This window comes from Lissotriton vulgaris, chromosome 1_1 (assembly GCF_964263255.1).
Source record: "Lissotriton vulgaris chromosome 1_1, aLisVul1.2, whole genome shotgun sequence".
Lineage (NCBI taxonomy): Eukaryota > Metazoa > Chordata > Amphibia > Caudata > Salamandridae > Lissotriton > Lissotriton vulgaris.
The window spans coordinates 1385000271-1385072359 of record NC_141685.1 but is presented as its reverse complement, the minus strand read 5'-3'; positions in this window follow the sequence as shown (position 1 = coordinate 1385072359).

Below are 72089 nucleotides of genomic sequence, written 5' to 3'. Positions count from 1 at the left end.
TCTTTTATTATTTATTTGTTTCTAGCACATGTGTTTTTGCTTTGTATCACAGTGCTGGCTCACGCACCGGCGTGGTTGCTATTTCAGGTGTGCTGTCTATTTATTTCTTCATTTAGCATGTTGTGTTTTTGTGTGTTTTTCCCCTTTTCCCATTTTGCAACATTCGGTATACTTCTGGGTTTGTTCTTTACATTCTGCTTGTTGCTTGCGCATCTGCTTTGGTTTTCTAACATTGTGCTGGACGAAGCGCCTACAGAGTTGCGACTTAGGGTGGGCTGTCTATTTATTCATTCAGCATTTTTGTCTATTTGGGATCTAATTGTTTTCCCAGTTTTAATATTCTGTATGCTTGTCTTGTATACACTGTTTTATGGCGGACGCTTTCCCCTTTGTTTTCCAGAGTCCGTCTCCTATTGTGGACACGGTTGCCCTGTGATCTTTAATTCAGCTCCGTTGGAATATGGCAGACGCGCGATTACCCTTTTTAAGGCATCCATAGATGGTCTAGTGTTTTTTCTGTCTGCCCATGTGTAAGTTGCTCTGGCCGATTATGCCCAGTAGGGCATTGTATTTAAAGGAGGGGTCTCTCAGGTCATTTTTAATCTGCACTCTTGATGGCGGTATTGATGGTCCATTTTTTCAGGAAGAAAAACTCGAGCAAGGTAAGCGGTGCGTGCGGTGGTCTACTCTGAGTGTACGTTATACTGTATTCCTTGCACTTAGCCTCTAAGATGGCCTCCGCTTACTCTATTTATGTTCAGGTCCCGATTGTAATTTACCTTGACAACACTTATTTTGCGGCCATTAACGCTCACATTCGGCATTCTCGGCAGTGGCCCTTTCAATTGTAATACCGATGGCTCACTACTTCAGGAGATGATATCTAGGTAAGCGGTGCCCAGGGTCTCCCTTTTCTCTGTTCCTTTTTCTCATATCCTTACGCAAGCCCTATTTTTCTTCTGTAACTTTTCTAATTGGTCTATTGTGTATCTATTTTGTATTTGCCTTTGTTTGTGTTCAGGCTTCGAGCTTATCTACTTCCGGCTTGATTTTACTGGGGGGCTTTTACGCCTACTTCAGTGACTTCCCTGCATTGGCCTTTTGAGAAGCTTCTTTTAAGAGTGTACCTGTGTATTTCTCTAATCAATATCCAGGTGAGCGTCTTGTGGTAATTCTTTCCCCCTTTCGCTTCTCACATAGATAGATTCCAACACTAGGTCTCACTTTTGCCACTTAGAGTGTATTAATTATTGGAGCGTTCTAATTTTCTGCCCCTTGCGGTTTGCGATCTTTCACGTGGCAGGAAATTCTTGTTTCCTCTGGCGTGATTCTATTATTTTTTTGCCCTTAGAAGTATACCTCCCTTTATTTTTTGGGGGTTATTTAGTTTAGCTACCTTTAGATCTTTTTTGTCCCCTAGCAACCCAGGGTAGATAGGATATGTTCCACCTTTGCAGTAAGTGTCCTGGCTACCGGGCCCCTCTTCTTCTGAGACGCGGCTCTGGAATCTAGATCTCTTTTAATCTTTGCACTTAGGCTGCCTTTTTGGGTCAGTCTGTTTAGTTCTTAGACATACTGCATGTCCTATGGCTGATCTCCACAGTACCTATTTGTTTTGCACTGATTAGTCCTCACAACATTTTTCCTGTTGTTTATATCTATTCAGGTACTGCAGTCGTTTAGAAGGTTTATCCTGTTCCAACCGGACTCCAGGTTAAGGAAGGAGTCTGTGACCCTAGATTTTTAAGGTGTGTGCTTTATGATATTGGTGATGGATATTCTTTCCAGATTTCTACACAGCTGTTTGGATATAAGGTTTAAGTCATGGTTGAATTGTCAGGTATATTTTTATACACTATGGGGCCCATTAGGATGTCAGGCGGGTTGCCACCGCCATGCGGGCGGTGGCGATCCGCCCGACATCCTTGTCCGCCCACCACCTGCCCACCACCCATTTCCCCCCACCCTATTACTATGGCGGGGGAGACCGCGGCGGAGGGAAAGACCGTCCGCTGCTTTTCCGCCCTGGTCGCCTTGCAACCGGGGCGGAAAAGGTTTAATATGGTGGCAGTGTCTATCAGACACCGCCAGCCATGTTAGTATGGGCTTTGGGGAATGCCTTTCCGTGGCGCCAATGCCGCCACGGTAAGGCAGGCGGTCTTCACTTTGGGGGCCCCCTGCGCGCCCCCATGGTGAAGGCGAGGTGGGGGTGCACATGGGGAGTACCTGTTGTACCCCCCTGCATTTGCATACACAATGCGGCAGCCACCGCGCGGTGCCTGCTGCTTTGTGTTTGCAAATGCATCACATGCATTTTTAGCATTGTGGCAGGCGGTGCTGAGAGCACATCCCGCCACAATGTTAAAAATGCAATATGCGACTGCCTCTGTGGCGAGCGCATCCTAATACCCCCCCACGGGACCCCCGCCCTTATGTCAGGCGGTCCCATAATCTGATAGGACGGCGGGCGGACTAAGTCTGCCCGTCATCCTAATGACCCCCTATGTCTTCTCTTTCTATTTTGTCTTTTATTTTCTCTTTTGAGTTTATGTATTATGTTGTGAACCTTGTGAATGTCTTGCTCAATGTCTGACCCTGATTGGTCCTGTTTTTAACTTTTTTATTCTATGTATACTCTTCTCCCACAGACAGTCTCCTCAGCCCTGCTGTGCACACTGTATTATGCTCCTATTTCTTGATGACCACTCCTGGGTCACGAATACTGATCAAAGCATGAAATGTGCACCCTGACGAAGAAATTTCTATAATGTTTTTGGTACTTTCCGAAACGCGCGTCAGCGCTTTTCTTTTGTGTGTGTTTTGTATGGTATAGTTGTTAATTGTATATTTTTGTTCTTTGTAATGTCTGATGATCTCCGCTTTTTTGTAATTGAATGTGCTTTAGATTCATTGTATGTGTTTGATGTATTTGTTTCTTGGTTGCTGGATATATAGTATGTACTTTTTGGATATTGTTAATTGTGGGCTGGTTTTTCGTGTTTCATGAATATTTGTGCAAAGTTTATATGATTATAATTCAAAGTGATATATTTTTTGTATTTCCGTGAATTAATTTATTTATGTTTTCTGTCTGACTCCTTTTATAGAAAATGATAAAATATTTAATAATGACAAATAAATAAAAAATCAGTTGAGCTGTTCTGTGGGTGAATTTTTCAATATTTTGGAGCTATTTCCCTATTCTTATTTGAAGTTGAGGACATCTTTTGATGTTCTTCAGTCTGTCTTTTTCCCTGGTTGGATGTTCCCTTAGAATTGGTTTTCTCTGGGTCCCTCTTTTGTTTACCTAGTAGATGACACATTTACTCTTACAATGTATGTGTTGCTTAATTTTCCACACAAAGCCATTAGCCGTCTTTATTTGTTTCTTTATCATGGTTATTTTTCATGCTTTACACTTGTTACAACTCCAAAATCCTTCTGTGTGTAACCAAGTTTTATGTTTCATTCTGAAGTGACTGTGTGTCAATTTGCCTCTTAGATTCAGTGCTCTTCTGTATGTGATTTGGGGATTACTTCCCATTATATCAGCAGCTGTGGGATCTCGTTGTAAAATTCCCCAATTTTTTTGTGGGATTTTCTGAAGCCTTTTTGATTTAGCAGAGAAGGTTGTAATGCATCTGATGATATTGGTTGATTCTTTCTTTTCCGTATTATAGAGGATCTCTGATCGTTTTCTTTCTTTTACCTTGTCAAGACTCTTTTTGAATATTTTTGTGGGATATCCTAACTTTTTTAATCTACTCTCTGCCTGTTGATTCTGTTCTATAAAATTCCGATCCATGGAACAGTTTCTGCGGATTCTTAAAAATTCCCAGTAGGGGATACTCCACTTCAAATTTTCTTGATGAAAGCTCTTGGCGTGCAAGGTGGCATTTGTGGCTGTTTCTTTTCGATGTAGAGTCATTTGCACCGTATTGCTATTCAGGAATATTCCTGTGTCTAGAAAATTCACTCTGTTATAGCTGATTTCATAGGTCAGTCTGAGATTTTCAGAATTGCTGTTTAATATATCAAAATATATAGCAAATTCTTGTTCTGTTCCATCCCATTTTATCAAAAGATCATCGATGAAACGCATCTACATTATTACTTTTTCTGTGTATTCGTCTTGTCTTGGAGCCCATGCAAATTTTAGTTCCCACCACCCCATTACTAAATTTGCATAATTGGGCAAAATGGAAAATCCCATGGGCTGTTCCATTTTCTTGTTTGTAGATTGTTTTATTGAATAGAAAGATGTTGTTATTTAAACACATGGAGATAATTTTTAAGAGAATTTTATTGTGCAAAAAAAACTGAATGTTTCCTTTCCCCAAAAAATATTTACAAGCTTTCAAGCCTACTTGATGTTCAATGCTTGCACAAAGGGATATCACATCCATTGTAATCAATTTATACGATGCCATGGGATTCCATCCCGTTTTTTTTAGAAGATCCAATGATGTGTCTCTCAGGTATTCGTTTAAAGCCTTCACTAAGGGGGCTAGAAGGTAATCAATATATTTTGAGACTGACTCCAAGATAGGTCCTTTGGCTGATACTATTGGCCTTCCCAGTGGGTGTTTTTGTCCTTATGTATCTTGAGTAAAAAATACATTGTCACCATAACTGGATGTTCTGTTGTTAGGTATTTTGCTTCTCCGTCATCTATTGGGTCATATTCCACCCAAGTTTTTAATTTTTCCGTTAATGTATGCTAGATTTGTTTAAGGAGGTTCACTTTCAGGCAACTGTAGCATTTGTCATCCATAAGTTGCCTTAGGGCTTCTTTATATGATAATTATTTTGCCTCCTTTATCTGCTGACTTCATTTCGATTGAATCATCCTCTTGTAGATTTTTTAAGGCTTCCTTTCACTTCATTGTCAAATTATTTTTGTTCTTTGTTTGCTCTAGTTTTGCATATAGCTTGAACTAGAGCATCATGAAAGAAAGAAATGTTGTTCTCAGGTGGTAAGGTTGGATAATATAAAGATTTTGATTTTTTGCCATTTTCTCTGGCCCCAATGATAGAAATTTATTGTCAATCTCCCTTATATCCTCATCCATTAGTTCATTCATTTTCCATTCCAATCAGACAATGGTCTGTATTCTACCAACCGAATACTCAATGGTTTCATTTTTTATCTTATTTTGTCTTTATCTTTTGCTTCAGTGTATATTTTAGCTAATTTGATTTTTCTGATGTATTTATATAAATTGATTCTTGTTTGTGGTAAATCGATGTGTAAATTGGTAAAAAAGCTTATTCCTTTCTTGATTAATGCCTCTTCTTGGTCTGGTATTTTCTTGTCAGATAAAGTGATCACGTTCAATTTTGTTGTTATTTCTGGTTCCTCCCCTATTTGCTGCTGACCCTTGTTTCCATTCTTGTTCTTTCTCTATACCCTCTGGCCTCTTCTTATACATTTTGATTTCCTCTCTTTTGTCCCTGTCCCCTTCCTCTTGCATTCCCTGAGAATTGAGTTTTGTCCGTTTGTTGCTGCTGGAATGCCATGCTCATATCCGCTAAAAATGGTGTTGTTTGTTTGTTTTCATGGTTTGTTAATGTCAAGCTTCCTTCATTTACACTCAGATCTGTATCTGTAAGGGATTTATGACTTGAACATGGTTTTGATGATGAGTCCAGTTGAATCTTTTTATGCTGTGACTCATACTTTCTTGAGAAGGTAAAAGTCCTTCCTGCCTCATAATACTGTTTATCTCTTTAGAATGTTTCTTGTTTCCACTGTTTGACCCTTTCTTCATGTTTGTCAATTGTATCTGCGATGTCTTCCTTTACATTTTTTAGCTCTGTTGTGGAATCATTTTTTTCTAAATCCATTTCCAGTTCTTTCAGTTATTTTTAGATCTCACTTAATTCTTTTTCTATGTGTTTTATTAGGATTACCAATAAGCCCATTGAGGCTCCTAGAATGTGCTCACCCCTCTCTTGTAGCAATTCACCACTTGTATCTTGGTGGCTTGGCATTAGTGAGATTCTTAGCCCCCTAGGTTTCTTTGTACTTCAATATTTTTTTTTGCGTTATCAATTCCCACCACTTGTTCATTTCTTTCCTTGATAGTCATCCCATTGCCTTAGGATATTTCTACGGTTCATTAATTTGCTTGGTTGTGTTGATTCTCCTGCACGATTTTGGGTTTGTCCATGAGCACTGTCAAATAGTTTAGAAATGTCTGAATTTCTTTTTGCCTTCCTTTTCTCCATAATACTCAATAATGCTTTCTATTTCTTAGTAACTTGCAGAGTTCTATCAGTTTATTTCTAACATCTGTGTTTCAATTTTTCTTTTCTCCTTTACTTCTTCAAAACCCAGAACACTAACTCTATCGTTTCATTGTTTATCGTGCTTTTCAGTGCGTGGTTATATTTGTTTTTCACTTCCAAAGCTCGTTGTTAATGTTCTATGACATTAATTGATATTTATGACTTTAATCCACTTGCAAATGCAACAGATGATTGTTGTTTCATGCATGCGATTTTGTGGTGCACGTTTTAATTTTTTCTTTGGTGTCACACTTTCAACTTATTGGTGTTCTTTGACAGTGATTCAGTGTTTCCTTAGACCACTTGGCACTGTTAACAATATTGCTTTGTTGACGCATGCATCTTTGACCAGCGCACAGTTTAATCTACACTTTGCTCTTGCACTCCATGCACTTCACGCATATGTTTTTTTGATGAGCGTGATTCAATTTCCACTATGTCAGTTCATTAAATGTTCTACCATTTAATTAATTTCATTATGTATCTACTTGGATTTAGCATGTTTTCTTCTTTCGTTCGGAAAGCACACACAGGTGACGCTTTCACTGATTACGAACTCCTGAACCACTGCGTTGCATACGTTTCACTAACTTTATTTAGTTCTAGATTTTAAAAAGATGTAAAAATACGTTACTTAAGTTTGACAAACTTTGTACATTTGCCCTAGGCTTCACCATAGGGAGATCTCTGCCCTGAAGGTTAAGATCTCCATGTGGCAGAGTAAATAGAATGGAAAACTAACACCTGAATTTTGGTACTTGTGTTGTTGAATAATAGGTTAAAGTATGCATAAACAATTTATTCATATAACTAAAACCAGGGCACCAGGCATTTCCCCGGTGGACCAGAGGGGTTGGGGCCAGTTTGGCGGATGTGGGTGCTGGTTTTGTCACTGGGGGCTGGTTTTGCAGCAGTGCTGCATTATCAGCCTCCTGTAACAAAAACAAAAGCGGCAGCGGTGCCCGCCACCAGAGGTTCTCAGGGCCACAGCCCCCCCACCCCCCAGGGCTGGTAGAGTGGAATTGCTGGGCAGATTGCTCTTCTCAGTCTGGCTGAGCAGCCCATGGTCTATGCCTCTGTCGGTGCTTATTTACAAGCAGTGCTTTTTTTTAATCTAGACTAAAATAAAATAATTCTATAACACTACCAACTTAATTTTTAATTATACATTTAATTATTAAAAGTATGGTAAATTAAGGTAACACTAATTCTAAAAGAATTAATAAAGCAAATATCTCACCTAAAATAAAATATTTATATATTTATTACAAATGAAAACTTACTAAATGTTATGATTGTAATTAATTTAAATGTAAGTCATTTATTTTTCAATTTGAATTTGAAAAGTATTATTAAAATACCTTAACATAAAATAATTATTTGAATATGTTTAGAAAGTTGAAGTAAGTTAATTTAATATAACATTATTTCCTATGAGATTATATTTTTAATCCCTACATCCATTATTTTCTGAATATGCTCCATTTTGGCTGTGGTAATGTACATTTACAAATTTGGCTCTAAACCCTGTTTCAGGAGGTTGAGATATGTAAGTCTATACTTCTGAGTAGTTTTATATTAGTAAATGGTGAATAGACAAAAGGAGTAAAGTTACTCAAAACTGTAAGAGTAAACTTGCATCTATACCTTACTCACAGATGTAAGTTAATTTTCTGACTGGTCCCAGGAGTGTTTAGTTGCCCACCAAAGAGCAAAAGGAGAGGACACCTTGTAGAGGAATAGCGACATTATTGACTTCTGACTATAAACACCCCCCAGGATATAGCGGCATGGATTAGCAAATTTAGCGGCACAAATATTGAAATTTAGCGGCACAAATATGGGAATTTAGCGGCATTTTATTTGGCGGTTTTTGCTACGACAAACACAGATATCTTCGTTTTTTAGTTATTTAACAACATGAAGCTATGTATATTTGGTTTATTTACAATGTAGACACTTTGGGGCCGATTAGGATGGCGGATGGATTGCCTCCGGCCCGGCGGAGGCAATCCGTCCGCCATCCTCACAGAAAAGACCCCCGCCACATTAGGATGGCTGGGGGGTCCGCGGCGGATGGCAAGACCGTCCGCCGCTTTTCAGCTGGTCGTCTTTGGGACCGGCGGAAAAAGTGCATACATATGGTGGCGGTGTCTGCGAGACCCCGCAAGCCATATTATGATGCCTGCGGTCCTATGCCTTTCCACGGTGGCATTGCCGCCGTGAAAAGGCATACGGTCTTTGCTTTGGGGGCCATTGCGGGCCCCCAGGGTGAAGGGGGTGGGTGGTGCACATGGGGGGTACCTATGGTACCCCCCTGCATTTACATGCACAAAGCGGCAGGCACCGCGCGGTGCCTGCCGCTTTGTGCATGTAAATGTAAAACATGCTATTTTAACCTTGCGGCGGGTGCTGCTTCAAGCTGCCGCAAGGTTAAAGATCCAGGATGTGACTGCCAGGGTGGCGGTCACATCCTAATTGCACCGGAGGGACCACCGCTGCTCCTGCGGATGTTCCCTCCACCTCGGGGGTGGCGGACGGACGCATGTCCGCCATCCTAATGAGGCCCTTTGTTTGGCTTCAAGGCTACATGTAGGACATAAACATGTTAATGAATAAATGGCCACGGAACATGTATGCTTGTTGTGTTAATCTTGCAGTTCTTCTGAGCAGTCCAAATCTAGCCCATATTGTGCTGCCGATTACAATGCAAAAACAATAATGCCCGGATGGATTGCTCTGAGAGGGACCGCCGTCTGGCTGACAAAATAATTTTGTAGATGCTGTTGCTCCTTTCAGCATCTGCAGAGCTGGTCACACAGTCCTTGTACACAGCTGCAAGCTGTGAAAGGACTGGAATGCGGTCAGCCATCCCACGCCAAATGATGTCAGTGTCAATCACCCCAGAAACTGATGCCTGTACTGCTTCTGGGCCTACATGTTCAAAGTAGTGGCAAAGCTCCTGATCGGGAACTTCGCTGAAACAGGGGATGTCAGAATATGCACTCTTATCCTTAGGCAGGATGCAGAGTCGTGCAGGATTGAAAAGGCGCACTTGCTTCAAGAACCCAATGCCTGGTTGGACCCCCCCCCCCCCATGTATTTGGCCGCCTTTTCCAGAGAATTTTCAAAAGCTTCATTAAGCTGGGCTGTAATCTTTTTTTTCTGTGTCAGACTTAATTTAGCCCCTGCAGTGGTCTGTAAAAATGGTTCTAGTGACTCCAGAGTGAGGACTGAATTGTTTGTTAGGTCAATGTGAAGTTCCTCCAAATAATCATACACCTTCATTGTCACTGGTGTCTGACTCTGAAATAAGTCTATCAGATGTAAAATGTTTTGGCATTTTTTGGCTACAATGTCCAATTGCACTTTAATGCAGTTTCTTTGGTCGCTGTTCAAAATCCTTTGCAGATTTTCAAGGGAATCTGGGGGAGACTTGCTGAGTTGCATCTCAGACTCAACAAACCCTGCATAGGCCTCAAAATGCTTGCAATGGTACTGGACAGTAGCAAACCAAGAATTTCACCGGGTACTGCAGGGGTCAGGTGCCATCCGTGGTTTCATCCCATGGTTCTCAGCAAGATGGTGCAGGTACCTTCTCTTTCTGCTACCGGCCATGTAAAAGATGCGCAAGAAGTACAAAAGGAAAGCATTTAGCTCCACGAAAGGCTTCCTAAATGACTCTCCAATAAGGTTCATTATGTGTGCCAAGCAGGTGATATGTATGGAGTTTGTGTACAGATTTCTCAAAACAGTGTTGTATGCCTTGAGCATGTATGCCGCATTGTCAGTGTTAATGGAAATAACTTCCTGTAAGGCTATGCTGTACTCTGTGAGCACCTTCACAACTGCTTGCGCTACAGTCCCATTGTTGCACTGTGAGAGGAACATTGTGTCTGCTAGGTGGGTGTGGATCTTACGTCCACCCTGCGCAGAGACCACTGCAAATAACACATTCAATACACAACGCCCTTCGACATCAGGTGTTTCATCAAATATAACACTGATCTTCTGATCTTGCAAGTGTTCTTTCAGCTCGTTCTTTGCTACTATATATCTCTCTGGGAGATAACGTTCTTGAAGCTGATGACTCCCAGGTATAGCTCCACCATTTCGTACTCGCTCATGGAGAAACTTGCGCAACACAGGGTGTTTTGCTCAGCGGAATGTTCAGCGCTGTGCAGACATTAACACACTCACTTATAATTTCCTGGTTTGAGGCACCGGCAGCTGTACTCTTTGTGAACAGCGAGTTCACAGTCATCTGACGGGCACGTTTTGGCGAAGAGTGATGGTCTGGATCATCTGAACAGCGCTTCAAGTGTTTTAGGACCGCACATGCATATCAGCTGTGTGTTTCCGGATGTGTTCCACCGCCACATTGCACACACTGCAAAACAGCACGCCACCATCAGCATGCATCACGGTGCTGTACTCTTTGGCCCGATCTGCTGCAGTTATATGGGTTGGTAGATGTGATTAGTGCTTCACACTCTTCACAGGCTGCAGAAACTTCTCCATCCTGCTTTTGTTGTAGTGGCTTGTTGCTCTCCTGGAATCCAAAAGATCTCAGGCTTGTAGCCCACTCACGTAGCTCACCTACAAATATATTTGGTGTTACTAGATGTATTCCAAAGGGGAAAAGGACATTGCAATTGTTGGATGAAAAGTTAAGAAAACGTAGGTTAAACATGATCAACCACCCCCAAGAAATACAAAAAACAAAATTACAAGTACATAAACCAAAACGTACCCGTTCTGTGCAGCAGAAAGCATATATTAGTTGCCAGACGGCCCAATGGCTCTTGAACCAGCAGATTCTTCCCTCTGGGACTCTACAAAAAGAAGAAAAAAGAGTTGCAGCAGGCTTGACGCGGCACCTGTCCCACGTCACTGCCACCTCCCTCCACTATGCCTCTTTGAAAACCAAACAGCACCCCCATGTGCCCCCTGGGCCCGCATAACCAGCTGGCCTCAAAAGAATGCCCCCCAGGGAAAGCCGCACACCGGGCATGCGGTGGGGACAAAACTTACCCGTGTCCTGGACCGGCTCTTGAACCAGCAGATTCTTCCCTCTGGGACTCCACAAAAAGAAGAAAAAAGAGTTACAGCAGGCTTGATGCAGCACCTGTCCCACCTCACTGCCACCTCCCTCCACTACGCCTCTTTGAAAACCAAGCAGCACCCCCTTGTGCCCCCTGGGCCCGCATAACCAGCTGGCCTCAAACGAATGCCCCCCTGGGAAAGCCGCACACCGGCCATGCGGAGGGGACAAAACTTACCTGTGTCCTGGACCGGCTCTTGAACCAGCACATTCTTCCCTCTGGGACTCTACAAAAAGAAGAAAAAAGAGTTACAGCAGGCTTGACGCGGCACCTGTCCCACCTCACTGCCACCTCCCTCCACTACGCCTCTTTGAAAACCAAACAGCACCCCCATGTGCCCCCTGGGCCCGCATAACCAGCTGGCCTCAAAAGAATGCACCCCTGGGAAAGCCGCACACCGGGCATGCGGCGGCGACAAAACTTACCTTTGCTCTGCACCGGCTCTTGAACCAGACGATTCTTCCCTCCGGGACACTACAAAAAGAAGAAAAAAGAGTTACAGCAGGCTTGACGCAGCGGTATTCCCATGGCACCTGTCCCACCTCACTGCCACATCCCCCACTACGCCTCTCTGAAAACCACACAGCACCCCCATGGCATGTGCCCCCTGGCCTGGGCCCGCATAACCAGCAGCCAAACATTCTTTTTTAATGCCCCCAGGGCCCGCTGCATGCCCATGTGCGGCGGGCCCACCATGCCACCGGGCCCGTCGCACAGGGGCACACTGCGGGCCCAGCAGCAAAACTCTTTTTTTAAAAAAATGACCCCAGGGCCCGCCGCGTGCCCATGTGCGGCGGACCCACCATGCCACCGGGCCCACCGCACAGGGGTACGCGGCGGGACCAGCAGCAAAACTCTTCTTTTTAAACATGCCCCCAGGGCCCGCCGCATGCCCATGTGCGGCGGGCCCACCATGCCACCACGCCTGCCGCACAGGGGTACGCTGCGGGCCCAGCAGCCAAACTTTTTTTAAAAAATGCCCCCAGGGCCCACTGGCCGCCCATGTGCGGTGGGCCCACCATGCCACCGGGCCCGCCGCACAGGGGCACGTGTTAGGTCCAGCAGCCAAACTTCTTTTTAAATGCCCCCAGGGCCTGCCACGTGCCCATGTGTGGCGGGCCCACCATGCCACCCGCCCGCTGCACAGGGGCACGCGGCGGGCCCAGCAGCCAAACAGTTTTTTTGGTTATGCCCCCAGGGCCTGCCACGTGCCCATCGGCGGCGGGCCCACCATGCCATCGGGCTCGCTGCACAGGGGCACGCGGCCGCCCAGCAGCAAAACTATTTTTTTTTTAAATGCCGCCAGGACCCGTCGCGTGCCCATGTGCGGCGGGCCCACTGGGAATGCCGCACAGGGGCACACGTCGGGCCCAGCAGCAAAACTCTTTTTTTTTTTTAAATACCCCTAGGGCCCGCCGCGTGCCCATGTGCGGCGGGCCCACCATGCCACTGGGCCTGCCCAACAGGGGCATGCGGCGGGCCCAGCAGCCAAACTGTTTTTTTTTGTTATGGAGCCAGGGCCGGCCGCGTGCCCATGTGCGGCGGACCCCCATGCCACTGGGCCCATCGCACAAGCGCACACGGCGGGCCCAGCAGCATAATGAAGAGTCTAGAGACCTACCTCCTTCTTCAGCACAGCGTCAGCACCACAGCAGGCAGCAGGTGAGCAAGCAGCAGCAAAACAGGTGAGGGGTGGAGAGGGGTTTAAATAAGCACTCCACCTCTCTCCTGCCTGCTGTGAGGAAGGACAACCCGAGGACCCCATCTATTGGCTCCATGGCGAGAGCCACTGGGCCAATAGAAGGGGACGGATTTCCTCGGATTTTGCGGGCACTTTTGTAAAAATCGCGGCATTTTCACAAAAGTGCAGATTTTGCGGTTTGCCGCGAAATCCTGGAGGGTCTGTATAAGTTGTCTAATAAAGTAATTCAGCATTCAAGTAATATAGTACAGTGTCTAAAACTTGATTTATATCTACAACACCAGCCTTGGTTACTTTTCAATGCATATTTGCCACCAGGGACACAATATAGTGAACTTCTGAAGTATGTAATAGAGTTTTTGCACATGTTATTAAAAAGGAATACACCATCTAAGGGCTAGTTCAATAGTCTGGCAGTCTGAGGACCACTAGACTTATGGTGGTGCAGCGGTCCAGCTACTTGGGCATTCAAACTGCCATGGGACCTCAACAGCTGCCAGGGAACCTCCGTTCCACTGCCATGAAAACCATGGTGCAGAGGAAACAAAGGGGGCCATACAGGCTCCCCTGGTGCATCACGCCATTTGGATGCATACGGATGAGCACAACATGTACCCCCATTTTTAGAGGCACGGTCATGGGAACACCAGAAAAAGCCCACCAGACAGGAGGAAACTCCTAATATGGCGGGTCGCGCGACCACGACTTTGGTGATGCAATGCGGGAGCATGGCGATGGCATACCGCCCACTCCTGCTGCGCCAACAGTTATGATCGGCCCTAAGTCTTTATAATGAGAGATCTAATTGCCAAAATCTCTTAGTAGGCATTGGAAAGCTATAAAGGGAGGGAGGAATCATGGAACATCTCAGAGGCACAGTTCTTGCAGCAATTCAAAGCTTATAAACAATAGAAAAGCACGTTGAAACAGCCTTGTCTTGGGAAGTCATAGCCAGTTTGCTGTAAATGATGATCCTGAGGTTCTTGGCATGGGTTATGGGTTTGTGTGTGGGTCCTCGCTCAATTAGCCACCATGTTATAGTCCCACGGTGAGGTCTTCTTCCCAAAGATCTTGACTTTTGTATTGTTGTTGAGTTTGAGACATTTGGTCCTCATACAGTCGGTGACTTCGATTGTTTGTTGACATCGCACTGTCCTGAGAAAAGACTTCCCCAGCCACCCAGGTGGAGGCCTCGCCATCGTCCACAAAATCTCCCTTCGATTGACAGCCACCGACTCTGACGATGCCTCGCCCCCCATGGAACACATCCACTTCCATATCCAGCCCAACACCAGAATGACTCTCTGCATAACACTCACCTACAGACCACCTGGCCACCGCACCACCTTCACCAGCCTCATTGGGGACCGCATCACACCTCTCGCACTCACCTCCACAGACTACATACTACTCTGAGAACTGAACTTCCACCTAGACTACCACAGTGACCCCAACACCACCACCCTCCTAGAGAACCTCAACAACATAGGACTGCAGCAACTTATCTCTGCTCCCACTTATACAGCAGGACACACACTCAACCCCATCTTTGCTGGAGGAAACATTTTCTTCGGCCACACCATAGAACTGCTCTGGACTGACCACAACTGCATCCATTTCTCCTTTACAAAACCCACCACACACAAGCATGCACGCCACCTCCTACCCAGAATCTGGGAAAAAGTCTCTGAAGAACACCTCACTTCCGCCCTCCCTACACTCCACCCCCAACTATGACAGACGCCAACACAGCTGCAAGCAACCTCCACCAATGGATCACCAACTGTGTCAACACTCTTACCCCCCTTCAGAGCACCATGAGATGAGACAACAAAAAAGCTAACTGGTTCACCACAGCTCTCCAAGTGCTTCTGCCGACGACTGGAATAGACGTGAAGAAACAGCAAAACTGAAGCACGCTCCACCTGCAAAACAGCCACCACAGCACACCACCAACTCACAAAATTCACTCACTTACTCATCACCAGCAGACTGGACTACAGCAATGCCCTCTGTGCCGGAATCAACAAAAAACTCCTCTGCAAACTCCAGACCACCCAGACTAATCCTTGATATCCCATGGCTCAGCCACACATCAGCAAACACCTCAGCGACCTCCACTGGCTCCACATCGAAAGAAGAATAACTTTCAAGCTGCTCATGCATGCCTACAAGGCCTTCCACAACACCGGACCCCAATACCGCAACAAACGCAATTCCTTCCATGCCGCCAAAAGAAATCTCCGCTCAGCCGACCTTTCCATAGCCACCATCCCATGCTTCTACAGGACCAGAGCGGCTGGAAGGTCTTTCTCCTACCTCACAGCCAAGACCTTGAACAAACTCCCTCTTCACCTCTGGCAGAGCCCGACATTGCACCAATTCAGGAAGGACCTCAAGACCCGGCTCTTTGAATGACCCCAACGGAGCTGCTCACACCCACCCCCAGCACCCTAAGACCCTCATGGGTGAGTAGTGCACTTTACAAACCCCTGATTGATTGATTGATTGATGCAGGAGGTCAACTTGTTCTAGGTGATGGGAATTTTGTCCAAGATGAGAAGGCCAATTCATGCCTTTTGATGATGATCGCTAGAGGGATCATGTTGCTTTGAAGAGGGTCGGCTGAGTGAAGATCCTGCCAGTACTCCACAGTTGAGTTTACATGTGTCCAAAGAGTAGGGGGCCATGTGAAATCTGTCAAGAGAGCGAAGATCTCTTTAATTCTATTGGTGCTGGAATTGAAATAGGCCATATGTAGGTGGACAAATACCGGTCGGTAACGGCCGATTCCGGCCGTTACCGACCGGTATTTGTAGTTTCAGATGTAGGGGGCCAGTAAATTATCGATTCTGTATATTTACCGAATCGGTAATTTTACCGAATCAGTAAATTACCGAATCGGTAAATGTGCAGAATCGGTAATTTGGGATGTAGGTGGCACTGGAAACAGTGCCACAGGCCCTTAGAAATTCGTTATTTACCATGAAATACAATGGCATGGTAAATAACGAATTTCTAAGGGCATGTATGTGTGTCACATGGCACACAAGTCAGAATCAGGGGTGCAACAGGGTGTCAAAGTGACACCCTGTCCCCCTTGACAAATCGGTAAATTTACCGAATCGGTATTTACCGATTCGGTAAATGCTATTGATTCCTATGGGCCTTAAGGCCCATAGGAATCAATGGCAATTACCGAATCAGTAAATACTGATTCGGTATTTATCGAATATTACCGATTCGGTAATTGTTAATGAATTATTACCTACATGGCATTTACCGAATTGTAAATACCGAATCGGTAAAATTCGGTATTTACGATTCGGTAAATGCCATTTACCTACATATGGCCCATAGTCTGCAAGTGCAAGAATTTTCTCGTCCAGATTTTTTGGTGGCAGGGTCTCTGGGCAGATTTAAAAGTGTATTTGTCTATGAAGTCTTGGCTTATTCTCCTTCTATTCTCCAGTGGTTTGTACTGGCACTTCATCAGGCTGAGTTTCTCCATGTGCCTATTGGGCTGGAGTCTGGCTCTTGTGGCTTTGCTGTGCCTTTGAGGAGCAAGGGTGTTGCCACAGGTGGTAATACAGTTGCTGAAAAGTCCAGCCAGGCTACTGTGATGTTTGGGCCAGTGGGCTGTAAGATCAGCAGTCCAGACATCATCTGGAATGTTGTTCCAGTTTCAGCTGGCAGGTCTGGCGGATGTTGATTTGTGATGTCATGGTATGGGTTTGCTCAACTTCACAAGGGTGTAGTCTACCCGGTTCAGAGTGGGCTTGTTGACTAAGATGCTGTCAAAGGAGGTGAAAATTGGGTGATGAAAGTGTTCAGCAGGGTGTAGGTCCAGTTACACATTGGTTAAGGCCAAGGTTTTAAAGGTCCTCTAGTAATGCAGTGGAGTTTTTTTCAGAACAGTCTTCTAGGGGGAAGTTCAGCTTTACAGGAATGATTAAGACACTGGAGTTGAGGATGAGAGGGGTGAGAAAGTACTCTATGAACCTGGTGCAGGATCCAGGTAGTTGGTAGTGAGAGTTCTGCTTAGAGTTGATGTGAAGTTTAGACGTCAGGTGTTCCATGTTGCTGGAGGGAGTGTCCGTGGGGTGGTGCCACTGGTGGCATGTTTGGAGATGATGGTGACTCCATCTCCAGTCTAGTGTTGTCAGTCCTGCTTGATGAACTTGTATCTTGGAGGGATGGTTGTGGAAATGTCGTGGGCGATGCAGATTTCAGCCAGGTCATGCAGCAGGTCCCATATTTCCGTAGCATTTTTGGTGAGTGAGCTGGTATTGAGGCAAATGCATAAAAGTGCAGAGAGCAGTGTTGGCAGATGATGATTGGTTTGTTAGATTCTGAGAGAGTGCATGAGAACCTACAGGATGCCCATAACTCAACTTCTGAGTTGTGTGGTGTGGTGCAGCAGCAGGGAAGTGAGAGGCAGCTGGGGTTGAAAGCATGGAGGGTCACAGTGGAGTAGCTGCCAAAGGTGGGGGGGGGACCTGGTCTACTGTGGCTCAGAATAGATGGGTTGTTTGCCTTTGGTGTGGCTGCCATTAAGTAGGCAGGAGAATACGGAAATAAGGGTGCAGTGAGGTGGAGGGAGGAAAATGAGCAGCTAATGACCCAAGATAGGGGAGATTAAAACAAGCAAAAGTGTCAGATAGAACTGGGCAGAAAAGATAAGAAGTTTCAAAGACAACAGTTGGAGCAGGGCAAAAGAGGCAAAGAAAAATGGGCAAAGACTAGGAAAAAAGGTGAAGAAAACAGGCAAAGAGCAGAAGAGGCAAGGAAGAACAGACAGGGAAGAGCCAAAGAGGCACAGGAAGGTACAGAAAAGGTCCAAATAGATAATAAAATGGATGGTAAAGAGGACAAGAGACGGAGAAAACTAGCAGATCATGAGCTAAAGGTGGCAAGAGAGAACATGACATGCGTCAGATAAAGCAAGGAAAATAGTGACACCAGGCAGAAAGGAATATTGTTCGAAATGGGGGTCTCTAGTTGGTAGAGGTAGGTACCTTTGTCCAAGTAGGGACCCTCCTTCCTAGTCAGAGTAAGGGGAATACACTTCTAAAATAACTCCTGCTCACCCCTGTGGCAGCTTGGCATGAGCGGACAGGCTTATCTCTGAGGCAGCGTGTAAAGCATTTGTGAACACATACAGTAATATAGTGAAAACACTACAAATAGACACCACACCAGTTTAGAAAAATAGGTAGTCTTTATCTAAACCAAACAAGACCACAATGACAAAAATCCACAATACAGTAATAAAGATAAGACTTTTAAATGATAAAAATAGTTCTGTTCAAAGCAAATTGCAGATGCAACACTTTTCACAAAAAGTACCTTGGATGCGCCGCACACACAAAGACGGTTGCAGGGAAGGTGATGCGTTGGTTCCTTATGCCCAGGGAAGGTGATGCGTCGGTTCTTTACTTCAGGGGAGGTGATGCCTCTGTGCCATACTGCCACGCAGGAGCAGTGATGCGTTGGTTCCTTACTGTGCGGGGAGATATTGCGTCCGTTTCTTACTGGGGGGGGGGGGTGACGCATCAGTTTATTACTGTGACCCCAGTGTTCATGCAGGCTTGACGCCCAGATGCGATGCGTGAGGATCAGGGATGCATTGGTTCTCGATGCCCCAGTACAGGTGACAACACTGCATTGCTCTCTCCAGCCACGGTCCCACTATGCATTGCTTCTTGCAGCCACACAGCAAGGCCTGCATTGGTGCAATGATCTAGGCATGCAGCGATTTCTCAAGCCAAGGTAGACGCTGCGACAGTTACTTCGGTGATGTGTCGGAAACAGGTGTGGATGGGTCACGCTTCTCGAAGTTGCATTACTTTTCCAACTCCCAGCGGCAACCAGCCACCAGAGGTCCAAAACAGCAGCAGGCATGTCTTAGTAGATCAGAACTCCCAGCAAGGAACTTCAGGGAAGCTGGTGGTGAGGTCTTTGTGTCTCTGAGATTTCAGAACAGGAGGCAAGCTCTTCTTTAAAGCCCTTGGAAATCTTATTCAAGCAGGGAACACAGCACACAGCAAAGTCCTTTCTCCTTTCCTTGGCAGGAACAGCCACTGCAGGCTAACCCCAGACAACACACAGCAAAGGGGCAGTACTTTTCCTCAGTTTCTCCAGCTCTTCTCCTTGGCAAACATTCCTCTTGATTCCCAGAATGATCTAAAGTTCTGGGATCTGGGCCCCAATATTTATACAGCAAAATCCTTTTTTCTCTGGTGGCAGAGAAGCCTTGTGCTCAGTCAGAACCAGTTCTGTCCTCTCTGATTCAGCTTCCTGGCAGGGGGTAGAGACAGTATTGTGAAAGGCAGACAAGGCCCATTCAGGGGAAAGGAAATCTCTTTCCCCTACTCTAACTACAGGCCAGGTCGATTCAGTCCAGCCCTGCTTCATCCAGACTCTCTGGAGCCACTGCACATCCCCAGCCCCTGTCACTTTAAAGCCAGATAGTCAATACACATCCTAGCAGAGACACACTGGATGGCTAAGCAAGAAAATACCTACTGTCTAAAAGTGGTATTTTCAAACGCAAAATGTAAAAATCACCCTCACTAAAAGATGCATTTTAAAATTCCGAGTTCAGGCATACTAAACTTTATTTTCCGATCTTGTTCCCATAGCTAGTAATATTCACAAGATGTTATGAGGAAACTCCAGTTCTATCCTATGGGGACAGATCACCTTACATTAGCGTAAAACAAAATTGGCAGTATTTCACTATCAGGACATCCTACACACATCAGGGCATGTCCACCATTTCACATACACTGCACCCTGCCCACAGGGGTACCTTGGGCCTACCTTAGGGGTGACATGTATCAGAAAAAAGAAGGCTAGGGCCTGGCAAGTAGGTGCACTTGCTAAGCCGACATGCCAGTACTAGACTGCACATAGGCACCACAATGGCAGGCCTGAGACCATGTTGCAAGGCTCCTTGTGTAGGTGGCACAACCAGTGCTGCAAGCCTATTAGCAGCATTTTGTTTACAGGCCCTGGGCACACCCAGTGCATTGTACAAGGGAAGTAAACCAAAAAAATAAATCATGGAAATACCAATCCATAACAACAATGTACAAAGGGAGCACTTGCACTTTGGCAATGAATAGCAGTGGCAAAGTGCCCAAAGCATCTAGACCAGCAAACCGAAGTCCAACACACAGCAAAAACACCGGAGGCAAAGGCATAAAATACATGGAAACCCATGCCAATGATGCCAGGTCTAACACTTATTCATATTAATATATAGCTTTGCAGTATGAGAAATGTCTAGTTATTTGTTAGAATTACATCTTTATGGATTGTTGAAACTGTAAGTTACTTTTGTAAATCTATTATTTGTAAAACTAATAAATATTTCAGTTTTTCTCTTTTTATGCAGATCAAAGGCACAATATATTAGGGTAATGTACCTTACTAATTAGTTCTTGAAGTGTTGTTCAATAACTTTACATTTTGAGGATGCCCACCCAAGGCCAGATTGTTACAGTTACTAATACACCTAGGCACACATCAGTACAGCAACTCACACAACCAGCTACACACAGAGATACTAACAGACACAGGCTCACACTGATGCAGTCACTGACACACCCAGGGACTTTTCAATGCACACACTAACACACCCAGGCATACTGTAATGCAGACACTGACACAGTCAACCATGAATGTATCCCCTAACATACCCAGGTATACACTAATGCATACACTGACACACCCAGGGACATAGCAATACAGACACTAACACACCCAGGCATACAGCAGTATAGACACTCAAACAGCCAGATATACATAATGCATCCGATAACACACCCAGGCATACACTGACACATATACTGACATACCCAGGGACATACCTGTGCAGAACCTCACAAACTCAAGCATAAAGCAATGCAGACACTGGCACACACAACCAAACAGTAATGCATCCAATACATTCTCAGGCACACACTGATGCATATGCTAACACACCGAGGCACATACTGATGCATACACTACCACACCCAGGGACTCACTAATGCATACACAAACAACATACACTAACATATCCAGGCATACACTCATGTACATGCTGAAACATCCACTGTCCCACCGTTACAGTCACCATCACATTAAAAAAACACAGAGTTCGCTTTTTGTTTAAGTAGATGATGTTTTCAACAACAACAGTTTTTTTTCTAGAAGGTTTTTTTTTGTTTTACCAGTGTTTTACATTGTATTCTTGTATTTTTTTTTACAGAAAATAAAGTGAAAGGGGTAAGGATAGGGAAATGCATAGAAGCAACTTGCTTCACTCTTCAACAAAGGTTTTGTACTCTTTGAATGCAATTCTATTTTTAAATTAACAGCAGTGCCTCTTCACTGTATCCAAGTATGTACTCACAGAAGACATTTTTTCCGCAACCAGCATGTGGCATTTCATGCAGTGAGTAACAATGTCAGTTAATTTCTCACAGGCAGCTGGTATTGTAAGGAGTACACCTGAAGATTGTTCTCCTAAGGCTGCTGCAGAGATGCTATGTCCTGTTGCACATGCTTTCTCTCACATCATCTGGTTGTACACACTCTCATGAAATGAAATGAAATGAAAATGGTATTTATAAAGCGCTACAGTTGCCCTGAGGCGTCTAGGCGCTGAACCAAAACAGAGGATGCCCTCAGAGGGTTACTACTTACTGAACAAAAAGGTTTTGAGCTGTTTCCGGAAGCTAGTTAGATTGGAATTATCTCGCATCTGCAGAGGGAGGGTATTCCACAGTTTAGACACATTGTACGAGAACGAACGTCCTCCAGCTCTAGCTCTAAAAATTCTGGGAATTTTGGCTAGTGAGGCGGTTGAGGAGCAAAGTGCCTTATTGGGCAGATATGGAGAGATTAGGGAACAGTTGATTTCTGGGCCCATTTTCCAGAAAGTCTGGTGGGCGATGCATAGAGCTTTAAATTTCACTCTGTCCCTAACAGGCAACCAGTGTAAAGTTTTTAGGCCGGTTTTTATTGAGGTCCTCCGTGGGACTCCCAATAGCGCGCGGGCAGCACAATTTTGGGTGCGTTGAAGTTCTTGTAGAGTATAATCTGGTGCTCCAAGATAGAGGGCATTATTAAAATCCAGACGCGATTGGATGAGGCCCTGTATGATTATTTGTCTGGCCTCGAATGGAAGGAGGGGCAGAATTTTCTTAATCACCCTAAGGAGGCCAAAACAGATGGCCGACACCTTGGTGGCCTGTGTGTTAAGGCTCAGCGATTTATCGAGCTGTACTCCCAGACTTTTGATATTATCTCTCGGGGTGGGGCCATACCCATGCTTGTGGGCCATATCAGCTCCAGAGTGGAGGGGGCCGCCAGGAGCATGAAATGTTTATAAGTGCTTCCACATAGAACTTGTACCATGCAAATATTTATGTGCAGTTCCTCTGGATAACTGCTTACAAATTGTACACTTAACATATTTTACTGATACCTTCTTTCCCCCAGAAGGTATTGTGAAGTTCTTCCACACATCACTTTCTTTTCTACTACGTGGTATATCTTCTTCTTCATCCTCAAGAGGTTGTGATCGTCATTTTCGATGGATGATGTAGCTTCAGCCATTGTCTAAAAGCACAGAACTGCTGCTTCTCAATCCTCTTTCCAGAGACTTCACTGGTGAAGTAACTGTCTTTGGAATTGGTTTTCCATGTGGAATGGTGGGTTCTAATGCATCCAATCAGAAGGCAGGATTTGTATGTGTTATCATATGAATTTGCGGTTCGTGTGCATGAATTTGCAAATCTGCGAAATTGGTCAAATGTATACATTTTTGGGAAAACAGATATAAGATGTTTTATATTTATCTGTAAATATGTTCACACTGACGTTATTAATGACAATGGAGGGGTGTACATATGTGCAGTCATTTGGAAAATACTTGTTGAATCCACGGATGTGGAATCACGGATTCATTCCAATCACATGATCGGGAGTAAAAACATAGAGTAGCAAACGGTCTATGTTTTCAGACCATTACCTTAAAAAAATGTATTTTACTGTACATTATGTTTATATGTGATTTTTGCATTCTTAAATGGATAAAACGTTTATTTATAAAATACGAACATCTACAGTATTTTTAAAAACTTTATAAAAAATAAAAATCATTTGTAATATACTTGGGGGCTGATTCCGATGTGGTTCGGAAATCATTCCGACCGATTTGGTTTGGCAATGGTTTCCGACTGACTCAGATCGGGAGAGTTCGGCGGACCGAGTGCGATGCATCCGATGCATCCAGATACAATTTGTCGGACTCCCATTGACTTCAATGGGAGCCTATGCTCCGACCGAATACATAGGCTCCCATTGAAGAAAGGGGTGGATGGGGAAAATCGGGCACCCTGTCACAGGCACCCCATGGTGCCAGCCACACTGTGCATGACTGGTAAGGGGGGGACCCATGGGTACCCCCACAAGCCCAAATGGGAAGGCTCCGGGTTCCAATTCTGATTATGACTGCTGATTTGAGTCAGACGGCACAACTCGGAAATGCTGTCCGAATCCAGCATTGTAATCAGTCGTTCGGAAACGCAGCACGTAGAAACAAATGAGTCTGCTCCGCATGGCTCAGTCACTCCAAATGCCATTGGGTTTGGATTATGATATTCCTAATGCCTATCTCGCATTGTAATCGGTCGGTTGGAACCCTCCTTCCAAATGCTGTTGGGTTCGGATTACGATATTCCTAACGCCTAACTCGCTTCGTGATCGGTCAGTTGGTAACCTTTCAGATTCGGTCGGACAGGCACGTTCCCGATCTGATTTGGACGGAGCAAATCCTGTTAGGAAGCCTTCAAAACCATATCGGAATCGGCCACTTAGAATTCAAAATAAACCGAAATAATTAACTAAAAAAGTAAAGATTAGAAGGAGATGTTTTACAAATGCAATTTGAGAAACCTTACAAATTCAATGAAAAAGCTAAAGGTTACCTGGACTTTAGAGTTAGGAAATAACGTTAAAAATCCATTTAAATTCACTGAGAAAAACAAAGGTTACAGTGACGTTATAGTTAGGAAATACAATTAAAAAAACCTTAGAAATTCACTGAAAAAAACAAAGGTTACAGGGGCGTTATAGTTAGGATTACATTTCGCTCATACAAAACCATAGAAATTCAGCAGTTATAGTTACCTGAGCTATCTATAACTTATGCCTCTGCACTGCTTATGATTATGCCTGGGTGGAGTTTGTGGAGTTCTACGAGCAGTGGAGTACGTTACCTTGTGCCGTTTGTACTGATTTTTAGAGCTGGGTGTTTGTCCCACACTGTAAAATCAGTGCGAACGGCATCCTGCAAAGAGGGAGCAACCTATTTCTGCTACTCAAGTAGAAGTTCTACTCGAGCAGCAGCTTCCTCAATGTGTATGGAAGATTTCTCAAGATGAGCGGTAGCGACCATCCGCGACTGCCTGCGTTGAGAAAACTAGCTGAGAAGCAGTCCAGCGTTGGATTTGCCTCGCTCCTGAAAAACTCTGCAAACTCACCGAACGGAGTGTATTTCACCACCCAGTCCTACCTATAACCTCACATATTACATCACTCATGACATGGTCAGTGACATCACTGATGACATCTCAAATCACATCCCTGACAAAATCATCCACAGAACCACTAAAACACTGTCACAAGCTCTCAAACACCCCACAACCACTCACATACACATTCACAGACCAATACAATTAATCTAAAAACCGCTCTCTCATCCATAGAGCCACTCACACACTCCCTCATTCATAGAGCCACTCACACAACCACTCACTCACCCATACAGCTACTCAAACAACTGCTTATTCACCCACACAGCCACTGAAATAGCCACACACTCACCCATACATCTATAAACACACCCACTTATACACACATACAGCCACTCACACTTCCACTCACACACCCATACAGCCACTCAGACACTCACTCACACACAGACACAGACAGTCACACAACCACTCATATCACATATGTTAGAAATTATATCACTCAGTAGTACAAAAAATAGTTAATTAAATTATGCAGTAGCTTAGTATAGATCTTATTCACCTACACAGCCACTCAGACACCCACTCGCTCACCCATACAGCCTCTTAACACAGTCACTCACTCAACAATACAAGTACTCTCACACTCTCACACCCAAACAACCACTTACATATCGATTCACCCATCTTTATGAGCACTCTCACAGCTGGTCACTCCCCCATACAGCTATTCACACAGACATTCACTCTCCAATACAGCCACTAATACACTATCTCACTTAACCAAATAGCCACTCACTCACCCATACAGCCACTTACGTACCCAGTCACTCACTTATACAGCCATTCAGACACTCACTTACCTGTACAGTCTCTCACATACCCCCTCACCCACCCTACAGGCACTGACACACCCACTCACTCACCAATACAGCCACTCACTCACCCACAGAGCTACTCACAAAACCACTTATACAACCATACAGCCAATCACACACCCATATAGCTACTCACATGCCCACTCACACACAGATACAGACAGTTACACAACCACTCAGATCACATATGTTAGAAATAGCATCACTCCGGAGTACAAAAGGAATAGTAATTTAAATTATGCAGTGGCTTAGTATAGATCTTTAAGTTTCAGAAACTTTTACAAAATACTTACACTCACTGGATAATGTCATCAGCGATGTAATATATAAGGTCATAAGCAGTGCATTATGAGGGCATAAGTTATAGTTACCCAGGTAACTAACTATAACTGCTGAATTTCTATGGTTTGTATGAGTGAAATATGAGCCTAACTATAACGTTCCTGTAACCTTTAATTTTTTCAGTGAATATATCTATATATATAACAATGACTTGTCTTGTATAAAATATTTTGTAGTGGGGGCCATATTGCCAATTAAAAGAGGAGGTGATCGAGAAAAGCTATTAAGACAACTTGAAACCAAAATGATACTTGAATTTGATAGCCGTTGGCCCAATGGACTTAATAATTTAGATGAATTACATCACTTTCTGTAAAAACTGTATATATTGCTTTTTTTCATTTTTATCCTCTGTACTTAATATCTCTCACTCCCTATCAGTTAGGTTCCCTATTGTAGGTGGAGTAAGTTAGAGGATTCTGATTAGTTTTATGGTCAGTTCTATGTTATCATTCTGTCCGAAATCTAACAGCAAAACATCTATACCATTGTTTTTTTGTATTTTTGTATTTTTGGTATTTTTGTAAATCTCTATTCTAAAATTCAGTATAATGACTAAACTATTTCTTGATGTAGATATTTGTAGTATTGCATTATATATATTTTTTTTACATGTATATATACACATATTGTTACATATTTTTGTAAATATATACAGATGTAGGATGTTTGTCAAATACTTGGTGTGTAAATACATTTATTTATATGTATATTTACAAATGCTTTTAGGTTATGGATTTTTAACTTTTTGATACATGTTGATACTTCTTAATACTTTTCTATGCACTTTTTGATACTAACTGTTTTGAAGGGAAACATGAAAATTAAACATATTATATGTTTTATAGAGGTTGCACCTCAAGGATTTGACAGCTTCCGAACATAAATGTAAATATGACATTGTCTCTTGATCTCATTAGTACTGTAATTTCCTGCCGCATACTTTGCACATATATTTGCACAAAATTTATTGCACTTTTTCTGAACTTCTTTGCTGCTAACTTGTACTTTTGCACATACAGACCTTTACTGTTAACTAACCATAAGATATGAACATAGGATACTTATAGTTCCTAAATTCAAAGGGACATCCGCCAAACTGTATTTACACGGTTATTACACGGTTATTATGAGATGTCATTATTTTCTAAGTATTATTTCAATATAACGGTTTACCAATATTATTTCAGATGTGGTTATTATGGGATATACTATAACCCTATCAATATTGATCTGTTAGTCGCTTAAACTACAAGTCATAGTATTTCTTCACTTTCAATTTTTAAACACATGGTTTGTGATGTCACTAGAAGTGGGTGTGTACACGATTAAGCATATATATAAAAAAAACATGCTTTTTGGGGCAACGTTACAGCATGAACAAGGGTGTGTAGCCTAAAACGCGTAGCTGTTCTCTGTTTTTGTTCATGTAATTAAACTACCTTGACTGATTCCTGTGGTCCGTCTCCCTCGTTTGGTGGCGCTGCGGCTGTGGCGCTGAGAGATTCTGAGGAGGAGCTTGTACTTGATATATATCCAAACCAGCAGTACTGCCTTAATCCAGTGTCTACGACCAGAAACTTGAATCCAAAAATTTTTTAATTAGCAAAATCCATAGGCAAGAAAATCCACTCTACTCGACGCGTTTCGGGAAAACTTTCCCTTGGTCACGAGTCCTGTTACGTGGATTGTGATAGGTTTACATGAACATGTGATGTAAACAAAACAATGAAAACTGAAAATAGACTTCCCACATGAATGTTTGTAAATGTATGCATATTTATTTATTTTTTATCTATTTTTGCACAACGTATGTATGTATTGCTGCTTCTTTTCTAATTTTAATTAATCGAAATAAAGAGTTTTGACTGACTGACTGACTTCCGATATTGTGCCACAATATACAAGTGAAGAAAGTGCTCTATGATACATTTAAAAACGTTCTTAATTGTGCGTATAGAATGTAACAATCTATAAATCAATCCAGCTCAATTGCATTATATACATTTCATTTCTAATTCAGCCCGCATAGTTTTTCGTTGCAGAAGCGCTATTTTTCTGTATAACAAAACATTGTAACTTTATTGGCTGAACAATCTCGTCCCCCAACATTCAATTCTGACCCTGTGGGCCAAAATAAACAGCTGGATACGATAGCTATGTCTTATATTATATTGCTTATACATCAGAAATCAATTATTTTGTATTTTTGTATTCATGGCATACAATTAATACCATCCTGTTAGCTAAATCACGTGCTTGTGCGCAAATAACATTCTTTTATCAATTGCAGACACTAGTTAGTATAATACTCCATTCTTAAATACTCGCAGTGGGCAAACTTGATACTCTCCTCACTTTTCGGAGTGAAAAATATCTGACAGGACAAAATCACATAATTAATTACTTAAATTCCACAAACAAAAATCAATGCCACAGTGGGCTTCTGTGTGTATATCTACAAGACATATTCTTTTGCTTCATATTTCTAGATTGATGTTACTTTCATACTTTAACATTTCTTCAACACTGCAGCATTCTGAAAATAAATAATAATACAAAAAAGTGAAAACCAAATACACGGACAGTGATAAACATTCAGAGTTTAAAAAAATAATGCAGGCATGCATTAATTCATGAAAACTGAATCTGTATATAGAAAAGGTCGCGGGGCTGTAAAAAGAGTAGATTAAATCATTATTTAAATTTTCAGATTTTTTTCTTTCAATTCAAAAGCACACTTAGCAAGGATTTTCCAAAATTCTGATTTTCGCTTTATCGACTGTGCTGCCTATGAATGTCTTTTTGCATGGGTAGAACAATGCATACACAGAGAATTCTGTGTTACAAGATGTATGTTCTTTGATTTTGAATGGTTGTGTAACTGGTGACAATTTGACTACCTTCATGTTGTGACTATTTTTCCAGGCTTTACAATTTCTACAAATGTAGAATCCTTGCACTCCATGCCTCCTTATTTTATTGGGTTCTACTGCTTTACAAAGATAATCTTTAAGGGATCTTGCCCTTTTAAATGTTACTTGGGTAGAAATTTCTACATATTTGGCAATATCAGGATCAGTTTGCAGTATTGGCCAAAATTTACCAAAGCTTTTCTTTATCTTAAACGCTTGGTTGCTGTAAGTTGTAATCAACCGAGTTTTTTCATTTTTTGGATCATTTCCTTCATCACCTTTTATTAGCAAAAATGACTCTCTTGTCCTGTTGGCTACTACTTTTTTTGTGTTATTGATGGTTTTTGAGGAGTAACCCCTGGCTAAAAATCTTTCTATCATTATTTTTTCTTCAACTTCAAAACTTTGTATGATGCTCCAATTACTCTTCGCTCTTAACAGTTCACCCACAGGAATACTCTGAATGAGTGAACTTGGGTTGCAGCTACGTGCATGCAGGAGACTGTTTCCTGCTGTTGTTTTTCTAAATAATGCACTTTCGGGTTTGTTATTTTCTACTCTTAATTTCAAGTCAAGAAACTCAAGACTATCTGTGGACCAGTGGCTAGTGAATTGTAAATTAAAGTCATTGATGTTAAGAGATTCTACTAATTCCATTGCATTTGCTTCTGTCTCCTTCCATACTACAAAAATATCATCTATGTAACGTATCCATTTAATTAAATTTTCTTTATACATAGATGATCTGTAAACGACTTCCTCTTCCCAGTACCCCATGAAGAGACCTGCAAAGCAAGGAACAAAGCAGGTCCCTATGGAAGTACCGAGAATCTGTCGGAAGATTTTACTGTTGAAGAGGAAGAAGTTTTGCGTGAGGCATATTTGCATCATCTCAATTAACATTTGAGTATGGTACAGAAGCGAAATAGATCTTTCCGATAAGAAATGTTTGCAGACATTGAGACCTAATTGGCGAGGAATGCAGGTGTAAAGGCTAGTAACATCTAGCGAAAGGAGAGAAAAGTTTTCATCCCATTCAATCATTTCAATATGTCTTAAAAAAATCACTCAAATCTCTCACATACGAGGGAAGTTTTTGGACTAGATTTTGTTAAAAATAAATCCACGTATCTGGATGTATTTTCAAGGCAACTGCCATTGGACAACACTATAGGCCTCCCTGGTGGATTATCTCGGCTCTTATGAATCTTTGGTAAAAGATAAAGAGCCGGAAGTTTGGGGAACTTACATTCTAAAAACTTTAACTCGTCTTTCTCAATAAAGCCTTTGTCTTTCCATTGTGTCAATTGGGCATTAAAAGATCTTACAGAGTTTTCGTATTCCATGTGATTACTCCTACAATATTTTGTGGTGTCTGAGAGCTGTCTCAGACCCTCCTCAATGTATTTCGCCCTTGATAACACAACTACATTCCCACTTTTGTCAGATTTTTTAGGTTTAAAGTATTTTATTAAGGCACAAAAACACGGGGAGGGGAGCAGGAGGTCAAGCAAACATACAGTACAAGAAGCGGAACGTTGCAGCGAGTCAGAAGAAAAGTAGGGAGGCAGGAAGCCCCAGAGGGTAACAAGGCAAAGAGATAAGGCAATAAGGCATTGTGAACGACCCCCCTGTAGACCCCCACCCCCTAGGCAAGGCCGAGCCAGAATAGCACCCCGCGGCACAGTAAAGGAGAAGCATACCGTTCCACCAACCCCCCGACCCCAGAAAAGAAGAAGAAAGGAAAGCAAAGGAGAAAAAGAAAGAAAACAATACCCCAACATCCCCGTCCGAAAGTCAGCATTAGAAGCATATAACCCCTCTTCCCACCCCCAACCCCCGGCCCCAGATCCGCACTTTCACTCCGCCGCAGGCGCCGGCGGCGTCAGCCTAAGGAGGCGCAAGTACCGTGGACACGTGAGCTCGTGAAATTCCGTGGACAGCAGTGCCAAAAAGGGGTGCCAGAGCTCCTCAAACTGGTCAACATTCCCAGCCACCGTTAGCGACATCTTCTCCATGCCCAGTACCTGCCAGAGCCTATGCAGCCAACCAGTGATAGAGGGGGCAGTGGGGGTGCGCCAGAGTACAAGTATGTTCTGAACGGCGGAGCCTAGCGCAATCGCAATCTGCCTGCCCCTGCGGGATTTCAGCGGGTACATCAAATCATTGGGAAGGCCTAGCAAGACATACGCGGGGAAGCGCGGAAGCTCGATCTCAAAATGCCTATCCACCTCATCTAAGACTTCCTTCCAATAGGCCGACAGCACCGGGCACTCCCAGAGAATGTGCGTGAGGGTGCCCTCCTGTCCGCAGCTGCGCCAGCAACCTTTATCGCCGATTTTGCGCATCTCATAGAGCCGCTCCGGGGTGTAGTACCAATAGGTGGACACTTTAGTGAAGGTTTCCGTCAGCCCAGTGTGGTACGCAGAGTGCCTCGCCCGATACGCAATCTTGTCCCACTCCTTGTGGCTCAGGGTCCTGCCCAATTCCCTGTGCCAGCGCTCCCTCCCTGGGTTATGGTAATGAAACGGCGGGGGTTGGAGAAACTTATACAAATCAGTGATAAGCTTGGCGTCCGAGGTCCGGGTTACCAACCATCGCTCATAGGGCGTAATCGAACGGGCAGCGATGTCACGCACTGGGGGTTGAAGAGCCCAGTGGCGGACTTGCATGTAACGCAATCTGTCCCCTTCCGTCAGGCCAAACTCCTGTCGGAGCTGCTGGAAGGGGAGCATGCCCTCCGGCCCGTAGATCTGGAAAAGCGCCCTGCAACCCGCGCTCACCCAGTGGGAAAAGGCTCCCGGCTCCAGACCCGGAGTGAAGTCTGGATTGCCAGCAATGGGAGTGAACGGCGATGGAAAAGTGGTGAGCTCACAAAGCTCACACACCGCGACCCCCACACTCTTAGCGGGACCCGGGTGATAAAAGAGGCGTAGAGATTAGGCGGGCGGTGAGTGCGCCGCAGGAACGGGACCTCCTGGAGGGTACGGCCTGCAACTGCCTGGTCTTGAAAGAGCCAGTGTTTGTCCGATTCCCACCGGCTCTACTCCACTAAATACCGGAGCTGCGCCGCCTGAAAGTACTTCCGGAGGTCCGGGACTCCGAGACCCCCCGCCTCCGGGGCGAGCATGGAGAGGACCCGCTTCATCCGAGGCTTACGGCCCTGCCACACAAAGCGGGAGATGTCTGCCTGCGTCTGCCGTATCCAACCCACGGGGGGCTGGAGAGGTAGAGCGTGAAAAAGATACAGGATCTGAGGCAGTATCGTTATCTTCACCGCCGCGATACGGCCCAGCCACGAGAGTAGGCCCTTGTTCCATCGGCCGAGTTCCTCTTTGATCTTTTTGCCCAGAGAGGAATAGTTAGCTGCGACCATGGCAGGCAGGGAGGGAGCAAGCAAAATTCCCAGGTAAGGCACCGTGGAGGAGGACCATTGCAAAGGAAAGAGACTCTGAAGGTCCCGCCTGGTGTCGGCAGAGAGCGACACATCCAGTGCAGCCGACTTAGTCATATTCATTTTAAAGCCCGCCACGCGGGCAAAAGCGTTCAGTTCCTGGACGCAGGCAAGGAGCGACCGCCTGGGGTCATCTAGGGTCAGCAAGACATCGTCCGCGTATAAGCTGACAGTATGTGTGTATTGCCCCATCTTCACCCCAATAGCGTCCGGGTTATCGCGAATCCTCTGTGCAAACGGCTCCATATAAAGGGCAAATAGGAGCGGCGAGAGGGGGCAACCCTGTCTCGTGCCGCGCTCAATGGCAAAGCTGCTGGAGCTGTGTCCATTGACACGCACTGACGCTGACGGTCTCTTATAGCAGTTAAAGACCATAGTGCGGAACTTCTCGCCGATCCCCAGTTTCCCAAGAACCAGCTCGAGATATGGCCAATGAACCCTATCAAAGGCCTTCTCCGCGTCGACCGATAGCAGCATCCGTTCCCCCGGGACGCGTGAGGCCTTTTCCAGCACGTGCGTCACCCTCTTTGTGTTGTCGACCGTCTGCCTACTGGGTACAAAACCGGCCTGGTCCGCCTCCACCAAACCTGGTAGGTGTAGACCTAGTCTGGCCGCCAAGATTCCGGTGTAAAGCTTGAGGTCCACATTTAGGAGCGAGATGGGCCGGTACGAGCCGCACAGGGTCCGGTCCTTCCCCGGTTTGGGGATAACCGACACAGTCGCTGAGAGAAGGTCCGGTGGGATGGCTCCCGGTTCGGAGAAGGAATTGAACAAGCGAGCCAGGAGAGGCGCGACAGTGGGACAGAAGGTCTTGTAAAACAAGGCCGTATAGCCATCCGGGCCCGGGGCTTTACCATGCTTTAGCCGTGCAATCGCGGAGATGACCTCCTCCACGTGAATGTCCCTCTCTAGGTGTTCCGCCTGGGAGGGGTCCAGGGCCGGGAGGGTCACGGATTCCAAATAGGCCTCAGCCTCTCCCGGTGGGGAAGGCTCTGCAGCGTACAGCGCCTCGTAAAAGGAACGAAAGGAATCTGCCACCTCCGCGTCACCGGAGACCGGGATCCCATCCACTCCCACCAGCTCCTTCACCACATTGCGTTGCTGCGCAGCCCTGAGCCTATGGGCCAGGAGCTTGCCGCACCTGTCTCTGCCGGTGTAAAAGGCATGCTTCAGGCGCAGCGCTGCATACTCCGCCCGATCCAGATCCAACGCAGAGAGGAGTTTCCGTGCCGCCTTCAGTTGCTTCCAAACACGAGGAGCCCCTGTCCGGCGGTGAACCTGCTCAAGCTCCCTAACCTGCGCCGTCAGTTCTTCCCTCTTGCGTTGTGAGGTTCCGTGACAATTGTAAACGGTGTTTTTTGACTCGCACGAATATGGTCGAGTCTGGTATCTATGAACCGCAAATGACGAGTTTAGTAAGTGTGCGCAGTTTCGCTGTGCTAACTTAAACCGTTCGTTTGTTATGTGGGTTTTTCATCTATACCCACGGGTTCCATCTTAGATACGGCATCCATTTTGTCTCTTGCCCTCAAGTAGCCAGCGAACGGACGCTGTCCGCTTCGCGACCCTGGGACTCCCAAGATATTTGCGGAAGACACATGTTCTTTGTAAGTGTCTTTATGACGAGGGGGATGCTACTGTAAGGCAGGTGGCGCCGCTCGAGGCTCATCTTGCCTCACAGGCTTATTGTCTCAGCCGTGCATCTCATTAGGCACGTCCCTTTGATGCCTGTATCTCGTGCTTTTCCGACACCTCCCCTTTTTACACCCTTTCCGATCTCCCCACTGTCTCCGTCTTCCTTTGCACCTGTCTCCATTCCTATTTCCGATCTACTTTACTGCTGATTGGAATTTGCTAATGGTGGGAAGATGGGTTTTTACAGTTGGGAACCGCCAAATGTTTCCGCACTTATGATCCGGACCTCATATGTTTGAAAGCGACCAAAGCGACCCCTCTGGGGGATGATGGTGGGAACCGGGTTGTAAACTTTTGTGTACCATGTTGTCTTATGGGTAAAAACTGTATAAAAGGAGCGATCCACAAAACCAATTTGAAGCAGTCTCCCCGAACTACACTCGATGTACTTCCTGCGACTTCTGTGTTCCCTGCAGCTAATAAACCTTGAATCTTTGACGTCAGAGGAAGTGTCCCGTGTCTCTGTGATTTGTACGCCGGAGCAGGTTACCCACGAAGGTTTCAGGTGTTGTGCCCTGGCACCGCTGGGTCCAAAAGAACCCAGTCCTTCAGTTGGCGCCCAACGTGGGGCTGCATCAGTGGTACCGGTCCAAGCCCGACGATCGTGAGGAACTTCGTGTGAAATCTCCGAGGGAAGGTGCACCCCGCTTCATCGATCCTGTTGTCGAAATAAGTGGCCCGAAGACTTTTCCCGCGAAGATTCCCGCCTCCTGACGGCTGCGACGGACTGCTGCCCTGACTGTAGACCTGTTTTGGCGCCTGGCGTAGACCTTGGTAGAGCGAGACGATAGACGGGCCTTCCTGGTGACGCCATCGATCTTTGAGTTAAGTATTTGTGGGTCGCTCCCATAGTCCTTGGTTGTTGACACTTTAGCGAGTGTCTTTGTTGTGCACGCTGTGTGAGTGTTTTTGTCGGTGACACTTTGCTAGCGTACTTTGTTGTTGTATTTGTTTGACGACTGCAGCCGCCAAAAACCGAGGGTTTTGTTCTTTGCTGGGACTTGGTAAATCCCGTAACCCTTGAAGTTTGTGAAACTCGGCTAGTGTGCAAGATGCCTGGTCGCAGTACTTTATTTAGTTGTTTCAGACCTTGTGGTGCGGATTCCCTGCTGGAGGACTCGTGTCCGATACCTCCAGTTGGAACTCCTACTTATGACTTATATAGTAAACATGGGCTAGGCCCGATTGCTTTTAATGATTATTGGATTAAATATACAAAGAAAGACGGCGATCTTCGTTGGCCACCTCACGGTAGCTTCGAGGCGTCGATCTTAGATAACCTAGAAATGAAATTGTTCGAACGTAAATCAAGGCCGGCCATGTTTGATGCCTTTCGGTTGTGGCGCAAAGAAGCCCGACAGAAAGAGATCAGACAGAATAAACGTAGTGAGCGAGATAATGTTGCTACCATAGTGAAGAAAGCTGAGCAGTTTCAGCGTGATAAGGAGGATAAGGATAAGGAAGTGTTTGAGAGATTACAGCGTATGACCATAGATAAATGTTATCCTGCTTTACCTATGGAGTCGGATAAGAAGGAAGAGGCAGTTGAGGATCCTTTAATGTCCTATCTTATGAAGTCGCCACCTCCGTACGTACAGGGTACCGCAGCTCCTGTGGTCCCTGCCGTACCTGTTCTTCCACCTATTGTTCCTCCACCAGTTCCTCAACCTGCACCCGTTCTTCCGACTGTCCCTGCTCCTTTGTCTGTTTTTATTCCTACTGCTCCTCCGCTTCCACATACTCCTGCTCCCGCTACTGCTCCTGTTTTGTTAACCCCTGTTGCCGCTACTGTTTCTACTCCTTCTCTTGTTAGTCCTGTGTCTTATCTCTCTCCCTCTACTCGTAGTCGTAATTCTCCTATTGCACCAAGTTTTTTCCAGTCGCTTGGGCCTGTTTTTGGGTCTGCTGGTTCTGATGGTCCTCAGAGACGTAGCCAGCTTCCTGGTAACAGGGAACGCGCTGCACTATATAATATGGCGATGGGTTGGATGGACAATCCGCAGAGAAATCCACCCCGAGTTGTTCTTGAAACGTTTAGTCAATTCAACATACCGACTCAGAGATATGTGTTTGACGAAATGTGTAAACTCCTACATGATCAGATAGTGGCCGTTGCGCCTGACGAGGTGCTGACCGCCCTGTCTAATCTTCGGCTTCAGTTCGCAACTGGACTGATAGTCGATACTAATGTCCGACGTGCTATTGAGCAGTTGCTATCTTTTCGTCTCGCTCCTATTCCTCACGCACTGTTTGTTGAGGATCTTGAACGCCAACAAGCCGAGTCTGGCCAATATCCTATGCGTGAAGTTCCGCCGGTTTGGGTACCCGCTGATAATACTAATGTTAACGCTCCAGTGGCGGCGCATTTCCAGAGAATATGGATACATCTCCCATGGAAACGATCGGAAGTGCTTCAGGTGAAACAATCTTTGCCCGATCCTCGCAAAAATCCTGCTGGGTATTATAAGGAATTATCGCAGCTCGTAGATGCTACGGTGATGAATCTTGCCGATATCGATATGTTGTTTGGCAACGTCGTACCACAACCGGTATGGGCTAAGATTCGTCACCAAGATCACGCAAATGAATTAGGTGGTGATTGGAATGCCATTACAGCGGCAGACGCTGGACAAGCGGCTGCTACTAAACCCGATCAGTTGATTGCTGATCTTCCCCAGCGAATCATTACATTAATGAAAACGCTTATGCCAGCTACGAGGGTAAATTGGGACAAGTTGTCAGCTTGTAAACAAAAGAAAGATGAGAGTGTTTCCGACTTCTTTACGAGGTTTGAAGAAGCATTCATTGATCATAGCGGACAGGATGTGGGTACTGAGGGTGGACAGAGGTTGTTCGTGGATAAATTTGTATCGAACTTGTTGCCCGATTTGAGCTATAAATTAAAGAATTCGGAAAGTGCATGGGCTGTTTCTACTTCAGCTCAGATATTGGCTACGGCACAATATTACGAAAATAGGGAGAAAGAAGAAAATGACCGTGCTGACAAAAAGACAAAAGAGCTGAAAACTAAAGTGTTGTTGCAACAAGCGTATCCAGCGCGTTCCAATCAGAATGCGCCTCAACAGAATAGATCGCAGTCTCAATCGAATAGATCGCAGTCGCGTAACGATTCCTCTTTCCAAAGATCTTCGTTAGGGTATAATCAATGTGCTTACTGTAGACAAGAGGGACACATCAAATTCAATTGTCCTGCTCTGAATGAACGTAATAGTGGTAATTCGTCCAAAGGAGGCCGTGGTGGTGCACAGCAGGCATCACGTGGTAGAGGTCGTGGTGCTCAAAATGATCGCTCAGACAATTCATCTAGTTCTAATAATTGTTTCGATCAACGTGGATCATCGCAAGGACGATCTGCGCAGTACAATGTAGATGATTATTACGTCGATCAGGGAACTGACGACAGTAATTACTAGGATAGCCGAAGACAAATGGAGGGAGTGGTATCAGTTCCGGTTGATCAGAGAGGGCCTTACGTCGCAGTTGCTACATCGGGCGTCGTTGAGCCTTTTCTGTTGGACACTGGTGCAGCGAAAAGTTCTATTATGCATTCGAAACTCCCTGGCGCACCTTTGTCTGGCTTAACAAATGTTTCCGTTGGATTCTCTGGCGCCCCCGTTAGCAATCCAGTTTCACGCCCTTTGCCCCTTCAAATTGGGCCACGTGAGCTCGAAGCTCCGTTGATTTTGACCACTGGTTGTGGCGAAAATCTTTTGGGTCTGGATTTGCTTAAACGTTTGTATGCAACATTGTATTGTTCTCCTGCGGGTGTACAGCTTACGTTAGGGGAGAGGGTTGTCTCTCCCATGTACTTGTCTCTCGACAAGCTCCCACCGGAATTGAGTTCTCTTCCTGCGTCTTTGTGGGCGACGGGTCCAAATGATGTGGGCCTACTTGATATCTCCCCTTATGTTGTTAAGTTGAAAGCTAATGTGCGGCTGCCACGTATTCCCCAATATCGTATCTCCCTTGATGGTGAACGAGCACTGTTAGCGATCATTTATGATTTGATCGAGAAAGATGTTATTGAGGAGACTCGGGGAAACGTGTGCAACAGCCCTGTACTACCCATTCTTAAACGTACTGATCCTACGAAACCGCCTGTTTATCGTTTTGTTATCGATTTACGGGAGGTAAATAAAATTGTGGTTCCTCAATTTCCTGTTGTGCCTGACATCACGGCGCTACTGACTCTGATTCCAGCTACTGCATCATGGTTTTCGGTGATTGATTTGAAAAATGCGTTTTTCAGCATCCCGATTGCCGAAGAGAGCAGGGACCTTTTCGGTTTCTCTCTTGGTGGGCGTAGCTTCCGGTTCAAACGCGCTCCTCAGGGCTACTGTGAAAGTCCATCGATTTACAGTCAAGCCTTGAAGGGTCAACTGGATGCGTTTCGGTTGCCGGTTGGTGCGGCCTTAATCCAATACGTCGATGACTTATTGGTGGCTGCTGATACTCAGGACATTTGCAAAATTGCTACAGTGTCGTTGCTGCAACATCTCTGTGAGTTAAATCACAAGGTGTCACCTTCTAAACTCCAATATTGTTGTCAAGAAGTAACCTATCTAGGTCACTTATTGTCAAAGGAGGGGAGGAGATTGACCCCAGAGAGAATTGCAGCGATTGCGCGAATGGCTGTGCCAAAAACCCAAAGAGATGTGCGTGCCTTTCTAGGTATCACGTCATACTGCAGGCAATGGATTCCTAATTTTTCATTGCTAGCGAAACCATTGGTGGCTCTTACGTGCAAGGATGTTTCAACTCCTTTACCATGGACGGAAGAATGTCAGAAATGTTTTTCTGAATTACGTGATTCATTGTGTTCGGCTCCTGTGTTAGGTACCCCTGACTACAGTAAGCCGTTTACGTTATATGTTCACGAGAGGGAAGGTTGTGCTTTGAGTGTCTTAACGCAACCTTTTGGTGGTAAGCAACGTCCATGTGCATATTTTTCCTCGACCTTAGACCCAGTAGCTAGAGCATTGCCGAGTTGTTTGAGAGCAACTGCGGCAGCTGCGGTCTCTATCCGACAATCAGCAGGATTGGTCATGGATAATATGCTTACGGTGATGGTTCCGCATGCAGTTGATACTCTGTTGAATCGTACGAAAACTCAGCACTTGACGAGTGCGAGGTTGTCTGGGTACGAATTGACGCTTCTGGCAAGCCACATTCAGATAAAACGTTGTAATGTCCTAAATCCGGCAACTTTGTTACCAATTAGTGCAGAGTCAGATGAAGTAACAGAACATGACTGTTACTTGCGGACAGAAGAGGAAACAAAGGGTCGAGTGGACCTTAAAAACACCTCATTGGAAAATCCGGACGGCACTTTGTATGTGGATGGGTCATGTTTTAAGTTGCCGAATGGCGATGTGACTACTGCTTATGCTGTTGTAACATTGAATACTGTTGTTGAGACTGCAGGATTGAGTCAGAATTCTGCCCAAGCTGCAGAGCTGATTGCTCTCACTAGAGCATGTGTGTTAGCAAAAGGGAAACGTGTGAATGTGTACACCGATAGCCAGTATGCCTTCGGTGTAGCGCATAGTTTTGGACGATTGTGGCGAGAGCGTGGTTTCTTGACGTCGCATGGCACGAAAATACAGCATGGCCAGCTTGTGAACGATCTTTTGGATGCATTGACGTTGCCTGCACAAGTTGCGATTGTTAAATGTAGTGCGCATCGTAAAGTGACGGATGATGTTGGTCGTGGTAATGCGTTTGCAGATGAGATTGCTAAGGAGACTGCCCGGAACCTTAGTACTCGAATGTATGTGACGAGTTCGGTTAGGTGGCCTACAGAATCAAGTATGTGTGTAGATACTTTTGAGAGTGTGAAAACAATTCAGAATGAGGCCACTGAGACTGAAAAGATGAAGTGGAAAGAAAGTACGGGAAAGTTGGATGCGAATGGTTGTTGGATTGATTTGTCGGATCAGAAAAGATGGATGTTGCCTGATGCGTATGTGCTGGCCGTTGTGACAATGGCACATGGGTTAGCACATATTAGCGCGAAAGGTATTTGTAAGTTGTTGTCGCCTGTGTGGAAGAATGATGGAATTACAAAATGTGCTGAACGTCTGGTGAAGAATTGTATGGTGTGCATAATGTACAATCCTGGCAAAGGAACCCCAACTCCCCCTGGCAGTTTTGCTCCTCCTTCGTATCCCTTTGAGGTGATCCAATTGGACTTCATCCATATGGAGCGATGCAATAACCTGAAATACGTTTTGGTTGTGGTGTGCGCATTCTCCCGATGGATTGAGGCCTATCCCCTCAAAGATAATACTGCTTTGTCTACTGCGAAAATCCTACTGAAGGAATACTTTCCTCGGTATGGAATGCCTAGAGTTGTGTGGTCAGATAATGGAAGTGAGTTCGTTGGAAGTGTGATGAAGAGCGTGTGTAAGGGCCTTGGAATTAATCAGAAATTCCATAGCGCCAATCATCCCCAGTCAGCTGGATTGGTTGAAGGGTACAATGGCACCCTTAAACTGAAGTTAGCGAAGGTTCAGGCTACGACTGGACTTTCGTGGCCTGATGCTTTGCCTATAGCATTACTGTCAACTAGGGCGACTGTACACTCCCGAATAGGGCTCAGTCCCTATGAGATAGTGTTCGGCCGTCCTGCGAATGTGTGGGGGGTTCCTAGGCCGGGAATATTCTCTGATCTTGAGTATCCGATGTTGATTGACTACTTACATGACTTGACTGCTAAACTGAGGTTAATTCACCAACAGGTTTACGACGCCTTGCCAACGCAGACGGAGGGTCCAGGCCACCAGCTCCAGCCCGGGGATTGGGTGGTTACCCGCAACTTTTCACGCAAGAATAATCTGGACCCCCGATTCACCGGACCTTACCAGATACTATTGGCCACGAGGACTGCCGTTCGTCTCGAGGGGCGGAAAAATTGGGTACATGCTACCCATTGTAAGCGAGTCCCTATTCCTCTGCCGGCAGACCCGTGGGTAAGGAAAGGCATTGCGTCAACAGAAACAGAAACATTGCCGGCGTTTGTCCCTTTTAGCGACGCACAGCTTGTTGGAGAACACTCAGCGCAGCAGAAAGCCACTGTTGAACATTTGTTAGCAAAAGACTCAAGACCAGAGCAACGAACTGATCAGCAGGACGCTGTCTCTTCAACAGATCCTTTGTTCGACGAGCAGACACGTCCTGGGAAACATCGATATTCTTTGCGTTCTCACACTAAGGACAAATAAATTTTTTTGCGTTGCTGTAATTGACAACTACAATATCCTTGTTTCCCATGATCAATTTTGAACATTCATATCATTGAAATTTTTTTGTACATATGTCGAGCTTTTTCCTTGTATCTTTTTCCTTCCACAGCTGAGAAATATTGTGCTAATATATATACATATTGTGTATTGAGGGCCGTAGGGCCGCGCGCGTACTTCCTTCTGGACAGTAGGTCTTGACGCTAGGTTAAAGGCCGTCGGTTCCTAGGAACTCCTGGGGATTGACTATTGCTGCACGGAACGAAGTGCGTCAAGAAACGTTGCGGACGGTCGTAGGGAATGGCATTTTCGAAGCTAAATGATTTGGAAGGAGCTCAGGCATACAGATTCAAGCTGCAGCAACTCAGTCGTACCAAATGTTTTATATTTCAATTGTTTATGTTATTTTTGACTGCTTCTGCATTTTTGACGGGTGGGGTGTATTACACTATGTCTTACTTCTTATCTGCTACCCCTACTCCTACTCCTCACCCTAATCTTACCACTACTGCTTCTCCTCATTCCTTTCACATGTTACCGGAACACGAGCAGGCTAGACGTATAGAATTCCGCAACAATTCCTTTATTCAGCTCCTCCATCAGCATCAGTTAGTGGTTAACACTACTAACTGTTGGGTGTGTGGGTTGATGCCACATACTACTGGTAAGGGAATTCCGTATTTGGTGTTACCGTATAGTTCCCAAGGGTCAGCTCGAGCATTCCAAACAATGTTTCGAAGCGCACTGGGTTTCCACCCCAATCGAGAACCACGTTCCCCCAACTCTGGTCCTACCTCGTATCAGAAGCTGCTATCAATGGCAATAGAGGATATGGAGGATGAGATCCATGATCCTTTTCTTATCCCTGAAGAAGAGGTACGAGCTTATAAGGTCCTAAGTAGAGGGGAATACAGTTTGTTCACTAGTGAAAAGCAGCTTAAAAGCTCGCCTCCAATATGGGTCGTACCCCACACTGGTAATTTGTGTCTCATGGGTCGTGGCCAAGGTCCGCAAGCCCGATTTGGAGACAGTGCTTGCACTGAAACCTACGTTGTGCCGATGACCCCGTCCCCTGTGTTTCTGGCTGCCAAGGGTACTTACTTTATCTGTAATGATCGTGCATACACATGGTTGCCCACAGACTTTATGGGTACATGTTTCATTGCAAATCTGTTGCCTCCGACGTTCACTGTAGATGCCGATTATCATAAGACTAGAGTTGTACGAGGCATAATTAGCGAAGAAGATACTGCCGGTCAAGAGGCAGGAGACTTTTTCAAGGGTTTCCTCCCGTTTTGGGGACCTATGGTTAATAGTAGGAACCTGAGACAGTTGACTCGAGTGGTGGAATCGACAGCTAATGTTACTGCCAGTGCCCTTGGTAATATCACCACAGAACTTCAGGCGGAGAGACTTATGACGTTACAAAACCGTATGGTTTTAGATGTCGTCTTAGCAGATCGCGGTGGGGTATGTAAGGTGATCCATTCGAGCTGCTGCATTTTCATCCCAGATAATGCTCCTACTGTCTATCAAGCCATCTCGAAGTTGCATAAGATCTCTGAATCCATACACGTGGATGTAGGGGATTGGACGCTGCTTGGATGGTTTTGGGGCCTGATGTCGACTTGGGGTTGGAAGATTCTGATGATCATCGGAGTTGTGGTAGTGTTCCTGTTCACGTGTTGCCTTTGTGTACAGTGTGGTCCTGCCTTATGTGGCCTCTGTGCTACAACGTGTATGAGACAACCATCTGTTACCAAAGGGACTCGATTGGACAGAGCTATGCTACAGCAACATCTCGATGGTCTGATGAATATCGAATATGATTCCGACTAGTGCTTGCCTACATGAGGGCAAAAGGAGCGTCTGAGGTTCCGTGACAATTGTAAACGGTGTTTTTTGACTCGCACGAATATGGTCGAGTCTGGTATCTATGAACCGCAAATGACGAGTTTAGTAAGTGTGCGCAGTTTCGCTGTGCTAACTTAAACCGTTCGTTTGTTATGTGGGTTTTTCATCTATACCCACGGGTTCCATCTTAGATACGGCATCCATTTTGTCTCTTGCCCTCAAGTAGCCAGCGAACGGACGCTGTCCGCTTCGCGACCCTGGGACTCCCAAGATATTTGCGGAAGACACATGTTCTTTGTAAGTGTCTTTATGACGAGGGGGATGCTACTGTAAGGCAGGTGGCGCCGCTCGAGGCTCATCTTGCCTCACAGGCTTATTGTCTCAGCCGTGCATCTCATTAGGCACGTCCCTTTGATGCCTGTATCTCGTGCTTTTCCGACACCTCCCCTTTTTACACCCTTTCCGATCTCCCCACTGTCTCCGTCTTCCTTTGCACCTGTCTCCATTCCTATTTCCGATCTACTTTACTGCTGATTGGAATTTGCTAATGGTGGGAAGATGGGTTTTTACAGTTGGGAACCGCCAAATGTTTCCGCACTTATGATCCGGACCTCATATGTTTGAAAGCGACCAAAGCGACCCCTCTGGGGGATGATGGTGGGAACCGGGTTGTAAACTTTTGTGTACCATGTTGTCTTATGGGTAAAAACTGTATAAAAGGAGCGATCCACAAAACCAATTTGAAGCAGTCTCCCCGAACTACACTCGATGTACTTCCTGTGACTTCTGTGTTCCCTGCAGCTAATAAACCTTGAATCTTTGACGTCAGAGGAAGTGTCCCGTGTCTCTGTGATTTGTACGCCGGAGCAGGTTACCCACGAAGGTTTCAGGTGTTGTGCCCTGGCACCGCTGGGTCCAAAAGAACCCAGTCCTTCAGTTGGCGTTCCCTGTTTTCCGCCGAGGAAATGGAGATAAACTCCCCCCTGACGACCGCTTTCAAAGCCGCCCACTGCGTTGCCAGGGACGTGTCAGAGTTGTTATTGTGGGTCAGGTAGTCCTGGATGACCCCCTCCACTCGCTTCACAACCGATCTCTTATGGAGAAGCGTGTCCCGAAGCCGCCACATCCCTCTAGAGGGGGGGGCCGCCGGCCAAGCAAAGATTCCGGAGACCGGTGCGTGGTCGGACAGGGACAAGACCCCGATGTCTGCCGCCGTGGCGGCCGAACAAAGCGGTCCGCTCACCAAGAGGTAATCCAACCGTGAATAAGTGCGGTGCGCGTGGGAGAAATATGAGTAGTCCCTATCGGTGGGGTGCATGGTGCGCCAGAGGTCATGCAGGGCCATCTCCGCAATCTGGTCCTGTACCGCCCTAGAAAGCTCCCCTGTCTGCGGAAAGCGCTGGGCAGACCTATCCAGAGTGGAGTCGAAGACCATATTCAGGTCTCCCCCCAAGATGATATGGCGATCGGGCGAGGCAGTAACGTCCACCAACACTGATTCCAGGAAGCGATCCTGGTGGTCATTTGGGCTGTATACCGAACCAACCGTAAAGGCAACACCTCCCAAACGCATGCGATACACTAGAAGCCTCCCCTTCTGCTCAGCATGTTTATGCAACACCTCCCCCCTGAAGGAGCTGGCTAGAAGAATGGCCACCCCAGCAGTCTTAGTCGCGGCAGAGGAAAAGAGTTGCGTGGGGAACTTGGCAGAGCGCAACCTATGGCAATCTTTGGAAAGTAAATGGGTTTCCTGCAGGAGGCAGATATCCGCCTGCGACCCCTCCAACAGGGAGAGGATCGCCCTACGCTTCACGGGGTTATTCAGACCCTTAACATTAAGGGTTACTACTTTCAGGGGCGGCATCGCCTCCAGGGAAACAACGCGCTATGCAGCGAGCGAGGGAGCAGCGGAGGGGGCGCGCGGGGCAGGGGCGCAGGGAAGGCCAGAGGCAGCATCGCACATGTTCGGACAGCTTCGGACGGGACCCCCCCCACACCAAACCAACAGTTAAACCCCCCCAGAACCAACCCATGGCAATCAGCCAAAACAAAAAACAGGAAACAACACCCCATAGTCTCAGTCTATCCCAAGTGGGCGAGTCTGCAGAAAACAGTCAAGTGGACGTCCAGCCACACACCTCCCCCCTCGCCCCCCCAGCCCCCAGCCCCAGACCAGCATCGTTAAAGCTAAGAGTCTCTCCCCCCGGAGAAAAGTTAGGCCGTTAGGGCCACACCAGTAGATTCAGGCAAGTTCCTGGCCGCAGTCCTCAGGGCCTCCGCCATGTCTGCTCTGATGGTGGGCGAGTCTGGACGACTCGCCGTCGCTGACGATTGGCGCCTCCTCGACCTCCGCCGGCCCCGCCGCTCGGGGCGCCGCCATGCGGGTGTAGCCCCTTCCTCCTCCGTAGCAGTAAGGCCCAGTACTCCACAGACATCTTGTAAAGAGCGCAGCTGATGCAGCACCCCATTCCATCGAAAGATAAGACGGAAGGGGTGACCCCAGGAATAGGCTGTCTCATGCTCTCGCAGAAAGTCCGTAGCGATGCGGAAAGACCTGCGCTTCTGCAGTGTGATGGCGGACAGGTCCTGATAGAGCGCCACAGGTCTTTCTCGGAAGGTCAGCGGTTGCTTCCTGCGGGCCTCCGTCATAATGCGCTCTTTTAGGGGGAAATCCGGCAGGAATGCCAGGATATCAGGCGGGGGTGCCGATGACTGGCGCTGGCGGCCCACCCTGTGTGCTCTGTCAATGCGGACCGGGAAATCCGCTCCTTCCTCCAAGATGTCGCGGAACAGGTCCTGCAGATAGGCCACTAGGTCCGCACCTTCATCCGCGGATGGAACACCTCGCACACGGATGTTATTCCGCCTGGACCTGTTCTCGAGGTCCTCCGAGTGGGCCTGGAGCTCGACACATTGCTCCCGGAGGCGGAGGACGTCTTGCTGGAGATGAGTTATCTCTTCATCGCGACGTTGGGCCGCCGTCTCCACAGTATCGACCCGCTCGCCCAGGCCTTCGACCTCCCTGCGCACTTCCCGGACCTCTCCAGCCACCTCGGTCTTAAGAGTTTGAAATTCCTCCTTGAGGGAGCTGAATAAGTCCTCCATGAAGGACCTCGTGACTGGTGGCTCGCCCACGGTTGCGTCCGTTGATGCCCGGGAGGCCCCCGGGGACGTCTGCGTCCTGTCGCGTAGTTGCTGGGACCTGCCGAGCATTTCCGGTAAGGTGCGATCTCCTCGTGCCGCGCCACGTCTCCCAGTCATCTTGGCCCCCGGTGAAGCCCAGGGTCAGTTGCTGTAGGCGAGCGCCACCGCTCGCGGGCACCAGATGTGAGGCCCTCGTCGGGGACAAGGGTCGTGCGTCACAGGCGACAAAATGGCGGCCCGGGCCTGGGCAAGACGACCCCCGGGCCAGCAGGGCAGGCAGCAACGTCCAAAGTGTAGGCCTCCAGCCTCGTGCTCCCAGGGAGGGCAGCAGATGAGTCGGTACCAGGACGAACCGAGGCTCCCGTGTGAGAAGGGCGCGGGCAAGGGTCACTGGGCTCAGCTACACAAAGACAAGATGGCGGGAGGGTGGAACCCAAGAAGGCAGCCCGGGCCAGCAAGTCCGTGGGCGACCCTCAAACAGCAATGGGTCCGGAAAGTGCGAAACCGTTGTCTCCCTTCACCACCAGTTGATTTGCCCAGCTCGGGCACTGCTCGAACTCCGCCATCCAGTGCCTCCAGGCGCGGAGTTCGCAAGTCATCACCCCTCGAAACCCAGGGTAGGGGGAAGATCGCCGGCGCAGGGCTGGGGTTCGTCGCCCAGCAGTGGTGCTTGCCACCAGGGCACCGGCCAGGAAGCCTCCTCACTCCGCGGAGTCCGTCTAGTCCGCTCCCTCGGGATCTCCGGCTTTCAGCGTTTCAGCACTCGGCCCAGCCGAGGCGCGCGGACAGCGCCGCAATACGCTCCGCCTCCAGGCTCTTCTCCTCGGGGCGACCCGGGCTCCACTCCTCGGAGCGATCTCCGAATGAACTTTTCGGGGACTTCCCCCGGGGCCACAGAAGTCAAAGTGGCACCAAAATGTGCCCCATGAACTCCGGCACAGTTCTCTCACCCGCAGTGCAGCCGCGGGGGGAGAGAAGCGCAGGAATCGGGGCTCGGGCTGAGCTGGGCCGGAGGAGCTACGGGAGGAAGCGTCCGCTCACCCCGCCATCTTGGCCACGCCCTCTGTCAGATTTTTTAATAACAATTGTGTTATCACTTTTCAGACTCTCTAGTGCCTTTCTCTGTACGGGTGTGATGTTACTCCAACCTTTGTACTTCTTATCATTAGCGAAGTGTTGCAGTTCCTTACTCATGCTCTTTTCGAACACATAAATGACATCATTTTTAATTTAGGGTAAGAATGTTGACTTGGGCTTAAAGCCACTATTTGCACTCATCCCAAGCGAGATGTTATCTGCCAGAAAACATGCATAGGGGTCACACTTTTCATCTACTTCTTCAGCTAAAAGATTCAAAGAGTGAGCTAACTCTGCCTCAGCAATGCTTATATCACTTGGTTTGTCGACAACAGAAACACTTTTGTCAGATATCTTGGTGGCATACCACTTTCTTATACGTAATTTTCTCGTAAAGAAGAACGGGTCTACACGGCTTTGGGTATAATTAAAAACATTTGACGGGCAAAAAGTAAGCCCCCTTGATAAAAGTTTTACCTCAAGATTGGAGAGTTCTCTCTCAGACAGATTCATGACTGGCTGTTTATCCATCATTTCACCTTTAGTTGGCCCCTTGTCCGCCTTCCCATGGGGCTTCCCAGTTCTCCTAGAGTTGAGGTATTTCTGCTTTTGCCGCCTCTGTTTCCTCTTCCTTGATTTCGAAATCCTTGTCTGTTGTTCACTTGCTTGCCTTTCTTGACCATATCGAACTCTGTTACACCGCTGGTATTTACTTGTTGGTTACTTGAGAGATCGCTGTCGCTTGTCATACTACCCTCAGTTTGTACTTCGTTGTCTTGTTGACCTTCCATTCTGTCTGCAGTTCCTGTCAATTGGGCGGTGTTTCCTGTCGTTGTTTGCATCGCTGCTCTTAAGTTATCGTATTTTTTCGCAAAGGTTAATATTTGTCCTCTTTGGTAATCTACCAAATCTCTCTGGAATTTTCTCTGTTTTTTTAATTTTATATCATCTTCAAATTTATTTAGACTCACTTCCATTGTCTCCATCTCATTTTTTAATTCTTCTTCACTGCACATGTCTTTCAATTCCTTTGTGTACTCATCAATCTCTTTATTTAGTCTTTTCACGCCTTTGTGGCAAATGTTACTAACATTTGAAGCATGTTAGTTGAGCACTGATGGTTATTGGTCGTTATGGAAGGTCGGAGTGACGAATATTCGCAGTCCCCTCGGAATCCTTGCTACATCAATGTACTTTTGTAGAGTGGTGGCTTCCCACCATTTGTTCTGCTCTACCTTTAAAGCCTTCCACAACTTATCCCACAGAATCCTTTTCGACAATTTAATCGATGTTGTAACTTCTCCTGTACTTGTTACATTAGTATTCACTTTGTGGCATTGCTCAAACATCTCATCTGCCACTTGCGCACGCCTGTCTCTTCTTAACATTGCCATTTCTTTGCTATTGGTGGTAACTGCACACTTGCGTGCAGTTACTCCGAAGCAGTGTTTAAACTTTCTTCTTCTTAAGTAAAATACTCTCTTTGTTTATGAAGTTATACATGGGCACATCCGCTCGCTTTGGGGATTAGACATACTCGTCAGCTTCTCCAATGTAGCGGAAGTCGCCAGATCCCTCGCGAGTATGTTCTGCCAGAGTCTTTACTTCGTGGGCTGGGTCAAATTTTAAATATATATATATATGCATCTGTTTATTCATGTATCTATTCATAAGGAATCTATTAATCTATTTATTGATTTATACATTTCTCTATTGATTTCTCTTGTTCTTATTGTAAACATTCATGCATACGGGAATGTATTCATTTATTTGTTTAGTTATTTAACTGTTTACTTTCTGTAGGTATTGATTATGTGTGAGAAATTCCTTAGGATGTACAATAGATAAAGACCTCGGATGGATCTGTTGCCTAGTTTGCCGTCAGTCCAGTCTCTCATTTGCCCTCCTATTGAGTGTGCTGCTCCTTATTTTTTTCATTTTTGTAATTTGTGTTATGTGTTTACTTGTTATTTTTAATAAAACTTTATTACAGAGTTTTGAAGCGCAGGCGAAAGGAGGTACACAGAAATAAGGATGCAGCGTGAGTAAGCCATAAGAGAGGACAATGAATTGAGCACAACAAATCAGCCTGTGTGCGGCTATTGGAGGGGACATGCAGCTTATCATGGAACTGGCCACGCAGTGGTACCAATGAATGTCCAGGAAAAGTTCCTGATACAACTACTTGGCAAGGGCAAACTGCAAAACAAGAATTGGCAAAGCCGATTGGTTTTGCCTATGGGAAATCTATGGTCTTTGTCAATGTTGTTTTTGCATGTTTCACAGCGTGGGCGAAGTTGGGGGTTGCATCAACATTAGGGAAGTGGGTGGAAAATACATCAGAGGGTGGGGGATTGGATAAAGCCATGGGGAGGGCGAGGCTGAAGGAGAGGGACTGCAAATGCATGCATTCTGTTAGACGTGCTTGCTAAAAAAAAAAAAATAAAGAGTGAAAGGACACAGGCCACAGTCACCAGTACTTGGTTTATGCTCTCCATACAATGGATGAAGACTCTAAAGCCCAGGATGAAGACGGGTCCAGGAGGAGCTGCTGACCAATAGGAAGACTGGAATGGAGAGTGACGAAGGAGCCACCCAATGGTAAGTACAGGGAAGTAATAGACAGGCTCTAAGCCCCTTTTAAGATTTGTTTCTTAAATATAATTTTTTTACATGCAGGTGAAACCTAACAATAAGCACTAAATAAACAAATATAACACATGCCCTTCTTGTTAATATTACAGTACATTTAATTAAACTATGTTCCAAGATTTGCAGAGACATAATTAAAAACAAACAACATTTGCTCTACAATTTTTCATATATTTTAACATTGATTGTGAATGTCATTATTAATGAGAAATTAAAAATATCTTCTTTGAGCTTAAAGTTACTAATTAAAATTAATAACCACCATACTCATTATAGCATTATTCTTTGTAATAACACTAGTATTACTACCACTACTTTCAATAATAATTCTATGACTACTGCTAATAATAACATTGTCACTAACCCTAACAATGCATTGTGTGGCTATTTGCTAAGTTCAATTATAATTCTTTCCTGCAGTGTTTTATGAGCTGTAATTCATATTTGCAGTATTTAATAGGCCTGGGCGTAAATTTCGTTCCACTCGCGGAATTTGCGATATTTTGACATTTTGCGTTCTGCGAAGAGCGCGAAACTGTCAAAACTTTCGCAATCTGCAGCAAAACTGAAGTATTGTTCGAGCTTTAAAAATACATTCTTGCGTGCGGTAGTGACTTACCGGGTCCCTGCCAGTTTTCCTATCCATTCGCGTGCGCCACAAGATGTTGGATAGTTGGTAGCCGGTCGCGCTATCCCGCGAGAGTTTGCGATCACGAACACGTCATTCGACCCGGAACAGGAAATAAGCATCGAGAGCCAGATGGCTGCACCCATTAGCAACCGCATAGGCAAGTTAGAGATAAATTTCCCCACGAGCACGCAAAAATACATCGTGAAGGGGCGGGAAAAGCAATCTGTGCATCTTCGCAAAAGTTCTGTGTACTCGCGAACATTTTGAGCAATTTTGCGATAGTTTGCAAAAGTCAAATTCCGCCCACCCCTAGTATTTAACCTTTGACCTGTTAAAAATATTTCCTTCATATGTTGTTACCCTGGGTAAATTGTATCAGCCACAAACATATACAACCTTCAAAGATAGGGTGAAAAATCAAAAAAACTAAGTTAAGGTATGTTTTTCAACTAACCTTTGAACTTTTAGTTTATTGTTGAGGAGGCTGGTCTGGGGCCTACTTCCGCAAAATGATGGCTTGCTCCACAGGTACAACTTTTTTAACTTCTGCTTGTAATTTTAGTACAAGTGGTGGCAAAGAGAAGGGTGAGTGCCTCTTTGTGCGCAAATAAAGTCAGCTGAATATCTGCTGTCCTGCTGTCATCTTAATCGGACCATGAACATAAAAATTCAATCTCTGGGCGAGGGATTACTGTGTGCATTTGTGGAATGCTTGTACTTTGTGATAAGAAGAGACTACGGGGAGATTTTCTAAGATTTTGAGCTGTGTTTGTGTTACAAAAGTGACGCAAATCACCGCAAAATCTTTTTTTCCCTATTTACTTACAAGCTCTAAACTTGTTTAGTTCTGTAAATAACGGAAAAGTAACACATTACTTTGTGCCATAGGGGTGTGCCAAGGGTGGAGCATGGGCGTTCCCATGCAACCAGCCAAGGTTTCTCAAGCTAAACCCAATTTACTAAATGAAGTAGATTAGGTTTAGCGTGAGAAAACTGTTTTCAAGTAGGCCCACAGAAGGAAAATTACTTTTATTTCTCCTTCCTTTTCCTACTTTGCATGTGTGCAGCACAGAGACAAAGTGGGAAAATCTTTGCATTGTGTCTAGCCATCGTATTTTGTATAGGAAGTGTACCCTTCCTGTACAAAACCTATGCTAGACTAATGCACACACCCTAGCGCTATGGCGCCAAGGTGTGTGCTTAGGGTGTGTGCTTGGTGCACGGCTGCTGTAATCAGCGCCGGCGTAAGGAAAAGGGGAGGAGAGAGACAAATCTCTGAAGATATGGTGCTCTCCTGCTCCCTCCCTGTCGCGCAACACAGAGCAGCTTTGTGGAAGGTTGCGCTGCGCTGCCTCAATCTTTTATAAATCTCCCCCTACATCTGTGAAAGACACATCTCTGCCATGGCCCTGCTGCCGATTTGAGAATCAAGGAATAAAAGGAGTCCTGAAATGTTTTATAATTGCAGTTTTCCATCCATTTGGAGGAATGAAGTACATCATAAGTGACATCTCTGATATAGACAATTAGATAGTGAAGCTGAGCACGTATCTGCTAAGCTTGCATATGCTACCGTTCAAGACAGTAATTACAACACATATCTCCAAATAAATACTTCAAGGTGCACTGTTGAGGTGCAACCTTTGCTGCATTATAAATAATTTGTCTTTGCTTCTCTGGAATGAGAATGAATTTTATAATGTGCTGGTAACTTATATCTTTAATCGGATCAAGTAAAAAGGTGGATTGATGAATAGTTTTAAGGATCATACACTTTTTTTTTTTTTTTGCATATTTATATAGCGCGAACTCGAACAGAGGGTATTGGAGCGCTTTCATGAGCACCGTATTTACATTACACATTCAGGCACGGGGAAATTAAGTGATTTGCCCAGAATCACAGAATCTGGACGCGACTTCGAGGCTCGAGCCCTGGTTTCCTGCACCAAAGTCGGCAGTTTAGCCGACGGACCACAGAATTATGCAGTGTGATCCATAAAGATGAGCAATTTTCTTTGGTGTCTTTGGTTTCAAAACCTACAAACTTCTTAAGATGTAATCGTCATGTACTGCCAGTTGTAGAAGTGGGCAGGATCGGAAGGGCCTACTTTCAAAATATAACACAGTCAGTTCCCCTACTTCTATATTTTAAAAATGCTTCCCAGGATGGCAGGAATGGTACGAATGTAAAAAGTACTGCGTGATTGTCCAGCCCTGTGTGATGCAGATTGAGGAAGGCCTCTGAAGTCGGCAGTCTTCCTCCCCCTTGGTCCAAGAGCCTGCCCAACAATACTGTAGGAGAAGTGTTCCACTGTAGGTGCAATCAATCAGCAGTGAAAACGGCTGCCTTTGGCAGCCCTGCTGCTACAGTGTGATTTACACCTCATTTAGTGAGGAGGCCCCCCTACCAGCCCCCTTTGGGGCCAATACAATGGTCACATCATGATGCATTTACAGCACCACCCTTAACCTCACCTGCCTTTATTTTAGGGCTCACCCAGACTGACGACACCACTAAGAATTCCTGGCAGACTGTACCCAAACCTTGGCGCTTTTAAAAATAAGCATTTACAATACAAAAGATCTCGCATTTGCGAAATTTTATGATATTGTTAATGACAATGGCTTTTATTTATCTGTTTTCAAAACCAACAAAGATAAAAGGTTTGTCATTTACAATGCCAATAGCTCAAATTCTCGCAAATACAAGACCTATTCCACTGTAAATGCTTGTTTATGTTTGTGAAAAGCAAACTTTGACAATCTTGTATACCGAGCTCTATTAAGTAAATTCGCAGTTGAAAAGCACATACAGAGAAAATCACAGTATACACGTAACAAGCATTGGCATAGCCAATAGGTCTCGCTTTTTGGATCCTATAAGTATTTAGTTATGCAGCAGAATATCCTTGGTGCAACAACACTAACTGTTGCATGGCTAAACACTTATAAGGTCCCAAATGCAAAACCTATTGGCTATGCCAATGCTTGTTTGTATTGTAGCTGTCATGTGACCAGATGTCAGATATATGATATTCTTGGGCAGCCCTGACTTCTATGTCATCAGTGTAGTTTCACTTATAAACATTACTGGTGTTGTCTCAAATATAACAGCATGCTAAATGCAGGCAGCTTAAACGCCAGGGTCGTCTAAAGGTGCCATATATGACTTGGGGCCACTTGGCAGCCATGTCCCTTTGTATAATAGGGTGCTGCATAACCTGGCCTGTTTCCTGTTGAACTGGCTTCTGCGACCCCTTTTGTGTTCATGCTGTGTGCTTCACTACTCTCGTGTGTTTGAGTCGTGTGTCTTAGAGGGCTCAGGTTTAATGACTCTGTGTAAGGGGCACATGCAAGCCAGGTGTTTGGTATGCAGTGTGGGATTTGTAGTGCTACATTTATATTTGGCTTAACAGGACTACCATTTCGAGAATATCATAACATGTATTTTTAAAGCCAGCATTCACTCTGAATAACAAGTGTTTATTGCTACCCACCTCAATGGTACTTATGTTATTGACCTCGGAAATATGAAAGGCTGAGTGGACTCACCGTTATTTGAAACTGCGGCTGTGAGGTGGGGGGCACAGTAGTTCAGACCTGGTGCTACTGCACACCTCTGTTTGTATGTGTGTGGTGAGTTTTATTTGCTTCTGCATACGGTGCTGTTGCATGCCTGTGCTTCTCTGTAGAGTGTGCTTCTTCATGCGTTTTGTGTGATTATGTTTAGTGTTCTGTGTGTTCATGTTGTATATACAGAGTGCTGCAGCATAATTGTGTTGTGCCTGCTGTGTTTTTGCACACTGTGCTGCATACCTCTATGTGTTTGTGTTGTTGTACAGTGTGCTACAGCATGCATGTTTGTGTTGTTCCTGTTGTGTTTTTGTGCAGCGTGTCTACTGCACACCTGTGCAGTTGTGTTTAGTGTTCTATATTTGTGTTGTGCATATTGTGCTTTAATGTGGCGTGTCCTGCTGCACAATCCTGTGTTTCTGTTTGATGTCCTGCAGCACGTCTCTGTGTTTGCACAGTGTGTGCTGCAGCATGCACATTTGTGTTGTGTGTGCTGTGTTTGTGTACTGCGTGTTTGCTGCATGTCTCTCTGTGTTTGTGTTGTTGTATATAGTGTGTTGCAGCATGGCTGTGTTGTGTTTCTGTACTGCGTGTCTGCTGCATGTCTCTGTGTGTTTGTGTTGTTTGTACAGAGTGTGCTGCAGCTTGGCTGTGTAGTACCTGCCTGTTTCTCAACAGCGGGCCACATGCACACCTCTGTGTTTGTGTTGTGTGTGCTGGTGCAGCTGCACCACCCCACCCCCTTCCTTGGGCTGTAATTGGTGCACTGACTGCTGTCTGCATGTTTTCGCTATGAGACTTGGCTCCCAGCCCTTGTCACTTACTTAAACTCTTGACCTCGTGTGGGTTAAAAGCAGCAACGACCATGCCAAGTCCTGGCAGGGCACCGAGGGCGGGACCAGTTGGGTGGGAGTGAGAGCCTGCTTTGCGCTCAGCTGGCATGGAAACCATTTATGGAGGCCTTGGAAATAGTACGGAGGGTGGGCCATAGAGTATAGAAGGAGGTCACATTGAGGTCAGTGATAGTACATTGGTGTTAGAGGGAGTTTGGGGGCATTGGAATAAAATTGGAACACAAAAAAGAACTTGAAGCAAAGAAAAATCTATCCAGCGGGCATATATGAAGGCACAAAGAGACACAAAGGAGATGTGAACCTCTAATACTAGGAGGAAATGTAAGAAAGAGACCAGGGTGGGTAAGTGCAAACAGATGTCTGTGGAAGGGCGAATGCAGTTATCCGGGGGATTAGGTTAATAAGCATTGGCCGCGCGGCTGTGAAAGTGACACAGCCGCGCGAAAGTGAAAGTGATCACAACGTTTTGTGTGACGGAGGAAAAACAGATGGCAGCTGCGCTGGAAGGGAGGCAGATGGTGGCTGCGCGCGTGCACGCTTGTGTGAACGCAAGCGGTAGGCCACCAGGCAGCACTTTGAAAACCCTGATTACTAAATGTCTCGGAGCAGCGCATGTACTCGCTCAGCGAGACCTAAAAACAGCAAACAAAGAAATAACTTACAATGTACAGAGAACACGAGGGGTTCACATACAATTTATTATGATCTCTGTCCAACAGCAACGACCCTTATTAACATACTCATGAAGCAATACACAAAATCTGCCCTGAAAAAACAATTACAGACGCGTGATCAGTGGTTATTGAACTGAACTGCTTCACTGCACTTCTAAACTTTAATTACACATAGTTTCACTGGACTCGGTTAGAAGCAGTAGGCAATGCAGTCATTAACAGCAAAGAAAAAGGTGACAAAAACAAAACACCAAGAGTAATAAACGTTATCCAGCTTGATTTTGGCATAGGCTGGAAATAAAATGGAAAACATCTAAGTTCACTGCAGCTACATCTTAGAATTGGGATTTATTAGTCTATATTGATTTAAACTAGTATTTGTGTTTAACCAGTACAAATCCCTTCTTAATTATCAACATTCTTTATTTTATACATTTTGTATTTATCATATGTACAATAATATACAATAAACAACTGATAGGATGCAAATGGATCCAGTTTCAATCACTTCATAATAGTTCAAGTATAGCTATTTATAATTGTTCAAGTAGAATTTTCACCACAGTCAGCCACCTGACCACAAACTAACAATTTAAAGCTTAACAATGGTTGTTTCTCAACAAGTTCTGACGATTCACAAAACTACTGTATCAAATAATAAAGTATTTGTTTACCGTGGTGACCCCTCTGGCATTGCATACAGCACACAAGGTCTGATCCCTCCCCCCCAGGAAACCCACACAAAGTAGTGAGCCATCAGCCACACATAGGGTGAATTACAAGAGTCTTTCAAACCTAGTCTGCAAGCCATTCAGAGTAATTCCCTTTTACCTCACCCAACGGGTAGTGGCTTTGAACACTTCCATTCGTTCCATGAGATCAGCTAACCATCATCCTCTCATTGCGAGAAGCCCTGTCTTGCCCTCCAATGTGCTCCCTCAAAGTTATAACTCTTTTGACTACTCTGAACTCTTCATTGGAAATAAATGTCTTCCAAATAACATCAGGGGCACACTCTTCCTTACGCAATTCAAATAAATAAATAACTCACCTCACTCAAGCGATGTCTAACTCGACCTTCAAGCTCCCACCACTAGCCCAGTCAATAAATGTAAGTATGTATATATATTATATAACAGTAAGTGCATTATCATTATTTGTATACATGGACGTGCAATGCTGCAACGCCTCAAAACATATTTTTTTACTACTGGCAGCTATGCAAATAACTATACTTAGCTTTGAAACTAAATAAATTTAAAGCGTGATACAAAAATAAACATGCGGCTGCCATTGACAAAGCCAGCTGGGGGAGTGCAGAACAACCACTGACTTCGAAGCTGGCATCCCACAAGTGTATGTAAAGTAAGCGACAGGTATTATTAAAGTGAAAGAACGCAAATACAAACAAAAAGGGTGCCATTTCTATGCGCTCTGACATGCCTGCTTCAGCAAGACGGGAATTAAATAAATAGTGCATCCAACCTCTTAATGAAAGGTAGAGTGCAGGAACACAAGTAAGAGGGGCAGTCCTGCTGGGAGGTAACAACAGGAGACAGGGAGGTACTAAAGAGGGAATAATAAGCCTATTAACAAATCAGAGCCCAACATTTTCAAAGGACAGTCACAAAAGCCAATACAAAATAGGGGGGAGAGTGGATGCAGCTTCAAATCTATACCTCAATACAGCATGTCTTGGAGAGACAGCGCAAGCGCTGCCAAGGCGAAACTTAAAAATAACTAGAAAACATTTGATGTCTTATCAGCATTTTATAAAATGGGTAATGCTGCACTGTGTGTGTAAAGGAATGCGGTCTTTTTAAAAACACTGTTTACCTTTTTTAAGGATATGATATACAAAGCAGCCCTAGGTGTCTAGTTCTGTGACACCTGAGCACCATAGCCACTTGTGTACCCCATCCAAGGTGGGACTGTGAAAACAAATAGGCCCAGGCACCAAGGAAAGACTGGCGTAATGGGCATCGGGTGGGAGGTAGGAGGCTGGAGGGGTGAGAGACTGGTTTTGTTACTGGGGACTGCAAAACCGGCGCTCAGTAACAAAACCAGCAGGACTGTCCAGCACAATCACTCACTTCTTACACTCAAAAATTAAGTCACATCCAGGTGTTCATAACTGGGCAAAATTGGGTTGTAGCTGAAGGCAGTGCAAGTTTATCTCAGTGGGGCAAAAGATGTTTAGGGGGGGAGATGTGGCTCTATGGCCAGAGCTACCAAATGTGAAACTGGGAAACCAGGACCAGGCTTCATGACCAGACCAGTCTCCTGAAAGAGCACATTCCCCTACTAGACCTTAGAAGGCCTGGTCTCTTAGCACTAGCAGGTGGATCCTATTGGTGGCCAGGGCGGGTTAACCTTGAAGCTCTGACCACCACAATCCATACTGAAGTTCACCTCAAGTTTTTCAGGCAGGCCTGCGAAGCAGCACACCCTAGATAAACAGAGGCTTTTTCACTGAGGTCACAGGAACCTTGAGGCCAGTCCGCCTCACCCATTAGTACCTCCATTGGCTTTGTTCCAGCAGTAGTAGTGTAACTCACCAGGGATCGACAATGCAGGATTTGCATGCACACCAAAGTAAGGGGTCTATTTACGAGGACCTTGCATCATGTTTGCACCACGGAGCGTGGTAAAAGCACGACGCAAATCTACAAGTCGTATTCATGAAGCCACTCATAGCCACTTTGCATGGCTTTGAATAGTTTCATAAATATGGAGTAATGCGACACAGCGCAAATCACCGCTTTGCCTTCCTCTGCACAAAGGACACGTTGTGGTGGGTGTACCCATGCAACTCCCATGATTTTTGATGCATTCCTAGATTTAACAAGGACTGGTAAACCTGGGAATGTATGCAAATCTTATGCCTCCCCAAGCAAGGCACATCAAGGAGAAATATCTTTATTTATCCCTGTTTTTTATCTTTCTATATGTGCAGTGCATATAGAAAGAGGAAAAAGCCTCTCAGGATTGTTTTGGTGCAGGAAGGTGCCCCTTTCTACACAAAAACAATCCTGCATGCAACAGGGTGCCTGCATTGGCGCTAGGCTGACGAAACAGCGCCAGGGCAGGGGAAAAAGACAGAACTGGACTGTATTGGATAAATGCAGTGCAATCCTGCCCTTTCCCTGTGTCGTAGGGCAGCACAACAACAAAGCGTGCTGCGCTGCCCTGCGCCACCATTCCCGTATATATGCCTCTAAGTTCGCCAAATTCACTGTCTCTCTGCTTCTTGCACAAGCACTTTTAACATGTGCTGCCAGCTTTGGGGCCACTGCAATTATGCAGCAATAGAGTAAAAAGCTATGTTGAGGTGTTGACTAAATTATGCAGCATAGAAAGGCTGCATCATAATGTGTGGTACATTTTTGGATTCTTTAGTATTTTGACTTTTTTACACATAGTAACAGTCTCTGCAAAACTTTTGCCTCATTAATACCAGTTTAACATACAAGTGCAGCAGTGACAACGGTGACAAGTCAACCTTTGTAAAGGTCCTTCTAATTGACAGCAACACAAGTCATGTGTTTTGATCCATTTGAGCTACAAATACATTTTTACTTTACTTAGAACCATCAGTATTATGCAACGGATGATGTATTATGTGGCAAATATGGCAGACCTATAATTATGTGTAAAACATTTGCAAACTAGGATATTTTGCCATTGGTGGTATTTCTAGACACCTACCTTGCTTGTGGAGAGACAAAGTTGTCTAAAAGTAATTGCAGAGAATGATAGTCTGAAGGGGAGAAAACAACTGATTGAGATAATCCAAGGTCCACTACCTATTTTTAACTCTACCACTGTTTGAGTCTCATAATTTCAGAATTGATACATTTGCAAATCTCATTGATAACTAACTTGAGTAGTAATTTCTCAAACTACTGATATAATAATTGTTTCTCATTCATCTGATATTGCTAAAAGACTCAGCAAAACCAACAGGTCTGGGTTGTTTTAGGTGTATATATTCATTTTTGAGTGCTGTTTCTAGATACAATAACAGGAAACCAGGCGGCAACTAAAACTGGGTTAATGACATGTTGCGGGAAGCACATAAATAATGTAGGACTATCATTTTGCATTGACTGAGGAGCACAGAATGATGTAATCAATAGTGCTCCCCAACACGTCGGGCTCTTGTCATAGAATTTAAACCCAAATTTTATGTTCAGAAATGGTTAGAAAAAGGGAGAAGTGCTGATGACAAAAACTGCAGGGCTCGGAGACAAATGGCGTCTCGTTCCACTTATAAGCATATTTGGGACATTCTGCTATTTAAAACGGAACCCACATTGTAAATGAATTTTAATGTCATTAACTCATGTTTAAACCTCAAAATAAAGTGTATCCATTGGTTGTATTAAATAATGTTATAAGGTAACTGGTCAGTGAAATGCCAAACATACTAAAATTTGGTATGTTTTGCTCTTTATAGCCACATCTCTGACTCCGCCCACTGACCCAATCCTCTGTTAGTCCCGCCTCCTGATGCACCGCCCACAGTTCCCATACTTTTTGCCCCCCACTTCAACCACTGTGTACTACAAACTGGCAGCGTATACGTTTCTTGGATGATGGTCATAATAAAAAGAAAATGATAAAGAAAATGCCAAAAACACAAATATTTTTGGGTGACAGATAAACAGGGCCTCAGAAAGTCTGCTGGGAGATCCGAGGCCTGGGAGCAATGGCGGCTGGTGATTTTCGAAAGTGGTGAGTCGCAAGAGTAAGGTGGGAGTGTCATGCCGTGAGAGAGCAAGCCTGGCCGCCATAAGTTTTAATTTAAACAGTATTCCACAGCAGGTGATATAACCCAATCCTGATGTCTATTAATTTTTTTATACTGCTGCCTTTTGGCCCTGGCCAAACACGCAAAAAACACTTGCCACTGCAGTGGATACATTATGTGTGAAGAAAACAAGGTAGCATGCTGAAGCTCTGGAAGGAAGTAGGACAGAAACATGCTCTATCCTTGGCATTTGATTTTTTTTAATTGAACTTTTTGACGATGACGAGTGTCTGAAGCAGACTCTGAGCTGAGAAGCAAGTTAACCCCTGTTTCTCACTCATGACAGATTTTAATGAATGCCTTGTGCCCAGACAGAAAACCTAGGTCTTCAGTGCGCTAAATTTAGCATCCCTCAGGGGATGGTACACCGCTTACTTGCTCACCTGAAAAACGGTTAAAAACTATAATCAGAAAATCCACAAAAAATCAGGGGATTGGAACCCCGGCTATGAATGAAAGGATACACCGAAAACAACAGTGATGGAGCATATTATGAGGAAACACTGTGCAAATAATGTGCTTGTGTGAAATGTCGTTGGAGTCGGCAAGTGTTTTCTGCAGACAGAAAAGATGCACTAACAGGCACATGCAAATTCCTCAAGGAGCAAGAGACACTTTCCGCACCACATGGGGAGCTGTAAGATCACCTCCCTCAGCAGATATCGCCCAACTCAGCGCGTCTGACAAGAAGGCGCAAGTATTAAGGTGGCTTCTAGCCCCGGGCGTACAGACTGCACAGCAACAGGGCTGTGCATTGCTTCTCTTGTTACGAATGACTACGCGTACATCTCACTCCTGCATAAATGTGTCAAATTAATGACCTCATATTTTCACACCATGGTGGTGGATGTCTCACGCCGTCTCAGAAGCTTGCCTTTGGTCAGAAATCGATGGAGCTTGGCTAGATCCACCAAGCTCGCTCAATGGACTCATTGTGCTGGGTGCAATGCTGTTAGTGCCAAAGCAGTCCTAACCAATCCAGGCACTGCTCCCTTGCTGAGAGCAGCACCAGGATTGGATTGGGCTGGTGAACACAGCATTAATTGTGCGTGCAGGGGGCTGCGGTTACCCGGCCCACCCCCTCACTATGCACGGATGATGAGAGTCCGTTCATGCACCTATCAAGCTGGTTACAGAAAGGCAGTCAGCCAACCTGACATGCGCAATTTAAAGTGTGCATTTCGACCAACGACTAGGAGGTGAGACTATAGGGGGATATGTATATATTTAATGTGTATTTAAAACCTCTGATTGCTGTCATCAAGGCATACAATATTGACATCATAAATTATGCTGATGACACGCAGATGATCCTCTCCTTTGAGGGTGAGGATTCGATAACAGTGGAGGCGTTTCACAACTGTCTGCAGGACACAGCCCGCTGGCTGCAGGATAATTCTTTACAATTTAAAGCAGGAAAGACTGAGGTGATCTTTTGCACTGCAAACAGGATCTCTCCTCTTCTTCCCTGCAATTTTTGGCCTCCAGGAACTTCTTCCGCAGTTCAGCCAGCAACAACTGTCCGTAATCAGGGCATTATATTAGAAGATAAGCTTACTCTGGAAGCTCAGGTTACTAAAACAACTGCCTCTTGTTTTGGGATCATCAGATCCCTCCGAAAAATGTTCCTGTTACTACCTTCTTAGGTACGTGCCCAAGTAGCAAGATGTACGATTCTTAGTAGGCTTGACTACTGTAACGCTCTCTTGCTTGAATCTCCTAACTTCCTGTTGGACAGACTGCAAAGGATCCAGCCAGCAGCTGCCAAACTAGTCTTAGGGTGGTCAAGAAGCTTTTCTGCCTCTGCAGCTCTGGCAGAACTTCATTGGCTCTCCCTTAGACAGAGAGTCCAATTCAAATCTCTCTGCCTTATTTTTAAAGCCCTTCATGGGTTTGGGCCTTTGCCTATGCAAAATAAATGTGATTGGTACGCCCCCCCAAGAAAGCTGTGCGCCTCGTCGGCGAGATTGGTGAAGGTTCCTAGATTTAAGAAGGTTAGGTCAGGGGGCAGATCCTTTGGGGTGGCAGCGGCTAAATTGTGGAAAAGACTCCCTTGGGAAATTAGGCAAATCAGGGAGCTCCTTCCCTTCAGAAAACGGGTAAAAACCTGGCTGTTCCCCAAGACCTAGTCGCCAGACCCAGCCCCTGACTCACTCCTCCCTTGAGCTACTTTAGCGCCAGGATGCCTGCAAGGTGACAGTGCGCTTTACAAATTGAATAAATAAATAAATAAATAAATGTACAAGGAAGTGGAGGAGAGAGGCGTTAGCCTTCCTGGTTGAACGCATCTCTCCTCCACATCTGAAAAGCAAGGTTGCACCATATTTACAAGAATATGGTGCAGCCTTCAGTTTTCCCCAGCAATGGCGCTAAGGGTAGCAATTTAGAGCCAACACAGGCACCCTTGCACAAGAGGGCAAGGGTGTCTGCGTGCAGTGGAGGATTGTCTGTGTGTAGGAAGGTGTCCTTTCCTGCACATAAACAATCCTAGAAATTCAGTTCTGTCACTTTCATGAGTGCTGCTTCATGCAGCACACTTGAAAGTGACAAAATGGCATTTAATATGTACAGGAAGGGACACCTTTCTACACATAAACAAACAATGGCATTTTGCTTTTTCCGTGTGTGCTCCACAGCACACATGGAAAAAGCAACGAGGAGAAATAATGCATTTCTCCTCCTTTCACCATCTTCAGGCCAGTTTTTACCTGCTCTTAATTTTGGCTCTGCCTCCTATGTACGTCACCCTTGTACACAGGGGGTAGGGTGAAAATGAATGAGTGTTGTGGTGGAACGCCCACCGCAACACCCACTGTCCACCCCTTTCACACTAACCATAGCGTGAAAGAGGGCCTTCTGTACAAGGCAGCGTTAAGCCACCTTAAGTGGCTTAACGCTGCCTTGTATATAAGGTGCAGCCCCTATCGCCACCACAACATAACTATAGGTGACGTGTGGTGGCGATAGGGGCTTGTACATATGCCCCTATATAATATTTTCAGCCCCTCCCACTCATCACTAAGCAACTCAGCTTGTGTCGTGACCAATAAAAAACTAATTCAAAATGCACTGTACCCATGGCTGTAAAAGCAATACATAAACTGCAGACGTATTTCCATTACAATTTGCACTCCACTTCGTCGTAGGAGGAACCTGTAACAAGCAGCAGTCATGCAGGTAGCTCCATCTGCACTCAAGCACAAGGGCTATGTCATGAGCTGCAGTTTGGCAATGATGGAATCTCGCCCCAGCCTGATGAAGAGTCAGAATACATTCCTCTAGGGCACATTTGCAAAAAGCATCCAAAATGAGCTTCATCTTGGAACAGAAGAAAGCTAATTGAAGCGGGAAAAATAATATCCTAGTGGTAATAAATGAATATGTTGTTCCACATGACAGAATGTTTACTATCCCCAGTGCAAGGCATTACATCATAATGCTTCTCCTGTGACCAATTTGATGTGAATAGAAAACCATATGTAAGGTTGCATGCTTAAAGTAATTTATTTTATTTTTGGTTATTTATCTAGTGGAGCCATAGGAAGAGGTTTCTTGGCACTGAAATGGCCAAAAAGGACTAGTTGTAACATATCATACTGCCACAAGTAAACCAGAGGAAAAAAAACAGGTTTTAATGATTTCCTGAAAAGCTGTAAATCGAAGAGGAGAAGGAAGGAGTTCCAAAGCTTTGCAGCAGCTGTTGAAAAAGCTCAAAACCTAATGTGACACAACACAAATTAGAGGCAACCCCTAAGTCAGTGGTTTTTAATCTTAGGTCTGAATTGGTACAAGTGTAATTTTCAGTGAAAAAAGAATTCTCGTAATTGTTTTCTTTTTTACAGGCAGGCAGTGTAATGCTATAAAGCAGATGTAATCGAGTCAGAGCATCTTAAAAATCATCTTAGCTTCTGCATTTTGTGCCATCTGACGCTTTATGATACTTCACTGGAAGGCCAAGATACACCAAAGTACAATTGCCCAATATGGACACAATGAAAGCATGCAGAATGTATACTTTTTGAGAGAAAGGTATATAATTTGCCTATGGTTGTGTAGTTCGAAACACATAACTACCACTGCTTTAATTTGCTGAGATAGAAGTCACATTGGGTGCCAAACTCATTAAGTTTTTAATAAAAAACAAAGTGCTATGGTGTGGCCTGCATTGACCGTGCTCTGTTTTTCTTTACTTTTAGGCATATTGCACAGCAGCCCGTGCCGCAGTGCACTATTCCTTTAATCAGCGCAGGATGGTCAGGGGGTGGCAAGCAACACCCTCCTCTGGGAAGAGAATGTGGCGTAACAGAGCTGTCGAATCGGGAACCAGGTTCGATTCAGGGCGTCAGCTCAACATCCTGTGATTCTGGGCAAATCATTTCATCTCCCTGTGTCTACAAAACATAAATCAATGTGTCCTTGTTATTAATGTAACTGGTGCTGGTGCACAGCACTCCAGTACTTTCAGACCTATTGAAAGAAGCTGGCAAAATTAAGTGATAGGCGCTGTTAAAATACACAGAACATGAACATGAAGTGTGTGTGTGTTTGCGTGTGCGCGTGTGGGTGTGTGTGTGTGCGCAGACCCGGCAGTGCCTTCCTGGGTGTCACATGAAGTGCATGTGCGTAAGGGGTTCGGAGGAGGAGATGTGTGGATGGGGCAAGCAGGGGAGGCGAGAGAGTGCAAGTAGCGCAGGAGAGAAATGGCTGAGGGGCCAGGGCAAGCATTAACAAATGTGGGTGTAGAGAGCCTGTAAAACAATTCACTCTGTTGAGTGCTACAGCACAAAAAAAATGTAAAGTACCTTTGCGGGTGCACAGGAGCAAACAGGAAGCAGTACTTGTTCCAGGCTCCATGGCAGGTACACACACAAAGCTCACATGAAGCTCCAGGCGGAAGCTGAAGGCAAGGAGGAGGAACTGTCCTATAAGAAGCAAGAAAATGAAAGTGACATGGAAGCCAACCAATGGTAAGCCCAATTAAGCAATGGGCAGGCTTTAAGCGCCTTTTAAGAATTTTTTTTCCCTACAAGAGATTTCACAAGCACAGCACAAACGCTGTGTAGGCAAACCTAAAAATAGCAAGCAGAAGCAATCAAGCATAAGGAGCAAGGCAACAGGTAGAGGAAGTTGAGTAAGCACTCTACTGAGAAGGTGGTTATTTCGGTCATGGACCAACTCAGGGAGGGACTCGATACCAACACCCCTCAGGCCCTGGTCCTCCTGGATCTGTCCGCCGCTTTTGACACAGTGTACCATTCCATCCTTTTGTCCCGTGTCAAGGCAGCGGGCATAGGGGGACAGGTACTGACCTGGATAGGCTCCTTCCTGGACGACCGCACTCAGGCGGTCCACCTTGCTGAATTCTCGGCCCCGCCCCGCAGGGTGAAATTTGGTGTCCCCCAGGGCTCCTCCCCCTCTCCCCTTTTATTTAACCTTTATATTTTTCCTCTTATTTTTGCACTGCAACAATTGGAGGTCACAGTCTATAACTATGCTGATGACCTCCAACTCATTTTTAATTTTTCCTCCCCTTCACCAAGCATCACTAGCTTCCAGTCCGTCATGCTGTTTATCCGGGACTGGATGAAAGCAAACCACCTCAAACTTAACCTGGATAAAACAGAGCTGATTCTGACTGGAGGCAGTGGCAACCCCTGGTCTCCCTCATTCTGGCCCCCCTCTCTTGGCCCACCTCCCACTCCCTCTCATTCAGTTAAGACCCTTGGCATCACACTTAATCATCATTTGACACTTCACACCCACATCAGTTCTGTTGTTTCTTCTTGTTTTTTTACCCTGCGCATCATTAGGAAAGTATCCCGGTTTTTCTCTCCCTCTGCACTCAAATTGATTGTAATGGCCATGGTTTTATCCAAGATGGATTATGGGAACATTATCTATAATGGTGCCCCCGCCTATGCACTCCAACGCCTTCAGCTGGTGCAGAACCAGGCAGCTCGCCTGGTACATGGACTATCTAAATATCATCATTCCTCACCCCTTCTTACCGCCCTCCACTGGCTCCCCATCAAACAGCGGGCCCTTTTCAAACTCGGTTGCCTCACTTTTCAAGCCCGGGCGGGCACTGCTCCTGCTTTCATCAACTCTGCCATCACCAATTACAGCCCTCCTAGAGACCTGCGCTCCTCTACTAAATCCTTATTAGTCATTCCCCGTTTTAAGAAAAAAAGATCGGGAGGCCAGAAATTCTCGGTCCTTGCGCCCACCTTCTGGAACACTCTTCCGCCCCCTGTCAGATTCTCTCCCTCCTACATTGAGTTCCGCAAAGCCCTTAAGACTTTTTTGTTCCAGCAAGCTTTTTTAGCTTATTGTCCCCGGTGTCCCCCCCAGAACAGGAATCCTATAGCGCCAAGAAACTGCATTGTGAATGTGCGCTTTATAAATTGTTAAAAATTCAAATTCAAATTCAGACTAAGAGGACGAGCAACCAGGAAGGGGGCTGTAAGTGAAGCCAGCACTAGAAAGAAAGGAGCTAAGGGCAGTAAGGTTGGGATGGGCACAATGTCTAAAGCAAACAGGGACATGTTTCTCCTCTAACAAGGCACAGAAGGCACCACATAGTGAGGATATAAGTTGCATTGATGGGGACACAAATTTAAAGGTGAGGCAGCAGCATGTGTTTAACAACTTTTTCGGCATGAAATTGGGACCTGTTAATAAATTCACAACAACAGATCAACAAGGCCTTTGGATTAGTAATACCATCATGGATGAGAAGGCAGTGGGTAAAGAGCAGCTACCACCACACTCCAATCATAGTGCTGCACTAGGCGCAAAGGCACAACCCGTAGGGGGTAATGCATTATAAGGTAGTCCACTTCCTCATTTTTACAATGACAGTCATTGGGATGAGGCGCACATGGGAGTTTTGGTAATCACATCCCTCCAGCAGACTGGTTGTATTTTGCCAAGCCCAGGAGGGAGCACAAGTAATAGCACAAGAAAACAGGGAAAGAGATCCTTAGGGAATAATGTGCTTCATCCAGTGGTAATGGTGCGGGCTGTATCTGGCACCACATCACGAGGCGTATCTCTCCCCTTCATGCATGGCAAAATAATCGTTGTTTATATGCATTCGTTGTTGGGGCCGCGTAGTAGACGCATGTGTGGTTTAGCCATACATGCCTCTGTCATACAACCCAGGCGGACAAATGGCAAAACCTTTGGTAACCCTAAGCCCGCTATGGCCGTTGGAGGTGTAGTCTCCACCGCTGACATACTGAAGGTTTAGTATGGCGGAAACGGTTGCTTTGGAGTGCCCTTTCTGCCGCACTCTAAATCAGAACCTTTTCTGCTGTGACAGCTTTTAAAAGTTTGCACTAATGTTGAGTCACATTACTCGTGGGCATCTCAAAGAACAAACTATGACGTTGATTAGGATGGCGGACAGACTTGCGTCCGTCCGCCACCCCCAAGGTGGAGGGACCGTCCGCAGGGGCAGCGGCGTTCCCTCCATTGGAAGTAGGATGTGACCGCCACCCTGGTGGTCACACCCTGTATATTTAACATTGTGGTGGGTGCTGCTTTAAGCAGCACTAGCCGCAAGGTTAAATATACATGCCTTGCATTTGCATGCACAAAGCGGCAGGCACCGCGCGGTACCCCCCATGTGCACCCCACACCCCTGACACCCTGGGGGCCCACATGGGCCCCCAAGAAGCTAATGTCCACATGCTTTTCCACAGCGGAAAATCAGCCGTGGAAAAGCATGTTTACAAACCCATCGTAATTTGGCTGGCGGTGTCTTGCAGACACCACCACCAAATTACGGCCAACACCCCGCTGATCAGCGGCGGATGGACCTGCCGTCCGCCGCTGATCCCACCGCCATCATAATCTGGCTGTGGTTGTTTTTGAAGGTCAGCAGCGGTGAATCCGCATACTTCGGGCCGGCAGTGGCTTCCACCAGCCCAGGAGGATGCGGAATCACCGCAATCATAATCGACCCCTTTATTTCTCATTTGTCTAAAGCAGGCCAAGAGGATCCCAGCCCACAGAGCACTGCAACACCAGTTCCACAGGTTTCTAAATTTCGAGATAGTTACGACTTCAACATCCTTATACTGACCATAGACAAGCCCCCGTCTTGAGGAGACCTCCAAAATACACAAGGATCGAACTTGTTGACAATAAACATTGAGGAGAAATAGGACTATCAAGCACACGAAAATACAATGGTCTACGGCCATCTTATTGCCTCTATTCTAATTAGGGACCCCTGTAGCCAATGAGGTCCGCAACTTTAGAACAACTATTCAAAATTGGGATTCTCGCCTACTTTTAAAGAATCCAATGAAACCTCCACTCGTGCTTGCTGTAACTCTAGATTGGGGTTCCATTTTGGTGTACTGAAATGTAAACGTGTGTAAAAACAATTATCAAATAATGTCACATATTAGCTGTCCAATTACTGGCCTTTTTTTAAGTGCAGTCTCTGCAATTTAATTTGTGTTTCTTCACGTACCACACTTTCAATGATGATGATTTTCACATGGCCACATTGGGAACACTCATAGATTGTATTTAACTATATTTTTATGTTCCTATGTGTTAAGGCCTATCTACTACAGACTAATTTTGCTCTCAGATATGCCTTGTAAAGAAAACAATATACAAAAATAAACATGCAATGTTGGTGTTGTCATTATGCGTGATAGATTGATATGTATTACATAAATCCAATGTGTAGTATATTGCAGCAAATGCATTTTTTCCTGTATATAACTTTGAGAGCAGTGCATAACACCTGTCCGGTTGTGTTCACTCTGACACCAATCCCCTTTCTCGCTCTCAGTGGGACAGATACAGATGACAGATTTTCTCCCGGAGCTATGAGACTTGATAGAACAGACCTGACTGTGCAGATTGACAATGTGCTGGCCTCAAGTACTGCAGACAAGTACCGTGAGGACGTAGTGACATTCCAACAATTCACAGGACTGCAAGAGCTGGTTGGTGCCAACTAGACAAAGTTTGTGGCTTAGAGATTCATATTCTGGGCCAACTGGGGAACTAGAGTGGGTGCTATCTTTTTTTCTCCATCAATTGTTGTTTTTGCATTTGTCACCCCGAGTGGGATGGGTATGCTCTGACGTGAGTCCCATGCTCTCCACACGACTGGAGTCAAGCTATCCTGGCTTAAGAAGGCTGATAGCCAGAAACCGGTCCTAGGATGCTTGATTCCGGTCCAGGAAAGACATTGCTTGGCAGTTCGGGCTGGACTGTTCCCATGAGGCACAGGGTCAAGGCTGATTTGCATATGGCCATGTCTGAACTGAGGTGGTGTGGAGTGCAAAAAAACGATGGATTTAGGCCCAGATCTCTGTACTGGGGTGAATGTATGACATTGTTCTGCATTCTGTCCATCAATTGTTGTTTTTATATTTGTCATCCCGAGTGGGATGGGTATGCTCAGACGTGAGTCCCATGCTCGCCACGCCAGTGGAGTCAAGCTATCCTGGCTGATGACGGCTGATAGCCGGAAACCGGTCCTAGGATGCTTGATTCCGGTCCAGGAAAGACATGGCTTGGCAGTTCAGGCTGGATTGTTCCCATGAGACACAGGGTCAAGGCTGATTTGCATATGGCCATGTCTGAACTGGGGTGGTGTGGAGTGCAAAATAATGATGGATTTAGGCCCATATCTCTACTGGGGTGAGTGTATGACATTGCTCTGCATTCTGTCCATCAATTGTTGTTTTTGCATCTTTTAGATAGTATGCATGACAGTCATAATACTAATAGCATCCAGATGCAGGGTTGGGACAGTGCTGTCCTCAAGAATACTTGAGGCAATATGTCTCCAAAAAACATATTAAAAAGAACATTTCAGGGGGGCGTGGCTAGCAGCCGAGCATGGCGGCAGCCTAGAAGGCAAGCTCCGTAGATAGAGCGGCCCCACGTAGATCCAAACACAGATCCGATACAGCTCATTATCTCCACTGGAAGGACCCGGCGCCTGTGACCGGGCGGCGTCGTCGACAGCAACTCCGGACGTGGTCTGACACCAGGGGCAGCAGTTCCATGCGGCGGCAATTCTGGCCGGGAGAATGGCTTGAGACCGGGAGCTGTCCTGCGGGTGGACCTGGCCGGAAGCGGAGCGGACCTGGGCGAGGTGGACCGGAAGCGCCCGGCAGACTCAGCTTATAGCGCCGGAGGCCCAATTTAAAAAAACAAAAAAAAAAAACAACACTAGTGTGTCTTAGGAATCCGGAGGCACCGGAGACGATATCGGTGCGGTGGCGGTGAGGCAGGCACATACGCAAAGAGCCGGACTGCGGGCTGATGCGTATGAAACTGACATCAGTGAAGGGAAGAACACCGCCACTTTGAATTAGCGCACGCAGCCCCAGAACCGGGAAGCACTGGGCGGCACCGAAGACTGGGGGAGATACCCAAATAAGGACTGCACGCCGGATTGCTGAGGAGGCAGGTGGGAGACGGCCAGGTATTGAAAACGCAGCGCAAATAGGGCCGCGAGCCAGCACGAAGGGGCAGCGACGTACCTGGAGCCCAAGGGAGGAAAACCAGCTGTACCTGGCAGCCCAGAACTGCACCGAGCACCTTCAAAATTGTAAAGCGCACCGAAATGAGATTGGGCACTATTCTGGATGATTAAGCGCCCTAGCAGATCGACCCCACGAGGTGCTGAATGGAGGAAACATAGCCGAGGCAGACACAGATGCATCAGTGTGGGGCGGCGAGTGACGCAGGTGATAAGGCTGACTCGTGGGCATGTACGGAGGCTGTACTTGGCAGTAGAGGGCATACCTGGACGAAGGTATACGCTGGCGAGTAAACACACTGACGAGCAAACGTATGCAGCGGAAACCCGAGCGGACCCCACATAAAGCACTGGCTCCAGGTGGGGAATGATATACCAATAGTGGCGGCCCGGACTGGCAGCAGCACCTCGAGATTCCCCCTGACTCCCCCTCCCCCCCCTCAAACTTGTGATCAACAACGTTGGGAGGCACGCGAGGAGCTCCACAACAGGGGTGGCGTAGGGGGCGCAGTCGAGCGCGAAGAAACGAACAACCGGACAGGGCTGTCAGGGATATGAAACTGTAAATCTCCTGCAAGAGCCGTGGAGTGAGGGCCCCAGTAGATTTAGCCGCAGGACGTACCACTGCGGCCAGAACGGTGCAATTACGAAGTGCTAAGCGCCAGGGGATGCCCAGATGAACAAAATTGGGTCGCCAAACCGTGAGTAGTGGAATACGTACTGAGCAGCACCCTGGGTCATTGCAAAAACGGGCCAGACTATAGATCTGTGCACAGGAACACGTGGACTCCGTTGCAAGAGTGCTCACCATGGCGAATAGAGGGGGAAAAGGGGGCACCGCGCAGACCCGATTGGAAAAATTTGCCTATGATAAAGGAGTATCTTCCCCGACGGAAGGTAGGATCCAAGCTGGTAAATCGGCCGACGGTGCCAGTGGGAAGAAAGCAACGTTGGACGATGTCATGAAGGCCCTAACGCAAGTACAGGCGACGGTTGGCACGATCTCCACTGAGATAACACTCATCAAGGCGGACTTCCACAAAATGTCGGAGAAGGTGAGCTCCATGGAAGTCGTGACGAAATCACTGGTAGAAGATGTCGCAGAGCTCCAGACGGC